Raw genomic sequence first — 71,258 nt, forward strand, 5'->3', positions numbered from 1 at the left:
TTTTCCACAAATAGGTTTCTGTGCCAATGCACCACACAACCGATTAACAAACCATACCGATATGGTTTGTGTTTTCAACACCACAATAAATAGACTATGTCAATCTCAACAAACAGAAAACATCCCTTCCTGCCTTATAGGCGGGAATACCCAGTATCGAAGGCTTGGCTTGACAATCTCTGAATGTTATTCATCTTTTTGGTGAATTTCCATTCATTAAATTGCCTCTGCACAGTTTGGATTAATTAATTGAATTTATGTCAGTAATTTAAAACATTTTTATTATATATATATATATATATATACTGCTCAAAAAAATAAAGGGAACACTTAAACAACACAATGTAACTCCAAGTCAATCACACTTCTGTGAAATCAAACTGTCCACTTAAGAAGCAACACTGATTGACAATAAATTTCACATGCTGTTGTGCAAATGGAATAGACAACAGGTGGAAATTATAGGCAACTAGCAAGACAACCCCAATAAAGGAGTGGTTCTGCAGGTGGTGACCACAGACCACTTCTCAGTTCCTATGCTTCCTGGCTGATGTTTTGGTCACTTTTGAATGCTGGCGGTGCTTTCACTCTAGTGGTAGCATGAGACGGCGTCTACAACCCACACAAGTGGCTCAGGTAGTGCAGCTCATCCAGGATGGCACATCAATGCGAGCTGTGTCTGTCAGCGTAGCGTCCAGAGCATGGAGGTTTGCTGTGTCTGTCAGCGTAGTGTCCAGAGCATGGAGGCGCTACCAGGAGACAGGCCAGTACATCAGGAGACGTGGAGGAGGCCGTAAGAGGGCAACAACACTCACTACAGAGTTCCAAACTGCCTCTGGAAGCAACGTCAGAACAATAACTGTTTGTCGGGAACGTCATTAAATGGGTTTCCATGGCCGAGCAGCCGCATACAAGCCTAAGATCACCATGCGCAAAACCATCGGCTGGAGTGGTGAAGGTTCGCCGCCATTGGACTCTGGAGCAGTGGAAATGTGTTTTCTGGAGTAATAAATCACCCTCCACGATCTGGCAGTTCGACGGACGAATCTGGTCGATAAAGAAATGGTTTGGCGAGATCAGTGTGGAAGAACTTGATTAGCCTGCAGAGCCCTGACCTCAACCCCGTCGAACACCTTTGGGATGAATTGGAACGCTGACTGCGAGCCAGGCCTAATCACCAAACATCAGTGTCCGACCTCACTAATGCTCTAGTCCCTGCAGCAATGTTCCAACATCTAGTGGAAAGCCTTCCCAGAAGAGTGGAGGCTGTTATAGCAGCAAAGGGAAGACGAACTCCATATTAATGCCCATACATTATGGAATGAGATGTTCGACAAGCAGATGTCCACATATTTTTGGTCATGTAGTGTAGCTACATCTATGGGCTTTTATATTTTTCTGGCGTACGTAATGTGCGGAAGCCTATATCATAGGCGATGTATTGGATAACGGCACAATCATATGGGCTTTTTTGGGCTTCGGCTCATAAAATGTCTTTAATGAAGGGCTCATAAAATATCTTTAATGTATGCCTCATAAAATGTCTTTAATGTAGGGCTTATAAAATGTCTTTAATGTATGGATCATAAAATGTCTTTAATGTAGGGCGCATAAAATATCTTTAATGTTGGAATCATAAAATATCTTTAATGTATGCCTCATAAAATGTCTTTAATGTAGGGCTTATAAAATGTATTTAATGTATGGATCATAAAATGTCTTTAATGTACGGCTTATAAAATGTATTTAATGTAGGGCTCATAAAATATCTTTCATGTAGGGCTCATAAAATGTCTTTAATGTAGGGCTCATAAAATGTCTTTAATGTAGGGCTCATAAAATATCTTTCATGTATAGCTCATCAGACTCAGTATCAGACTTGAATTTCCATGCCAATCAAAGCTCTAATCAGATCCAGACATATTAATATGCTTTATGATGCTTTAGAATGACACTTACGGTCTGGGCACGAAATATCGGGTTACCCGTGAGAAAAGTGATCATTCTCTGGATGAAACATTTGTGAAATACAGGGAAAATATTCAATCCTAGCCTGTAGCTTATTCTTTAGATGTTTGTGTGTGCTGGTGAACCATGATGTGCAAGCATAATCAAAGTGACCCTGGACTAGCGCACTTTCCAGAATCTTTAGGGTCTATAGGTTTCCATCCAATTGGTGACAGATTTTCATGTGAATATTTAAAATAAAATAAAAAAATTATCGGCATAAAAACAATATGCACGTTGTGAGGCTGGTTGGACGTACTCCCAAATTCTCTAGAACAACGTTGAAGGCGGCTTATGGTAGAGAAATTAACATTCCAATCACACACTCCCTCAAAACTTGAGACATCTGTGGCATTGTGTTGTTTGACAACCCTGCACATTTTAGAGTGGACTTTTGTTCCCAGCTCAAGGTGCATCTGTGTAATGGTCATACTGTTTAATCAGCTACTTGATATGCCACAACTGTCAGGTGGATGGATTATCTTGGCAAATGAGAAATGCTCCCTAACAAGAATGTAAACAATTTGTGTACAAAATTAGAGAAATGTTTGTCCATATAAAACATTTTGGGGATCTTTTATTTCAGTTTATGAAACATGGAACACTTTACATGTTGCGATTGTATTTTTGTTCAGTGTATATTGCGGCAAACACAGCATTAGTTGGAACTTAGTTTGGCCAAAGAAAAAGGCTCAACAGAATGAAACAAAATACTTGCGAACTGGTTTAAACCTTCACAAATGTTTTGAACAGGCTATATTGCAGCAATTACCAACAAAGGCAAGTGCCTCCGTACCCAACAAATGACAGAAATAGGCTAATGTTATTTATTTTACAACAGACCTACATATAACCTATCTTGATTTAAATATGGAGCACACAATTAAAAAGACAGATCGAATTGAATTTAGCCAATGTGAAAATGTCTCAGTATTAAACAAAACAGATTTAGCATATTATTAAATAGGCTTACAATAATATACAATAATAATGATAAAACAAATTATAAATAAATGTAAGTTACAAAATTGCATCCTACCTGAATAGGGAGTTGCACAGTAGCCTGTATTCTTCTCATCTTAGTCCACTACAATATTAAAACATATTCAATTCCCCTTGTAGGCTGTTCATTATAGGCATACACTTTTTCCCTCTAACTTTTGTTCACCTCAATTTTAGCAATAAACAATAGCCTAGGCCAAGGCTCCTCTGTTGCTTGCAAGGCTTGAGAGAAGGATGCTGAAGGGCAAATTTGGGGTGTAGGCTATGATAAACAGCTTCTCCTGGACAATTTGGCCTGCAATAATTGTATTTAAATCAGCTTTTAAATGTTTTAAATTCGCCAAATACCTGGCAATTACCAGCTAAGGGAAACCCTGGACCATTTTCCCATCAGAGTTGTGTTTCCATCAAATTGACTTCTTGCAGATAAAAGTCTGTGCATAAAGACGTAGCACACAAATCATTTTGAGGTTAAATTCCCATGTACCTAATAAAAAAATACAAGTTAAATGGGTTTCCATCCCATTTTCAACTCTAGGCGTAATGATGGTTTTGTCCCCCCCCAAAAAATTCCACAGGTATAGCGAATGTGCCCACTCTGGTATTGGGACATGCACTCTAGGCAACAGCTTGCAGTTACAGTGCAGGTACAGCACCAGTCAAATGTTTGGACACATCTACTCATTCAATGGTTTTTCTTTATTTTCTACATACATAATAGTGAAGACATCAAAACTATGAAATAGTTTATGATATGGAATCATAAAGTATCCCAAAAAAGTGTTAAAACAAATACATTTTAGATTCTTGCCACCCTTTGCCTTGAAGACAGCATCGCACTCTCTTGGCATTCTCTCAACCAGCTTCACCTGGAATACTTTTCCAACAGTCTTGAAGAAGTTCCCATATATGCTGAGCACTTGTTGGCTGCTTTTCCTGCAATCTGCAGTCCAACTCATCCCAAATCATCTCAATTGTGTTGAGGTTGGGTGATTGTGGAGGCCAGGTCATCTGATGAAGCATTCCGTCACTCTCCTTCTTGGTTAAATATCCCTTACACAGCCTGGAGGTGTTTTGGGTCATTGTCCTGTTGAAAAACAAATGATAGTCCCACTAAGCGCAAACCAGATGGGATGGCGTATCGCTGCAGAATGCTGTGGTAGCCATGCTGGTTAAGTGTGCCTTGAATTCTAAATAAATCACTGACAGTGTCACCAGCTAAGCACCCCCACACTTCTCCACCATGCTTCATGACGGGAACCACACATTATCCGTTCACCTACTCTGCGTCTCACAAAGACATGGTGGTTGGAACCAAAAATCTCAAATTTGGACTCATCAGACCAAAGGACAGATTTCCACCGGTGACATTGCTCGTGTTTCTTGGCCCAAGCAAGTCTCTTCTTAATGGTGTCCTTTAGTAGTAGTATTCTTTGCAGCAATTTGACCATGAAGGCCTGATTCATGCAGTCTCCTCTGAACAGTTGATGTTGAGATGTGTCTGTTACTTGAACTCTGTGAAGCATTTATTTAGGCTGCAATCTGAGGTGCAGTTAACTCTAATGAACTTATTCTCTGCAGCAGAGGTAACTCTGGGTCTTCCTTTCCTGTGGCGGTCCTCATGAAAGCCAGTTTCATCATAGAGCTTGATGGTTTTTGCGACTGCACTTGAAGTAACTTTCAAAGTTCTTGAAATTTTACGCATTGACTGACCTTCATGTCCTATAGCAGGGCTGCCCAACCCTCTTCCTGGAGATTTATTTATTTATTTTATTTCACCTTTATTTAACCAGGTAGGCAAGTTGAGAACAAGTTCTCATTTACAATTGCGACCTGGCCAAGATAAAGCAAAGCAGTTCGACAACATACAACAACACAGAGTTACACATGGAGTAAAACAAATATACAGTCAATAATACAGTAGAAAAATAAGTCTATGTACAATATGAGCAAATGAGGTGAGATAAGGGAGGTAAAGGCAAAAAAAAAAAATCCATGGTGGCAAAGTACATACAATATAACAAGTAAAACACTGGAAAGGTAGATTTGTAGTAGAAGAAAGTGCAAAGTAGAAAAAGAGTTAATGGGGTGCAAAGGAGCAAAATAAATAAATAAAATAAATAAATACGGTAGGGGAAGAGGTAGTTGTTTGGGCTAAGTTATAGATGGGCTATGTACAGGTGCAGTGATCTGTGAGCTGATCTGACAGCTGGTGCTTAAAGCTAGTGAGGGAGATAAGTGTTTCCAGTTTCAGAGATTTTTGTAGTTCGTTCCAGTCATTGGCAGCAGAGAACTGGAAAGAGAGACGGCCAAAGGAGGAATTGGCTTTGGGGGTGACCAGAGAGATATACCTGCTGGAGCGCGTGCTACAGGTGGGTGCTGCTATGGTGACCAGTGAGCGGAGATAAGGGGGGACTTTACCTAGCAGGGTCTTGTAGATGACCTGGAGCCAGTGGGTTTGGCGACGATTATGAAGCGAAGGCCAGCCAACGAGAGACTACAGGTCGCAGTGGTGGGTAGTATATGGGGCTTTGGTGACAAAACGGATGGCACTGTGATAGACTGCATCCAGTTTGCTGAGTAGGGTATTGGAGGCTATCTTGTAAATGACATCGCCAAAGTCGGGGATCGGTAGGATGGTCAGTTTTACGAGGGTATGTTTGGCAGCATGAGTGAAGGATGCTTTGTTGCGAAATAGGAAGCCAATTCTTGATTTAACTTTGGATTGGAGATGTTTGATGTGAGTCTGGAAGGAGAGTTTACAGATCTACTGTCCTGTAGGTTCAGTCCAACCCTAATTTAGCATATATGATTCAGTTAGTTAAGCTAATTAGTATAATCAGGTGTGTTAAATTAGGGTTGGACTGAAGACCCACAGGATGGACTTGGTCTTTTACCAAATAGGGCTATCTTCTGTATAACACCCCACCTTGTCACAATACAACTGATTGGCTCAAACGCGTTAAGAAGGAAAGAAATTCCACAAATTAACTTTTAACAAGGCACACTTGTTAATTGAAATCCATTCCAGGTGACTACCTCATGAAGCTGATTGAGAGAATGCCAAGAGTGTGCAAAGCTGTCATCAAGGCAAAGGGTGGCTACTTTGAAGAATCTGAAATATATTTTGATTTGTTTAACACTTTTGGTAAATACATGATTCCATGTGTGTTATTTCATAGTTTTGATGTCTTCACTATTGTTCTACAATGTAGTAAATAGTAAAAATCATGAAAAACCCTGGAATGAGTAGGTGTCCAAACTTTTGACTGGTACAGTATGTGAATGAAAGATACAATTTAATATACATGTATTAATATATTCAACAACGTTCCCCTTCCTTGTACACAATCCCTCCAAACCAGCAATATGAGGTCCTGAGGAGAAATGGTGAAACGTGAGGTATAGTGAAGGAGGCCGGGGGTGTGACAGTCAGGAGAGTGGAGTGGTCGACTCATGCCTGATCGCCTTGACAGGACTCAGCACTCCTCTTGGCAGCCCACTGACGTAGTGCATCTAAAATACATTGTTTACTACTTATAGCCTGTCCCTGTGACCTCAACACTCCTGAATACTTTATTAAGAGGCTAGAAAAAGGTTTGTAAGGAAGGCCCTCTCAATCTCTGCCACTCCTCAGTGTCAAAATGTTTAAATTGTTTTTGAATGTTCTGATTTGTTCTGCAGGCCTGACAGCCTGTGGGCTGCTTCTTCATTGGCCGTTCAGTTTTGATGGGTTGTGAGCAGGGCACAGTACAGATAGGGACAGTGAGTGCTGTCTCATGTCATGCTTTGTTTTAATTAAAATCGTCACTTTTTTCATCTGTATTCAGAACGTTGTAATTTTTCCCGTCTATGCTTACAAGGAGCCGAGGTCCTCTTGAACTGGGTCCCCTGATCATGTAAACGTTCTCCCTCAGAGTCAGGAGCAGACGGTATCTTGAGAAATGGCCTGAGGATCGGAGCTGACACCGGAACGTCCTGCACAGCTGTCTTCTGTCCGTCATGGAGACAGGCATGATGGATTCAGGATGACAATGTGCGAACTGTGCTGAGGTATGTGCATCAGATCAGGCCTCACTCCTCTGCCAGACTGGATTTGGAGTAAGAGCAATGACGTTGTTGTTGGATGTCACCACCGTTGTTGAGGACAGCACTCTTCAAGCTGAATGTGTACTCATGTAGATGGCTGCCTGCACCAGCAAATCCCATAACCTTTTCACTTGTCCTCCACAATGATGTCTCTTCTTGAATCATTTGCCACTGACACGGAGATACATGAGCCTTCAAGATCCAAGGAGGTTGAGGCCCGATAGATCAGTCAATATAGTCCTTTTATATAATAATGGATGTAGCGAATGGTGGAGCAGGGAAGCAAACCTGGGTTCACTGGCATGAAAGGCAAACACCCTAGGCATCGCACCAATAGGGTTAACCCACTTAGTAGGAATTGTAACGTGGCTCATTTAGCAAAGATCGCTACACTGCCCCCTCCGAACGGGAAGACACGTCCTTATGCATCGACCTACCGCAGCCACTCACGGCCGCCATCCCACTTTTGACACCAATGTAACAAACAGTGAGGCAGGGAAGCGAACCCGGGTCGCTGGCGTTATAGGCAAACACTCTACACATTGCATGGAAATTGTAACGTGGCTCATATAACAAGGATCGCTATAATATTTATGTTTAAGCATTATGAGTTGATTTTGTTTTTGGGCTATTTTTAAACGTCTTTGCAAGTTACAAATGTTTCTTAGACTGTACAGACAAAGTGGTCTTTGCCATATTTTCAGCATTCCTTGCCGTACAAAACTCCTCTCACTTCCTACCTAACAACTATTGGTCGCCACACACTTCATTCAATGGGCGGATTTGATTATGTTAAACTACGGGGCACTGATCGATGGCCCTTTACGTCATCACGCGAAAGCGGGCGCTCTGTAATTTTGTCAACAAGGCAGCATGGTGCATCGTCCAGAAACATACATCTCTTGCCATAAAATAAATGTTAGAAAAGCAATCCCTTTTGCAAGGGAAAACACAGAATCCTAGTAATTACTACGTGTGCTTAATTACGTCCCTTTTGCGCCGGCTTTGCTGTGGGCTTTGAACTCACGCCCGGGAGGCAGCCCGGTTCCAAATGCAATCAACTTTCAGCCAATGCAAAGCACGCCTGCACGGGTGGGATTAATATAACCCCCTCAATGTAATCAAACAGATCATGTCCACCTAAAAGAGGCTACCCCTTTAAATGCGCGCACCTGCAATCATTAGCCTCTTTCAAACCAAAATGGAATCCTTGAGATGTGTCATTGACTTTAAATCATCTAGAAAATGTTACCTGAAAACCATCACTGAAGCCGTAAAGACCAACCTGTTTAAATAAAAGGTCACAGGTCACCCTCTCCTTGTGTTCGTACAAATGCACCCGCTGTGTTACGTCTCACCCATCCCTTACTAGTTTTTTTACTATTATTTTTCCACTTACAAATATACACTGATTCTGATCATGAAACAGAGTCCTCTCAAGTCTTTGAAATAAGGTGCAGTCCCATAAATTACATTTCAACAAGAGAAAGGTGTCAATTGTTTGCCTGAACAGTTTGTGGGGTGTGGCTTAACAGAAAAAAAAGCTTACTTGAAACTAGTGGAAAATAAAAAATGAAAACGCTGCACACTGCTGTACCTTGCACGTTTCCAGGTAGATTTTACTTTGTTGTATTACCACAAGGGACAAAATCTACACAAAACTGTAAAATATAACAATTAACATCTGCATACAAAAAGAAGCAGAGCCAGCTATGCGGCCAAACAGCGAAAAGTTGTAACTATTCAATTCACAGTTACAACATCAAATCTCATACTTGTGTATTTAACTAAAGAATGATTGGGCTGACAGAGGTCTAGGAAGTAGGAACATAAAGATACCTCTCCTATGTTCATATGCAGATTGGTTCTGAGTACAGGAATAATGAAGCAGGTGAAAAGCTGCTTTTCTTTACCTTTTTAGGCCAAAATGTTTTTAAAAAATCCCAGCACAACCTGTCCGGGTGAGCTAATGACGTGTAGAGGACGTCTGCCGTAGTAACCTGCCCACAGAGCTGGCTAGCGGAAGGTGTTGTCGGTGACACTAGTCCATCTGTGGTTGGAAACGGACTGGACGACGCATTATTGAGGCGGCGAGCCAATTGATAGAGCGTCTACATGCTAAATATGTGGAAAGTCAGGGAAATGGTGGATAAAGCGTGAGTATTCGTGCTGTTTTCGTCTGCTTGTCATGTTGTTGCAGGGCCCGTTAGCTGGCTAGGGAAACACTGGTCTGGTGACGTCACGCGGTTTCCTCAGCTGATAGCTCAGTCTGGCTACATTCCTCTGATGTCCCTTATAAACATACAGACTCCAATATGCAAAGTAATACCCATTTATTCCATGTTTAGCAATATTTTGGAGGAATGTATTAACCTTTAACTATAAACTAGCTAGTTGGCTAGATTTATGTTTTACCCAATAATGTTATCGTTCAATAACAATGGGACGCCCTCGTTAACTCACAGCTAACGTTAGCTAGCTACAAAACTGGCTAAATTAATTTATCATTGTTAGCTCACTAGCTAGCTAACGTTAGCTAACACAACTAAGCTAGCCACAATGACTGTTAAGACCTTCATCAAACCTGTCATTTGCACTTTTTCGTTTAATTATGTTCATTACATTACTCGCTATAGAAGTTGAACTAAATGACCATTGTATTGTTTTCTGGTTGAAACGTTTTTTACACGACCACAATTGTAACGTTAGTTAGCTATCTAAGGCATCAACTAGCATTTGTCTGTGCACTAGGCTGTCGCGTTCCTGGTTACCGTTAGACGGAAGACGTTGCAGCAGCGCCATACAGCTGTCTGCCGGATATTGGTCATACCAGGCATATCATCAAACACCTGGAATAACAGACTGAAAGTGGACCTGACCCACGAGGAATACAGCATGACACAACATCTCTTAGCTAGCTAAGTTAGTGCATTGCAAAGGATCTGTATGTGTTGTGTATGGAATAGTTCACTACATCATGTGCATAACAAACATTATTTAAATGGATAGCTAGAGGGTTTTGACGTTTCCATACCCTGGCAACATTTAGTTATTCATGCATCAGTATTGGAAAAGTGCAAATTGCTTATTCCGAACATTTATTTAAAGACCGTTATGATAATGAGTGAAAGACTGTGTGTGACACATAATTCCTTAGTCTAATAGTTTTCCCCGATTTGCAAGCAATTGCAGAAAAAGGTTCCAGCCAAGTGCCTGTTTCATGGGCAGAGCCTGCAGTCAGGTTGCAGTAACGGATGCTGCCTGAGCAGGTGCCACCTGTTAGGCATGCGTGATTTCAGCTGAATAGGGTCTGTTATTGATACAGCTGGCGAGAAGGCCTTCTCCTGCCACCCTGGTCTCAGAGAGCTCACTGCAGACCCTGAGCTTTTAGAGAACAGTCTATGTACTGCCACACCTTGTGGATTGTGTCACTGCCATCAGTTGTTTGTGGTGTGATTGCAGCACAGGGAGGGACATTGCTTCAGTGGGTTAGCCAGTTGAATGGTATTTTTGGTGAGGACTGGTGTTTTTTCACATGTCTAGCAGAATATGCATTTAGGCTAGATGTATGTTTGTGTATATTGTCCCTCCCATAAGTGAGGAGGAGAACCCATGGTCATCATGGATTGTTCTGTGGCTGATCAATACTAGCTGTCTGGGACTCAAGATCATAGCTGGATGGGAGGGGCTTTGAGATTGGTAATCTAGTCAAATCAAACTTTGCCACATGCACCGAATACAACAAGTGTAGACCTTACTGTGAAATGCTTACTTATAAGCCCTTAACCAACAGTGCAGTTTAAGAAGAGTTAAGAAAATATTTACCAAATAAACTAAAGTAACACAATTAACAATAACGATGCTATATACAGGGGGTACCGGTACCGAGTCAGTGTGCGGAGGTACAGGTTAGTTGAGGTAATTTGTACATGTCGGTAGGGGTGAAGTGACTATGCATAGATGATAAACAGCGAGTTGCAGCAGTGTACAAAACAAATGGAGGGGAGGGGGTGTCAATGTAAATAGTCCGGTGGCCATTTGATTAATTGTTTAGCAGTTTTATGGCTTGGGGGTAGAAGCTGTTAAGGAGCCTTGCTGGATGGGAGGGGCTTTGGTAGTATTCCTATTGCTGGATGGGAGGGGCTCTGGTAGTATTCATATTGCTGGATGGGAGGGGCTTTGGTAGTACTCCTATTGCTGGATGGGAGGGGCTTTGGTAGTATTCCTATTGCTGGATGGGAGGGGCTCTGGTAGTATTCCTATTGCTGGATGGGAGGGGCTTTGGTAGTACTCCTATTGCTGGAGGGGAGGGGCTTTGGGATTGGTCATGTAGTAAGCCTATTGCTGGATGGGAGGGGCTTTGGTAGTATTCCTATTGCTGGATGGGAGGGGCTTTGGTAGTATTCCTATTGCTGGATGGGAGGGGCTTTGGTAGTACTCCTATTGCTGGATGGGAGGGGCTTTGGTAGTATTCCTATTGCTGGAGGGGAGGGGCTTTGGGATTGGTCATGTAGTAAGCCTATTGCTGGATGGGAGGGGCTTTGGTAGTACTCCTATTGCTGGATGGGAGGGGCTTTGGTAGTATTCCTATTGCTGGATGGGAGGGGCTTTGGTAGTATTCCTGTTGCTGGATGGGAGGGGCTTTGGTAGTATTCCTGTTGCTGGATGGGAGGGGCTTTGGTAGTACTCCTGTTGCTGGATGGGAGGGGCTTTGGTAGTACTCCTATTGCTGGAGGGGAGGGGCTTTGGTAGTACTCCTATTGCTGGATGGGAGGGGCTTTGGTAGTATTCCTATTGCTGGATGGGAGGGGCTTTGCTAGTACTCCTATTGCTGGAGGGGAGGGGCTTTGGTAGTACTCCTATTGCTGGATGGGAGGGGCTTTGGTAGTATTCCTATTGCTGGATGGGAGGGGCTTTGGTAGTACTCCTATTGCTGGAGGGGAGGGGCTTTGGTAGTATTCCTATTGCTGGATGGGAGGGGCTTTGGTAGTACTCCTATTGCTGGAGGGGAGGGGCTTTGGTAGTATTCCTATTGCTGGAGGGGAGGGGCTTTGGTAGTATTCCTATTGCTGGAGGGGAGGGGCTTTGGTGGTACTCCTATTGCTGGATGGGAGGGGCTTTGGTGGTATTCCTATTGCTGGATGGGAGGGGCTTTGGTCGTATTTCTATTGCTGGATGGGAGGGGCTTTGGTGGTATTCCTATTGCTGGAGGGGAGGGGCTTTGGTAGTACTCCTATTGCTGGAGGGGAGGGGCTTTGGTAGTACTCCTATTGCTGGATGGGAGGGGCTTTGGTAGTATTCCTATTGCTGGATGGGAGGGGCTTTGGTAGTACTCCTATTGCTGGAGGGGAGGGGCTTTGGTAGTACTCATATTGCTGGATGGGAGGGGCTTTGGTAGTACTCCTATTGCTGGATGGGAGGGGCTTTGGTAATATTCCTATTGCTTGTTTTGAGTTTTGTCTTCTACTTGTAGCCTATTAGGTCTGTTCCCATGTCAGTTATTACACAGGAGAGAAATTAAGAAATGAGAGCCAAATCATGAATTTCTTTGAATGATTACTTTAATTCAAGGCCCACTCCAAGTGTATAGTGGTATAGGCATGAGTTCAGTGGAAGCTTTTTCTCAGTATGATATCATTACATTGTAGTGACTAACGATAGCCACTCTAAAGGCAGGCTTCATGTCCTGTGTAAGTGTTTGAGTCTTTGGATGTTCTCTGCCAGTTAATGGACTGCAAGTCCCATCAGCCAATGCAGTGAGATCGATATCATGGCTGAATCAATGGCATTGTTTTGAAGAGCTCAGAGCTCACACTGTGGTGAATGAAAATATCAAACATTGCACTATTATGTGGAAAGATATGATCTGTTGAATGGAGCAGAGGAAACCTGGTCCTGAAGACATTCAAGAAGAGGGACGTTTTGACAACTCTCGCTCAGATAAGATCTGAAGACTGGACCCTCTTCTCAAACTCTTGTGAAGACAAATATAAAATAACTTCCTCACCTTGTTAATTTGGTTCCTTGTTAGAAAGGAAATCATCCGTCCAAGTTTACTTCCTTTTATTAGAGGATATGGTAGCATAAGTTCTTTAGCTTGCCCTTAGCTGGCCTCACTGTCTAGGCTTACAGCTTTACAATGAACCACGGCTTATTACGGCTTGAATGTCTGAGTCACATGTCTGGGAAATGCTAATTATGCCTTTAGATTACAGTAATGAGCAGAACATCTGAAAATCCATGTTCTCAGTTAATGCTCTTCCTAGTAGGCATGACTTCCAGCAGTACGTTATTCTATATCCCCCAGCACACTGCAGAGTAATCAGCACCACTGGTATAGATTTCTTCTCTTTTCTGGTCCCGTGTGTCTTAGTTGGTAGAGCATGGCGCTGGCAATACCAGGGTTGTGAGTTTAATTCCCACGGGGGACCAGTATGAAAATATATGCACTCAATACTGTAAGTCGCTCTGGATAAGTGTCTGCTAAATGACTTAAATGTAACATGTCTTCTGTGTGAGTAGCGTCAGGAGTAGCTCCTACATCAGCCCGGCTGCCAGCTGTGTCCTCCAGGGCCTTTTCTTACTGCAAACATCCTCGTCAGACCAGGGCCTCTTCTCACTGCAAACGTCCTCGTCAGACCAGGGCCTCTTCTCCCTGCAAACGTCCTCGTCAGACCAGGGCCTCTTCTCCCTGCAAACGTCCTCGTCAGACCAGGGCCTCTTCTCCCTGCAAACGTCCTCGTCAGACCAGGGCCTCTTCTCCCTGCAAACGTCCTCGTCAGACCAGGGCCTCCTACTTCAAATATGCATCAGTGAGCCCCCCGGCCCTCCTCCCTCGCTGCTGTTGTCCCGTGTGCCCCCTTCATCACCACTATCTCCATCTGAAAACTGACGCCTAGAACCACTGTTCATCAGAAGCAGGAGGTGGTGTTTTTCTTCTAGTGTAGTAGGAGGGAGAGTGAAAGACTGTTTCATGTGCAGTGCTGTGGCTTTTCAGCAGGCTGCATGTGTAGGTAAGCAGGCTCATCCTCAGTAGTGCAGGAGAAACGCTGCTGCGGCGGGCCTGCACAACAAAGAGGCCCAGGATGCAGACAGTTGGAAGAGAAGCCTGGTCTCTGTCTCTGTTTGAGAGAGTTGGAAGGGAAGGGAAGCCTGGGCTCTGTCTGTTTGCCTGTACCTTTCATTCAGACCCACAGCTCATCTTCTTTTGTCTCATCCCCAGCGGAATATTTTTTAACATAGTGGGCCGTTCTGTGTGCGTGTGTTTCCTAGTCTGCTTGAAATGTAAGCACATCGCTGGTTCACTTGCCTGTTCAGGCCATCTGTTTTTATACACCGCTGTCATTCATTATTCAGTGGACTGAGATTTTCCATCAAATCTTGGAACGGCTTTGCTGTGGAGATCTCATCTTGCTGTCTCTGTCAGTCATACTGCTGCACACCTGGGCAAAAAATACACTGAACAAAAATATAAATGCAACATGGACAGGTTTGGTTTCATGAGCTGAAATAAAAGAACCCGGAAATGTTCTATTCGCACAAAAAGCTTATTTCTCTCAAATTTTGTAGACAAATTTGTTTACATTCCTGTTAGTGAGCAGTTCTCCTTTGCCAAGATAATCCATCAACCTGACAGGTGTGGCATATCAAGATCATTACACAGGTGCACCTTGTGCTGGGGACAATAACGCCTTGCCACTGTCAGAAACCGTCTTTGGGAAGCTCATCTGCGTGCTTATCGTCCTCACCAGGGTCTTGACTGACTGCAGTTTGGCGTTGTAACCAACTTCACTGGGCAAATGCTCACCTTCGATGGCCACTGGCACGCTGGAGGCGTGTGCTCTTCACGGATGAATCCTGGTTTCAACTGTACCAGGCAGGTGGCAGACAGCGTGTATGGCGTCGTGTGGGTGAGTGGTTTGCTGATGTCAACGTTGTGAACAGAGTGCCCCATGGTGGGGTTATGGTATGGGCAGGCATAAACTACGGACAACGAACACAATTTGCGTTTTATCGATGGTAATTTGAATGCACAGAGATACCGTGACGAGATCCTGAGGCCCATTGTCATGCCATTCATCCACCACCATCACCTCATGTTTTGGCATGATAATACACGTCCCCATGTCACAAGGATCTGTACACAATTACTTTAAGCTGAAAATGTCCCAGTTCTGCATACTCACCAGACATGTCACCCATTGAGCACGTTTGGGATGCTCTGGATCGACGTGTACATCAGCATGTTCCAGTTCCCGCCAATATCCAGGAACTTCGCCCACAGCCCATGAGGAGTGGGAGAACATTCCACAAGCAACAGCCTGATCAACTATGCAAAGGAGATGTGTAGCACTGCATGAGGCAAATGGGGGTCCACCTGATACTGACTGGTTGGGGGGTCCAAACTTGCAACGTTTAATCAAAGATTACGCACCCTGAGTTTCCTGAGCCAGTGAGTTCCGGACAGACACAGCTGCAGGGTATTGGCGCAAGGGATAGGAAGTTATCAGGTAGGCCTATTTTATGACGTTTTCACTGTATCAGAGCATGACCATTTCCCCCCTTTCACTCAGTGGTTATGGAAAAGGAGAGAGCTGGAAATATATTTTTTAAATAGGCTACAATGAGGAACTCATTCTCAATAGATATTAAAAAAATACTTTGTTTACTTGCTGTTTGAGGTGAAGAGACAATTACTTTGAGAAGCTCCACAGCTCATTAGTTAAGAGTCAGAAATACTATGAGATCCCCAAATGGGCACATTTATAAGCCTACATTTGCTCGCAGGCCATGTAGCCTAGGCCTACTTCTATGTGTAATCAGGTGCGCATCCTTACTCAACATTGACAGGAGCGCTCCAAAGAAAACACAATTAATAAATTGACTACTTGTACATGGAATGAAATAAACCAAAACTTGTTTCTCACAAGTGTAGCCTAGGTTGTGCGCTCCGCAAACAATGTGTCCACTCCTACAATGAGAACTGTAAAATACTAATAATATATTGAATGCGTTAACAGAAATTACGGGAACCAAACAAACATTGTAGTTGTTTTGGATTAGTCCACTGAGACAGGCGTCAATCAAGACGTGCCATAAAACGTATGTTTGTGTGTGTGTATGTATACATATATATGTTTTTGCAACTGCTCAACAAAAAAACAAACAATCGACCAAATGGGGTGGGCCCTAATTAGTTATGGTCACTTTACAAAAACATTTTTTTTTAAATGCGTGGGGTCCGTCCACCCCTGTAAACGTCGTTTGACTAATAAAGTTTGATTAATAGTCATTTTAATCCACATTCACTCTCTTCCTCATCTCTCCTCAATTATCTTTGACCTTTTTAAAAGGAGGCGAGGGAGTACGGCAGGAGGTGAAGAAATCTAATTGAGAAAAGACCATGGAATCACCTCAACACTAGAGTAGACGCATATATTTTCATAATGAGTGAGACAAGAGTGACACTTTACTACCACTTCGGTAACACTTTACAATAGGGTTCCATTTGTGAAGGATTTATAAAGGGTTTGTAATTACATTATTACGGTTATTTAAGCATTTGTAAATGCACTGTAAAACATTACTAAATTGGTTATAACATTGTGTAATATTGAACCCTTTTGTATCATCATGCAACCGCATTGTCAATGGTTGCACAGTTAAACAATAGTTATTTTCTCACTTCTGGGTGTGGTGCATCGTTGCTCTGTCCCAGGAACAGAAATTATTGGTTTTCAGACCTATAGTCAACTCCCATGATGCATCTTGCCCCAAATTTGAAACCCATGATTGATGCATTGGTACACCTTTTATTCCAGGAATGAAGGCTTCATCTCAAGCTATGTTATTGGTGTGGTTAACTGGTTTCTGAAAAATTCCCGACATTGTAAGATCTGTGAAACCCTCTTGAAATAAATACTACCTGGAACAGAATGAAGAGTAGACAATGACATGTGATGGTGCGTTGTGAAGAATCATGATGGACCTGGCTATGAGAAGTGTGCAAAGGCCAGACAAAGATTGCGCGAAAGAAACGTTCACAAGATAAAAATGTTGACAGAGGAGAGAGATTCTCTATGCAATTTGTTTCACTTTTGAATAGAGAACGTCTGCTGTATGATTTAGTTCTCTGCTCAGCTAGATAACGTTTGCTAGCACATCTGTCCTACCTCACTAGCTAAGAAACGTTAGCTAGCTAGTATTAGGTCAAATCTAAAATTTATTTTTGAATATAGACATTTTGCTCTACAATTTAACACAAGATAATCTTTGGCATGATATAGCTAACTAGATCACGTTTGCTGGTTAGCTTAGCTAGCTAGCAAACATTAGCTGCTAGCTAGCTAACATCAACATGACAGTTTTCTTGCAATTTGTTTAGCTTTTTGGGATTAGAATGCTAGCTAGCTAGTTATCTAACCTTTGAACTCTGGTACAGTCTCTCTCTAGATGGGTTGCTGGTAAACTAGCCAGCATCCTTTGTCAGCAAACTAACATAAGTGGTTCCAATTGTAAGACGAACTTACTAGCTAGCTAACTAACTAGTGTGTTAACCACAATTGTGATAACTATCTAACCCCTTTCATTTGTCGTAGCTAGCTAATGAAACACAGTATCGCCGTGAAGTGGCTCGGGTGGTGACAACGACCTCATCCTCAAAAACCACAGAGAATAATAGACTCCAGGAGAAGAAAGAACCTCAAGGCCCCCGTCCATAATCACTGACCAACCAATAACCCTGACAGACTCGTTCAAATTCCTCGGTACTTACATCAGCGACTCACTGAAATGAGACATCAACTCCAACCACATTCATCAAGCAGAGACTGGGTGCTTTCTAAGACAACTGAAAAAGTACAGGGTTAAACAACAGCTGCTGGTTCAGTTTTGAATGTTTGTGAGGTTGGGCTATATGTGTATATTAGTCATGTAGGAGCTACCCCATGCTGTACCGTATACACATGCCACCGACCTTGGTTGGCGTGGCAATAAAATATCTTGTATTTCATTTTTTGTTTTTAAAGTAAAAACATTTTTTAGCAGTTAAATGTTGATAACTCAATTATAAATGTTTATAGGTCTGTCACTTTTTAAAATAAGGTATTCTTTTTGAATTTATAAATGTTTATAGGTATCAAATGTTATTTGTCACATGCACTGAATACAACCGGTGTAGACCTTACAGTGAAATGCTTACTTACAAGCCCTTAACCAACAATGCAGTTTTAAGAAAATACCTAATTAAAAAAAAAAAACAAGTAAGAGATAAGAATTTACAAATAGAGCAGCAGTAAATAACAATAGCTTGGCGATCTACAGGGGTTACAGAGTCAATGTGCAGGGGCACCGGTGTCGAGGTAATTGAGGTAATATGTACATGTAGGTCTGTCACTAAAATAAGATTATACTTTTACCATTTATACATATGGGTAAATAATTTATAGATGATTTGAGAGTTCACTCAGAGCGTAGACATACTTATAGGCAGTATTGGATACTCATCAATACATGAGAGAAGATTCAACACTTTGTTAAACATATTCAGTCAATGAATATGGGGTATGAAGTCCAAAACATGTAACGCTGTGAAAGGATACCTCATCCACTGGTATTACTGTTACCATACTTGGGACTATCACAGAGAGGTGATACGTGTGTTGATATCATCTGGTAAGGGGTAATGATGATTGATTAATAGATGTAAATTTGGCAACGGCATCAGGGTTTCAAAGGTGTGTCAAGACACAAACCAACGGTCTTGTGTTCCTGTGACAGAGCAACGATGCATCACACACAAAAGTGTGAAGATAACTATTTGTTCAACAGTGCAACTATTGAAAATATGGATGCATGATGATACATAAGGGTTCATCTTAAAAGCATTTGTAAGTGCATTTATAAATTGTTAATAACTGGAGGTACATTTTAGCTCACTGTTTGACAAACACTGACCAGTTATTGCACTTTGTAGACCAATGGGATATAACTGTTTATTAATGCTTTATAAGGCATTTACAAATGATGAAATAACATTTAATGTAATTATAGCCTCTTTATAAACCCTTTACAAATGTAACCTTAATGTGTAGTGTTACCCTTTTACATAGAACTTTGCAAATTGCTTTATAATTGCATAATAATGGAGCTATTCCATAAGTGGTATAAGGAATGGTCACTATTCCTCTTGTGTAGAGTAGTTAAAAAAAAAAATCTGCTTATTGCTATGCAATTCAAATACAATTAACAAAATATTATGTGACAACATGCTAATAAAATGTTGATCCTAAAGTAACTACAGTTTTATTATACTACACCATTTAAAGATTGTGTGTTTTTAAATGAGAGCACTTACCCTCAGATGGACAGAGGGGATCAAAGTTGTTTTTGCTAAGCATCCAACTTGCTGTTTGCAAATAGCGTTGAATTAGTCTGCAGTATTTTCAGGTCTTCTAAAAATATATTTGCAGCTTTCAACTTTTTCATTGGAATGTTGAAAGAGTCATACAGTAGTCAGTGGATCATCGCAACTTACTTACACTTATCTGTACAACATAAAATGGGTAAATTGATTTTGATGATGTATACCTGGGCCAATAGACATTCAGGAGAATGGACGTTTACATGTTCAGATAGAAATGTATTGTGTAGATCAAATGTGACCGTCAGATTGGAATACTATAGGAGATTGTGTGTTCTATTCATTCTATTTCTGTCTTCAACATGCAGTTCCAGATACAGCCCTCCATTAGGCCTAGTCGAAGGCGGCCAATCTAATAGTTTCAGAAAAGTAGTCACTTCCTGAGATCTGTATTCAAATATATTTTTTAAAGTTGTCATTTTTTGGGATCTGTATTCAAATAGTTGCATTCCTCTCCAAAGTAACTATTCCCCCAGAAATAGTTACTTTCCACAAAGCGTAGTTAAAACTTGAGTTATCCCAGATCTGCACTGAATGTATAGTTTCTTTCTCTGTTTTATGTTAATCTATCCACCATGAAACACACATGCTTCATAGATCTAACGAAGTATCCTGTTTGGAACAAACCTGTTTGAGTTGTTGCCATTTGTTGATCTCTGTGTAGGCTATGTGTAATCAGTTGGCTGTTTTCCTCAGACTTGATATCATTGGCTCATTCATCAGTCTCTGGTGCTGTTTTATTTCCCCAGCTCTGTTCCATTGTCCTTCCATCTGGCCCTCTGTCACTGAGCACTTGACCCTTGACCTCCTAAGGATCTGACCACCTGTCTGTGGTGATGCCCAGGCTAAAGCCAGCAGCCATCTGTGGACTAATCAGACCAGTGGTCACACAGGGTCAACTCCACTACTCTAGACTATCTCTGACCTGTTTTTTTATTTTATTTTTTAGGATCCTTTAGATCTGGTGCACTGCATTCTGGCTGAAAACGAACTACTCCAGCCATTAGGCTATGGTGTGCAAACAAATATATGCAAATAGACTGAGTGTGAATAGGTTCAATGGGGGGGGGGTTGTAAATATGCTTTTCCATGTAGGTTTGTGTGTTCGATTTCCTGGCTAGGCCAATATTAGGTTCAGTAATTCAGTCAATCTCCCTCCCTCTTGTTAGCACTCTAGAGCCATAGAATTATATCATATTTTTTTTGTCATCAACAACATGTGGAAGAAATTGGCAGCGGAGTGAAAGTGAACTAATCTGATACATTATAGACTTAAGTAGTAGAAGGAGCTGCATTTCCTTCCCAGTGAGAACAGGTGTTCAAGCTTTCAGACCTAACCACCTTTTCTGTTCCTCTCACACTTAACGCTACATCATCCATGGCCCACTGTGGTAATGGCTTCCAGAGCTGCCTGGCTCTCCTGTCAACCTGCTCCCTCCCTGTGCGGGTGGGTCTGTGGGATTTAGTGAGAGTGGAGGAAGTGTCTGAGTTTTCTGTCCAAATGACATTAGGGATGATTGGTAAAAGTGCTGGCAGCTGCAGGGGAAGGGATAGTCTCTAGAGCAGGGGTAGGCAACTAGATTCAGCCTCGGGGCGATTTTTGTCAGAGAGGGGGTCGGAACGGAATTATACTTTGTACACTGCAAATTGACCACAAAAAGAGGATGGTATTTTCAAATACAATAATTTCATAACTTGATTATATTGACACGATCATCTATTTTGTTATCTTTTTTTTGCGGGAATACTTGAAAAGATTTCCTAAATGTAATTTTTTTTTTTACTGGATTCCTGGTGATTTTAAATATTATTTTTTTTCCCCAACGGTCTAAACAAGATACTCTTGTCAAAGTGTCTATATAAGGTCCCACAGTTGACAGTGCATGTCAGAGCAAAAACTAAGCCATGAGGTCGAAGGAATTGTCCATAGAGCTCCGAGACAGGATTGTGTTGAGGGCACAATCTGGGGAAGGGTCTGGGGAAGGGTACCAAAAAATGTCTGCAGCATTGAAGGTCCCCAAGAACACAGTGGAGGGGTCTGAATAGTTAGCGAATGCACTGTAGCTACATAGGGAAGCCTCTTGTCTTCTTGGGTATGATGCTACAAGCTTGTCACACCTGTATTTGGGGAGTTTCTCCCATTCTTCACTGCAGATCCTCTCAAGCTCTGTCAGGTTGGATGAGGAGCGTCAATGCACAACTATTTTCAGGTCTCTCCAGAGATGTTCAAGTCTGGGCTCTGGCTGGGCCACTCAAGGACATTCAGAGACTTGTCCCGAAACCACTCGTGCGTTATATTGGCTGTGTACTTAGGGTTGTTGTCCTGTTGGAATGTGTACCTTCTCCTCAGTCTCATGTCCAGAGCGCTCTAGAGCAGGTTTTCATCAAGGATCTCTCAGTACTTTGCTCTGTTCATCTTTCCCTCGATCCTGACTAGTCTCCCAGTCCCTGCTGCTGAAAAACATGCCTCGACACAATCCTGTCTCGGAGCTCTATGGACAATTCCTACGACTTCATGGCTTGGTTTTTGCTCTGACATGCACTATCAACTGTGGGACCTTATATAGACAGGTGTGTGCCTTTCCAAATCATGTCCAATCAATTGAGTTTACCACAGGTGGACTCCTATCAAGTTGCAGAAACATCTCAAGTATGATCATTGGAAACAGGATGCACCTGAGCTCAATTTCGAGTCTCATAGCAAAGGGTCTGAATACTTTTTGTTAAATTCAGTTATTTCTGTTTTGTATTTGTAATACATTTGCTAAATTTTCTAATAACCTGTTTTTTTTCTGGCTTTGTTGTTATGGGGTATTGTGTGGAGATTGACAAATAAAATAATGCATCCATTTTAGGATAAGGCTGTAACCTAACAAAAGGTGAAGGTGTCTGAATACTTTCCAAATGCACTGGATATGTCTTGATTAGATACAGCGCCTTCAGAAAATATTCACACCCCTTGACTTCTTCAAAATGTTGTGTTACAGCCTGAATTTAAAACTGATTACATTTATATTTTTTGGTCACTGCACAAAGCACATTTTATACTCCTGAACTTATTTAGGCTTGCCATAACAAAGGGGTTGAATACTTATTGGCTCAAGATATTTCAGCTTGTCATTTGTAATACATTTCTAAAAACATAATTCCAGTTGGAGTTTAATGGCTGTGAAAGGAGAACTGAGGATGGATCAACACTGTTGTAGTTTCTCCACAAAACGAATCTAATTGACAGAGTGAAAAGGAAGCCTGTACAGAATAAAAATATTCCAAAACATCCATCCTGTTTGCAACAAGGCACTAAAGTAGTTCTGCGAAATATGCAGCAAAGCCATTCACTTCTTGTCTTGAATACAAAGTGATATGTTTGGGACAAATCCTATACAATACATTACTGAGTACCACTCTCCATATTTTCTAGCATAGTGGTGGCTGCATCATGTAATGGGTATGCTTGTAATCGTTAAGAGATTAATTAAGAGACCCGGCGCCAGAACGAATCAGTTGGACAGGCCTTTGATTTCCATAGCGGGGCAGGTTTTTTTTCACGGCACCTCCTGTGTGCACGTGCTAGCACATTCACCATTTTTTTTTTGTTTTTAGTTGCTGTAATAGTAGCTTAAAGACCATAGGAATTCTTGTGAGTTTCAAGTTTGGTGAAGCTTACATTTTATCCCACAATTTCTACCGATCTGCGTGCCAGTTATGATTATTTTTATATGCGCATTTTCGTGGAACAGTTTAATTTCAATAATAGCGCTTTTGTTTCTTAAAATCATTGTCACATGGTTAATCATCATCTGAAGTAAAATTATAAAAATCTAAAAGTTAAAATTCAAAAATTCAATGGAAACATTGATACACTGCCATCCATTGGCAGCTAAAGAAATTTGAGCACAGAACTCAGATGCAGCAGTGGACCTAACTTCCATTGTCAAGTAAGTAAAATACATAGGCCTAAAGCTGACAAATAAAAACTGTAGAAAATATCTTGATGACAATTTACGGTTCTTTCAATCACATTCATTTCTCTACTCCGCCTGCCTCCCCTTTCTATCTGTCTTGACTTGAGCTATTGAAGTGCAACGTTGTATTCAGTCGTCACTTGGTCTGTCCTGAAGCTGTTGCTAGGGAACTTGTAACGTTGTATCAACTAGCCTGTTCCTGGTTCCTGCACCGGTGAGTTCGGGACGTAATGTTTTTTTAATGACGTTTCCACTGTATATATGAAATCATCAGATCATGATATTTTGCTCTTTCACACCGACGCTTGTTGATTATCGAGGCCGGGAGTTTTGGAACGATTTTTCAAATACTGAGGAACTATCATTCCTAATGGTTGTTTTAAAAAACTGACTGTTAAATGTTTGAAATTTTTTGTTGACTTGTGTGAGGCGAAGAATCAATGAGTGGTGCACACCGTGAGTTAAGACAATCAGACATTGCCAAATGGACGCACCATATCTTCGCCACACTCCCCTTCTTCTTGATGCAAATTTTAAATAATTAGACTTTTAAATGTAACCTTTTATTTAACTAAGCATGTCAGTTAAGAACAAATTCTTATTTACATTGATGGGCTACCCCGGCCAAACCCGGACGACGCTGGACCAATTGTGCGCCGCCCTATGGGACTCCCAATCACGGCCGGATGTGATGCAGCCTGGACCCGAATCAGGGACTGTAGTGACGCCTCTTGCACTGAGATGCAGTGTCTTAGACCGCTGCGCCACACGGGAACCCTAATAATAATAATAATAATAATAATAATAATAATAATAATACTAGACACACATTTTAGACGCTCTTCATTTGACAGTCACAACTCGATCAGATCTATACATGGTCTATAGACGGATAGGGGGCGCTGTTTCGCTGTCCAGACAGCATCAGATACATGGTCTATACATACTGAGACGGATAGGGGGCGCTGTTTCGCTGTCCAGACAGCATCAGATACATGGTCTATACATACTGAGACAGATAGGGGGCGCTGTCCAGACAGCATCAGATACATGGTCTACACAAACTGAGACGGATAAGGGGCGCTGTTTCGCTGTCCAGACAGCATCAGATACATGGTCTACACATACTGAGACGGATAGGGGGCGCTGTTTCGCTGTCCAGACAGCATCAGATACATGGTCTACACATACTGAGATGGATAAGGGGCGCTGTTTCGCTGTCCAGACAGCATCAGATACATGGTCTACACATACTGAGACAGATAGGGGGCGCTGTTTCACTGTCCAGACAGCATCAGATACATGGTCTACACATACTGAGACAGATAGGGGGCGCTGTTTCGCTCGCTCGGATGCTTTAACTGAGATTGATGTTTCTTTCTGTCGCAGCTTGTATCTATATTTTATTTGGACTGGCAAGGAGGTACGGTAGGGCGGGCTGGTTCCTAGAGGAAAACCTGGTTGTCTGCTTTCCACCAGACACTGGGAGATGAATTCACATTTCAGCAGGACAATAACCTAAAACACAATGCCAAATCTACACTGTAGTTGGTTTCCAAGAAGACCGTATATGTTCCTGAGTGGCCGAGTTACAGTTTTGACTTAAATATACTTGAAATCTATGGGAAGACCTGAAAATGGTTGTATAGCAATGATCAACAACCAACTTGACAGAGCTTGAAGAATTTTAAAAAGAATAATGGGGCAAAACGCTTGTGCACAAGTGTGGAATGCTCTTAGAGACTTACAGTTGAAGTCAGAAGTTTACATACACTTAGGTTGGAGTCATTAAAACTCGTTTTTCAACCACTCCACAAATTTCTTGTTAACAAACTATAGTTTAACCAAGCCGGTTAGGACATCTACTTTGTGCATGACACAAGTCATTTTCCCAACATTTGTTTACAGACAGATTATTTCACTTATCATTCACTGTATCACAATTCCACTGGGTCAGAAGTTTACATACACTAAGTTGACTGTGCCTTTTAGACAGCTTGGAAAATTACAGAAAATGATGTAATGGCTTAAGAAGCTTCTGATAGGCTAATTGACATAATTTGAGTCAATTGGAGGTGTACCTGTGGATGTATTTCAAGGCCTACCTTCAAACTCAGTGACTCTTTGCTTGACATCATGGGGAAATGAAAAGAAATCAGCCAAGACCTCAGAAAAATAATTGTAGACCTCCACAAGTCTGGTTCATCCTTAGGAGCAATTTCCAAACACCTGAAGGTACCACGTTCATCTGTACAAACAATAGTACGCAAGTATAAACACCATGGGACCACGCAGCCGTCATACCGCTCAGGAAGGAGACGCGTTCTGTCTCCTAGAGATGAACGTACCTTGGTGCGAAAGTGCAAATCAATCCCAGAACAACAGCAAATGACCTTGTGAAGATGCTGGAGGAAACAGGTACAAAAGTATCTATATCCACAGTAAAATGAGTCCTATATCAACATAACCTGAAAGGCCGCTCAGCAAGGAAGAAGCCACTGCTCCAAAACCGCCGTAAAAAAGCCAGACTACAGTTTGCAACTGCACATGGGGACAAAGATCGAATTTTTTGGAGAAATGTCCTCTGGTCTGATGAAACAAGAATAGAACTGTTTGGCCATAATGACCATCATGTTTGGAGGAAAAATGTTGAATTCAGTCTGTAACATAACTAAATGTGGAATAAGGGGTATAAATACTTTCTGAAGTCACTGTATGTATTCAACCCTCTGAGGCAATACATGTTAGAATCACCTTTGGCAGTGATTACAGCTGTGAGTCTTTCTGGGTAAGTCTCTAAGAGCTGTGTGAGTCTTTCTGGGTAAGTCTCTAAGAGCTGTGAGTCTTTCTGGGTAAGTCTCTAAGAGCTGTGTGAGTCTTTCTGGGTAAGTCTCTAAGAGCTGTGTGAGTCTTTCTGGGTAAGTCTCTAAGAGCTGTGTGAGTCTTTCTGGGTAAGTCTCTAAGAGCTGTGTGAGTCTTTCTGGGTAAGTCTCTAAGAGCTGTGTGAGTCTTTCTGGGTAAGTCTCTAAGAGCTGTGAGTCTTTCTGGGTAAGTCTTCTAAGAGCTGTGTGAGTCTTTCTGGGTAAGTCTCTAAGAGCTGTGTGAGTCTTTCTGGGTAAGTCTCTAAGAGCTGTGTGAGTCTTTCTGGGTAAGTCTCCTAGAGCTGTGTGAGTCTTTCTGGGTAAGTCTCTAAGAGCTGTGAGTCTTTCTGGGTAAGTCTCTAAGAGCTGTGTGAGTCTTTCTGGGTAAGTCTCCTAGAGCTGTGTGAGTCTTTCTGGGTAAGTCTCTAAGAGCTGTGTGAGTCTTTCTGGGTAAGTCTCTAAGAGCTGTGTGAGTCTTTCTGGGTAAGTCTCTAAGAGCTGTGTGAGTCTTTCTGGGTAAGTCTCTAAGAGCTGTGTGAGTCTTTCTGGGTAAGTCTCTAAGAGCTGTGTGAGTCTTTCTGGGTAAGTCTCCTAAGAGCTTTGCACAACTGGATTGTATAATATTTGCATATTTATTATTTTTTTTATAAGTCTTCAAGCGCTGTCAAGTTGGTTGTTTGATCAATGCTGGACAGCCGTTTTCAAGTGTTGATATAGATTTTCAAGCCGATTTTTAAGTCAAAACTGTAACTAGGCCACTCAGGAACATTCAATGTCGTCATGGTAAGCAAGTCCAGTGAAGATTTGGCATAGTGTTTTAGGTTACTGTCCTGCTGAAAGGTGAATTTGTCTCCTAGTGTCTGTTGGAAAGCAGACCTGAACCAGGTTTTCCTCTAGGATTACTGCTTAGCTCTATTCCATTTATTTTTATCCAGAAAAACTCCCTAGTCCTTGCCGATGACAAGCATATCAATAACATGATACAGCCACCACCATGCTTGAAAATATGAAGAGTGAATATGTGCTTGAAATTCACTACGCGACTGAGGGATCTCACAGATAATTGTATGTGTGGGGGTACGGAGATGAGTTAGTGGTTAACATGATTTCTAAATGACTAACTCTTATTGCACACAGAGTCCATGCAACTTATTATGTGACTTGTTAATCCTGCTTTTTACATGTGGGGAATCTCAATACATGTGACTGGAAACCAGAGCTATTAGTTTATGCATACCATGAGGTTTCTTTTGTGCCTTTTCATTCCTTTCACTGTTGTGCAGTTGATCTGCCATGTTGTTTCAGCCTACATGTTGGCTGATGTTACCATGTTGACCTAATTTATTTCAGAGCATAGCAGTTCTGTCTCCCATTACTCTAACCTTCCATTAGTTACTGTCAGGTACTGTCAGGTGCCCCCCCCCCTTCCTATCTGGCTCAGCTGAACTGTGACGGGAGGTTAGAACGGCTGGTCCATAGGTGTTCTCTCTGAGTCCCTGAAAACATTGCCTCACGTTTATCACTGATCAGCTGCATTAGCCCCGGCTCTAATGTTTCTGTCTTTCTTTCCCTCTGTTTTCTCAAATGCATTCTTCTCGTTCTTTTGAATTAGAGTTCTGTTGTCAGCTGGTTAATCTTTCACTGCTGAGTCTCTTTTGTGTTGTCATAATCCGTTCAAGCTGCTTGTCGAATCAGGATAGATCTTCATCTTTTTACTCATCAGTCAATTTAATGACTGTCTTTATATCCTGTAGTTGCCGCCCGCTTTGCGGCTCCTTCTGACAGTTGAGAGGAGAAAGTTGAGTAGAGCCCAGCTGTTTCCTTGCACTCTGCTCTGTGACTGGCAGGTCTGCTCTGTGACTGGCAGGTCTGCTCTGTGACTGGCAGGTCTGCTCTGTGACTGGCAGGTCTGCTCTGTGACTGGCAGGTCTGCTCTGTGACTGGCAGGTCTGCTCTGTTTCCTGGCAGGTCTGCTCTGTTTCCTGGCAGGTCTGCTCTGTTTCCTGGCAGGTCTGCTGATGGTGATAGGAGTGAAATGGCTGATTGTTGTGTAGACTCTAGGCTGTGGACTCCACACTGAGCTTTAGGGGCAACAGGAGCCCTTGCAACCTGCTCCCAGAACAGGCTCAATCTGATCAGAGGAGTTAGCCTAGGCCCTTGCTGGACATCTAGGCTAAATCAGAGGTCTGTTAATAAAGACCAGCCTTACCACTACCTATCCTAACACCACCACTCTAATACTCAAAACACACTGTATAATACCAGGAAGCCATGCCTCGTGCAGAATATCCATCTGTGATAGAGGTCATAGTTCACATTGGTTACCCACCAGTGTCATTCAGTGTGTTTTATTAATATGATTATTGATGTAAGTCTAAGTTGTTGTGTGTTTCCTGTTTCTTGCAGCACTAACGTGGTGATGAACTACTCTGAGATCGAGTCCAAGGTGCGAGAGGTCACCAACGATGACCCCTGGGGTCCCTCTGGACAGCTCATGGGAGAGATCGCCAAGTAAAGGACAACCACAGCACAACACTCAGTCCTATCACATTTGCATAACTAGCCTAGCAGTTGTGGCTTTACCAGTACTCTCTAATCCCATCCATATTTCTGATGTTCCTCTCAGATCCACGTTCATGTACGAGCAGTTCCCTGAGGTCATGAACATGCTGTGGACCAGAATGCTGAAGGACAATAAGAAGAACTGGAGAAAAGTTTACAAGGTGCCGAGTCTCTGTTCCACTGCTTATGTGTCATTCATACGAACATGTTGCCTGTGGAGTGGAAGCCTAGTGCCATGTTGCCTGTGGTGAGGAAGCCTTGTGCCATGTTGCCTGTGAAGTGGAAGCCTAGTGCCATGTTGCCTGTGGAGTGGAAGCCTAGTGCCATGTTGCCTGTGGGTACAGTAAGGGGAAAAAAGTATTTGATCCCCTGCTGATTTTGTACGTTTGCCCACTGACAAAGAAATTATCAGTCTATAATTTTAATGGTAGGTTTACAGTGAGAGACAGAATAACAACAAAAAAATCCAGAAAAACGCATGTCAAAAATGTTATAAATTGATTTGCTTTTTAATGAGGGAAATAAGTATTTGACCCCTTTGCAAAACATGACTTAGTATTTGGTGGCAAAACCCTTGTTGGCAATCAGAGGTCAGACGTTGCACACATCTCAGGAGGGATTTTGTCCCACTCCTCTTTGCAGATCTTCTCCAAGTCATTAAGGTTTCGAGGCTGACGTTTGGCAACTCGAACCTTCAGCTCCCTCCACAGATTTTCTATGGGATTAAGGTCTGGAGAGTGGCTAGGCCACTCCAGGACCTTAATGTGCTTCTTCTTGAGCCACTCCTTTGTTGCCTTGGCCGTGTGTTTTGGGTCATTGTCATGCTGGAATACCCATCCACGACCCATTTTCAATGCCCTGGCTGAGGGAAGGAGGTTCTCACCCAAGATTTGACGGTACATGGCCCCGTCCATCGTCCCTTTGATGCGGTGAAGTTGTCCTGTCCACTTAGCAGAAAAACAACCCCAAAGCATAATGTTTCCACCTCCATGTTTGACGGTGGGGACTGTGTACTTGGGGCCATAGGCAGCATTCCTTCTCCTCCAAACACGGCGAGTTGAGTTGATGCCAAAGAGCTCCATTTTGGTCTCATCTGACCACAACACTTTCACCCAGTTGTCCTCTGAATCATTCAGATGTTCATTGGCAAACTTCAGACGGGCATGTATATGTGCTTTCTTGAGCAGGGGGACCTTGTGGGCGCTGCAGGATTTCAGTCCTTCACGGCGTAGTGTGTTACCAATTGTTTTCATGGTGACTATGGTCCCAGCTGCCTTGAGATCATTGACAAGATCCTCCCGTGTAGTTCTGGGCTGATTCCTCACCGTTCTCATGATCATTGCAACTCCACGAGGTGAGATCTTGCATGGAGCCCCAGGCCGAGGGAGATTGACAGTTATTTTGTGTTTCTTCCATTTGCGAATAATCGCACCAACTGTTGTCACCTTCTCACCAAGCTGCTTGGCGATGGTCTTGAAGGCCATTCCAGCCTTGTGTAGGTCTACAATCTTGTCCCTGACATCCTTGGAGAGCTCTTTGGTCTTAGCCATGGTGGAGAGTTTGGAATCTGATTGATTGATTGCTTCTGTGGACAGGTGTCTTTTATACAGGTAACAAGCTGAGATTAGGAGCACTCCCTTTAAGTCTGTGCTCCTAATCTCAGCTCGTTACCTGTATAAAAGACACCTGGGAGCCAGAAATCTTTCTGATTGAGAGGGGGTCAAATACTTATTTCCTTCATTAAAATGCAAATCAATTTATAACATTTTTGACATGCGTTTTTCTGGATTTTTTTGTTATTCTGTCTCTCACTGTTCAAATAAACCTACCATTAAAATTATAGACTGATCATTTCTTTGTCAGTGGGCAAACATACAAAATCAGCAGGAGATCAAATACTTTTTTCCCTCACTGTAGGAAGCCTAGTGCCATGTTGCCTGTGGTGAGGAAGCCTAGTGCCATGTTGCCTGTGGTGAGGAAGCCTAGTGCCATGTTGCCTGTGGTGAGGAAGCCTAGTGCCATGTTGCCTGTGGTGAGGAAGCCAAGTGCCATGTTGCCTGTGGTGAGGAAGCCTAGTGCCATGTTGCCTGTGGTGAGGAAGCCTAGTGCCATGTTGCCTGTGGTGAGGAAGCCTAGTGCCATGTTGCCTGTGGTGAGGAAGCCTAGTGCCATGTTGCCTGTGGTGAGGAAGCCTAGTGCCATGTTGCCTGTGGTGAGGAAGCCTAGTGCCATGTTGCCTGTGGTGAGGAAGCCTAGTGCCATGTTGCCTGTGGTGAGGAAGCCTAGTGCCATGTTGCCTGTGGTGAGGAAGCCTAGTGCCATGTTGCCTGTGGTGAGGAAGCCTAGTGCCATGTTGCCTGTGGTGAGGAAGCCTAGTGCCATGTTGCCTGTGGTGAGGAAGCCTAGTGCCATGTTGCCTGTGGTGAGGAAGCCAAGTGCCATGTTGCCTGTGGTGAGGAAGCCTAGTGCCATGTTGCCTGTGGTGAGGAAGCCTAGTGCCATGTTGCCTGTGGTGAGGAAGCCTAGTGCCATGTTGCCTGTGGTGAGGAAGCCTAGTGCCATGTTGCCTGTGGTGAGGAAGCCTAGTGCCATGTTGCCTGTGGTGAGGAAGCCTAGTGCCATGTTGCCTGTGGTGAGGAAGCCTAGTGCCATGTTGCCTGTGGTGAGGAAGCCTAGTGCCATGTTGCCTGTGGTGAGGAAGCCTAGTGCCATGTTGCCTGTGGTGAGGAAGCCTAGTGCCATGTCGCCTGTGGTGAGGAAGCCTAGTGCCATGTCGCCTGTGGTGAGGAAGCCTAGTGCCATGTCGCCTGTGGTGAGGAAGCCTAGTGCCATGTCGCCTGTGGTGAGGAAGCCTAGTGCCATGTCGCCTGTGGTGAGGAAGCCTAGTGCCATGTCGCCTGTGGTGAGGAAGCCTAGTGCCATGTCGCCTGTGGTGAGGAAGCCTAGTGCCATGTCGCCTGTGGTGAGGAAGCCTAGTGCCATGTCGCCTGTGGTGAGGAAGCCTAGTGCCATGTCGCCTGTGGTGAGGAAGCCTAGTGCCATGTCGCCTGTGGTGAGGAAGCCTAGTGCCATGTCGCCTGTGGTGAGGAAGCCTAGTGCCATGTCGCCTGTGGTGAGGAAGCCTAGTGCCATGTCGCCTGTGGTGAGGAAGCCTAGTGCCATGTCGCCTCTAACAGATGCTCCTCTCCTCCAGGTCTTACTACTATTGGCATACCTCATCAGGAACGGATCGGAGCGAGTTGTCACCAGCGCGAGGGAACACATATACGACCTTAGCTCCTTAGAAAACTACCATTTTGTTGGTAAGCAATCATTTGGGGCTGGCGCTACACAGCAGCACTGAAAGACCAAGAGCAGTGTGAACCCTAAGCCTGGGTATTGATTCATTCCATAACCATCCCCACGCCTCTCTTCTACACCAATCAGGATGTCCTCAGAGATGAGGCTCTTGGTTTCAGATGGAACACCCAGGAGTATTCATTAGTGAGGAAGTTTCCATGGCCACAGCTGGAGTACTGAAGAGTCAGTCAGATGCAAGTCATGTTCTGGTTTTCTGCCTGGTATATATGTACATATGTAATGTGCACAAATGAAGAGTATGTAAATTATCAACTTGAGTGGCTCCTTGGATACCAACTGTATGCATTTGTGATTTGCTATGACAGAGGTGAAAAGCTTAGATGGTTTTTGTACATGTTTTGTGTGGCTAGGCTGAGCCTGCATCTGTTTTCAGTGGTACAACAACACATGCTTTGGAGCCTAATGGCATCACAGGAATGTGAGAAACTCTGAAAATGTATGTTCCAAACATGGATGACTTGGTTCCTCTCTTAATTTTTGGTAGTTTTGAAAAAGCTGAGGAATGAGATCGCATCACCATCACTTTTAATATGCTCAGGGAAGTGCTGTTTTGGAGGCGCATGTTGCTTCAACCGTTTTGGTTCCAGTTAGTGTTGCAGTTGAATGTTCTACATGTTGTGAATGTCAGAGCTGATCTACATACTGCAGTTTGCTTTACAACTCCAAGTCACTGACCCTCAGAAAATCTTCTTGTTATGTACAGAATTCCAGGGAGTGACAAAGTGCATCATTTGGTCAGACCAGTCACCTAGTAATGTCAGTTAAGGGTCTAGGCTGATCTACAGGCCAGACAAGCCTGTCTATAGAGACACACTAATCTCTGATAAAGGTCAGATAAAGTTTACGTACATTAAATGGACAGGTAACCGTGCTATAAATTCTCGGACAACCCAAAGATTCCTAGATGCCCTTCCAGACTCCCTCCACCTACCCAAGGACGTCAGACTACAAAAATCGGTTAACCACCTAACTGAGGAACTAAATTTAACCTTGTGTAAATACCCTCGATGCAGTTGCACCCCTAAAAACAAAAAACATTTGTCATAAGAAACTAGCTCCCTGGTATACAGAAAATACACGAGCCCTGAAAGCAAGCTTCCAGAAAATTGGAACGGAAATGGCGCTACACCAAACTGGAAGTCTTCCGACTAGCTTGGAAAGACCATACCGTGCAGTATCGAAGAGCCCTCACTGCTGCTCCATCATCCTATTTTTCCAACTTAATTGAGGATAATAAGAACAATTCAATTTATTTTTGATATTGTCGCAAAGCTAACTAAAAAGGAGCATTCCCCAAGAGAGGATGGCTTTCACTTCAGCAGTGATACATTCATGAACTTCTTTGACGAAAAGATCATGATCATTAGAAAGCAAATTACGGACTCCTCTTTAAATCTGCGTATTTCTCCAATGCTCCGTTGTCCTGAGTCTGCACAACTCTGCCAGGACCTAGGATCAAGGGAGACACTCAAGTTTTCTTAATACTATATCTCTTGACACATTGATGAAAATAGTCTTGGCCTCTAAACCTACAAGCTGCATACTGAATCCTATTCCAACTAAACTACTGAAAGAGCTGCTTCCTGTGCTTGGCCCTCCTATGTTGAACATAATAAACAGCTCCCTATCCACTGGATGTGTACCAAACTCACTAAAAGTGGCAGTAATAAAGCATCTCTTGAAAAAGCCTAACCTTGACCCAGAAAATATTTTAAAAACTATCGGCCTATATCGAATCACAAAATTTGAAGAAGCTGTTGCGCAGCAACTCACTGCCTTCCTGAAGACAAACAATGTATACGAAACGCTTCAGTCTGGTTTTAGACCCCATCATAGCACTGATACTGCACTCGTAAAGGTGGTAAATTACATTTTAATGGCGTCAGACCAAGGCTCTGCATTTGTCCTCGTGCTCCTAGACCTTAGTCAGTCCCTCCAGGATCGCATAATTCAATGCAAAATCAACCAATCAGCGCATATTATGCGAGAGCTCTCAATTTCGACCAATTCCCGCACTTTTAGAGCATAAAAGGGTCCAATCAAAAGCGGGTTCGTAATTTTGACCAATTACTGCACTGTTACCGTGGAAAATGGCCCAATCCAACAACACGTCAACAAAGTTTTTTTCCCCCTGGCCTGTCGGCGTATTAATGGGCGAAGATTGGGTTGATTGTTGATGGCTGACAGTAGAGGTCGACCGATTTATGATTTTTCAACGCCGATACCGATTATTGGAGGACCAAATAAGGCCGATACCGTTTAATTGGCGGGTTTTTATTTTTAAAATGTTATATTTTTTTTTTTAAATTTACATTTTTTTATAATAATATAAATTACAACAATACTGAATGAACACTTATTTTAACTTAATATAATACATCAATAAAATAAATTTAGCCTCAAATAAATAATGAAACAAGTTAAATTTGGTTTAAATAATGCGATAACAAAGTGTTGGAGAAGAAAGCAAAAGTGCAATATGTGCCATGTCAGAAAGCTAACGTTTAAGTTCCTTGCTCAGAACATGAGAACGTATGAAAGCTGGTGGTTCCTTTTAACATGAGTCTTCAATATTCCTAAGTAAGAAGTTTTAGGTTGTAGTTATTATAGGAATTATAGGACTATTTCTCTCTATACGATTTGTATTTCATATACCTTTGACTATTGGATGTTCTTATAGGCACTTTAGTATCGCCAGTGTAACATTATCGCTTCCGTCCCTCTCCTCGCTCCTACCTGGGCTCGAACCAGGAACACATCGACAACAGCCACCCTCGAAGCAGCGTTACCCATGTAGAGCAAGGGGAACAACTACTCCAAGTAGTTGCTATGGAACCCTGACCTGTTCACCGGACGTGCTACCTTGTCCCGGACCTGCTGTTTTGGACTCTCTCTCTCTACTGCACCTGCTGTCTCTAACTCTGAATGATCGGCTATGAAAAGCCAACTGACATTTACTCCTGAGGTGCTGACCTGTTGCACCCTCGACAACCACTGTGTGGTTATTATTATTATCTGACCCTGCTGGTCATTTATGAACATTTGAACATCTTGGCCATGTTCTGTTATAATATCCACCCGGCACAGCCAGAAGAGGACTGGCCACCCCTCATAGCCCGGTTCCTCTAGGTTTCTTCCTAGGTTCTGGCCTTTCTAGGGAGTTTTTCCTAGCCACCGTGCTTCAACATCTGCGTTGCTTGCTGTTTGGGGTTTTAGGCTGAGTTTCTGTACAGCACTTTGTGACATCGGCTGATGTAAAAAGGGGCTTTAAAAATACATTTGATTGATTGAACTGTCCCTTTAGGATAGCTAGACAGAAATGTGGATTCTCCCTCTTTAGAAGTACAGTTTGTATATCAGTGGTCCCGTGTGGCTCAGTTGGTAGAGCATGGTGCTTGCAACGCCAGGGTTGTGAGATCGATTCCCACTGCAGACAATTCACTCAGGATTCGAGGAATTCACAACTCTGCCTCTGTGTTTCAAGCATTGGGTTTTATATTATATGTAATCCAATACCATTTAAAATGTTACATGCAGATTCATTTAGGATAATGGCATTTAACTTCGGGATCGGTGTCCCTTCCACGGGACGGTTAAGCTAACGTAGGCTAATGCAATTAGCATTAGGAGGTTGTAAGTAACAAGAAAATTTCCCAGGACATAGACATATCTGATATTGGCAGAAAGCTTAAATTCTTGTTAATCTAACTGCACTGTCCAATTTACAGTAGCTATTACAGTGAAAGAATACCATGATATTGTTTGAGGAGAGTGCACAATTTTGAACATGAAAAGTTATTAATAAACAAATTAGGCACATTTGGGCAGTCTTGATACAACATTTTGAACAGAAATGCAATGGTTAATTGAATCAGTCTAAAACTTTGCACATACACTGATGCCATCTAGTGGCCAAACTCTAAATTGTACCTGGGCTGGAATAATACATTATGGACGTTCTCTTGCATTTCAAAGATGATGGTACAAAAAATACAAAAGAACAGTTGTTTTTTTCTTTGTATTAACTTTTACCAGATCTATTGTGTTATATTCTACTACATTCCTTTCACATTTCCATAAACAATAAAGTGTTTCCTTTCAAATGGTACCAAGAATATGCATATCCTTGCTTCAGGGCCTGAGCTACAGGCAGTTAGATTTGGGTATGTCATTTTAGGAGAAAATGTAAAAAAAAAGGGAGTAATCCTTAAATATTTGAGTAAGGGGCTAACAGATTTACTGTAGGGCTATGTTAGTCTTTTTTCATGCTTCACTCTCAAGAATTAGCATTTGGTGCATGGCATGAGCACTCACTATGCTCTGTTACATAAAGTCCCCACTGAGATAAATACTGTCTCCAAGACAGGCCTGTTGTGGCAGTAAAACAATGGTGCCTGTGTTCCTCCTCCTGAAGAAGGTCCATAAAGGCCTGGTCCCAAGCCCTACCAGACCCTCATCCAAAGCTGATTTGGCCTGGAGCTGCACTGCACTGTTCTTTTTCTCTCTTGCTTTCTCTCGCTCTCTCGCTCTCTCGTTCTCTCGCTCTCATTCTCTCTCGCTCTTTCTCGTTCTCATTCTCTTTCTCTCAACCAAAAAAAACGTCACTTTATTTGCTTCAGTGTTGACTTCCCCTTTAACTGCTTATCCCTGTCACTATGGCGAATGAGAGGTCAGGTTTATGGATGATGTTGATTCTATTGTCAGTTTTCAATTCAAATGACCCCCGACCATGGTGTAATGTGGGAAGCCAAAAGTGAAATGATATCCACACTTTTTTTAGTTGGTGAATGCCAGTGTATTAAAGTGTCCAATCGTGTTGTGTTCCCCCTCCCATCGCCAGATGAGAATGGGAAGGACCAGGGCATCAACGTGCGTCAGAAGGTGAAGGAGATGGTGGAGTTTGTTCAGGATGACGACCGGCTCCGGGAGGAGAGGAAGAAGGCCAAGAAAAACAAGGACAAGTATATCGGCGTGTCCTCAGACAGCACTGGAGGAGGATTCAACAAGAGCAGCTGTAAGTGTCTCCACACGGGAGGGAGAGCAGATTATCTGTGTAAGAGAATGTGGTACGGTCTCATTTCCATGCTCTCACAAATCTGTCATTCACCTCTAGTCCCTGTTTCTGTCATTCACCTCTAGTCCCTGTTATTCACCTCTAGTCCCTGTTATTCACCTCTAGTCCCTGTTATTCACCTCTAGTCCCTGTTATTCACCTCTAGTCCCTGTTATTCACCTCTAGTCCCTGTTATTCACCTCTAGTCCCTGTTATTCACCTCTAGTCCCTGTTATTCACCTCTAGTCCCTGTTATTCACCTCTAGTCCCTGTTATTCACCTCTAGTCCCTGTTATTTACCTCTAGTCCCTGTTATTCACCTCTAGTCCCTGTTTCTGTCATTCACCTCTAGTCCCTGTTATTCACCTCTAGTCCCTGTTTCTGTCATTCACCTCTAGTCCCTGTTATTCACCTCTAGTCCCTGTTATTCACCTCTAGTCCCTGTTACATTAATGTACCTCTAGTCCTTGTTACATTAATGTACCTCTAGTCACTGTAATTTACCTCTAGTCCCTGTTACTGTGAGTCTTGTTGCAGGTCTCTGTCTGCAGTCTCAGAAGGCTTCCAGAATATCGCTCCTCTATGCCTTCCTCTATTCCCCACAGACCTCTTCCTCCCTCCTCTCACGCTGCCTTCTCCTCCTCATCACTGATCTGTTGATTAGAGCGATTTTCACTCCGGGGCAAATCATGTCTTCTCAGATCTTCATCAGTGAGATTTCTGATCATGTTTGTATGAGAGAAACCTCAACACCTCACTATGTAACAGAACAGATCTGTTTTTGATTCGCTGCTTTCTGATCTGCTATTCCCATATCTAATCAAGGGCGAGTCCCTTGCCATTTCATTAGGATTCGGTTGGAGACAACTGATTGAAAGGCTTTATTTTCATGCGCCTTTGATTCCTGATATCTTTGATTTGCTGCTGTGATTTCCCACTTCATTAGTCAAACCAGAGTTCCCATTTGTCAATTAATGATGTGGCAGGGGGGAATTATTTTTGTCGCACAGGATGAAAATAGCACTGCGATGGAGACATTCGCATAGAGATGCTCGCTCTGTTTCAGCAGACATACTGTAGCTGTGCAGTGCTTGTGTTGGCAATGGGCCCATCCATTTTCAATGCAGAATAACCAATTATCTGTTGCACATCTTAATTGGCATTCCAGATAGATGCTGTGCATTTCCACAACGGCTCTCATTATGTTAGTGAAGTGAGGCTCACTCAGCAAAGCTACAAAACACGTTAATGGTACCAAACCACACTTGATTTTTCAGAATAAACCCGTAAACCCTGTTTCCCCCCTCTCTGCCCCTCTCCTCCCCTCAGCGGGGGAAATGTTTGACTCCGAGCCCAAGGGGAAGTGGGATGAGGACTGGGACAAGAGCAAAGGAGCCTTCCCCTTCAGTGAGAAGCTGGGAGAAATCAGCGACAAGATCGGCAGCACCATCGACGACACCATCAACAAGTTCCGCAAGAATGAGAGGGATGACTCGCCCGACAGAATCAGGTATTCCTGAGTGTATTGAAGAGAGGGATGACTCGCCCGACAGAATCAGGTATTCCTGAGTGTATTGAAGAGAGGGATGACTCGCCCGACAGAATCAGGTATTCCTGAGTGTATTGAAGAGAGGGATGACTCGCCCGACAGAATCAGGTATTCCTGAGTGTATTGATGAGAGGGATGACTCGCCCGACAGAATCAGGTATTCCTGAGTGTATTGAAGAGAGGGATGACTCGCCCGACAGAATCAGGTATTCCTGAGTGTATTGAAGAGAGGGATGACTCGCCCGACAGAATCAGGTATTCCTGAGTGTATTGATGAGAGGGATGACTCGCCCGACAGAATCAGGTATTCCTGAGTGTATTGAAGAGAGGGATGACTCGCCCGACAGAATCAGGTATTCCTGAGTGTATTGAAGTGCAAAAGGCCAAACACGTTCCTGGAGACCCCAGGGGGTGCACATTTTGGTTTTTGCCCCGAAAACTACACAGCTGTTTCAAATGATCAACTCATCAGGCTTTGATTGTCTGAATCAGCTGAGTAGTGCTCGCACACAAAAAAATAAACGTGGACCCCCTGGGGTCCCTGGGACCAAGTTTGGGAAACACTGGCTTAAGTCAATACTTAAGTTAATTTCCCAGCAGCATACCACCCTGCATCCCACTGCTGGCTTGCTTCTGAAGCTAAGCAGGGTTGGTCCTGGTCAGGCCCTGGTTGGGAGACCAGATGCTGCTGGAAGTGGTGTTGGAGGGCCAGTAGGAGGCACTCTTTCCTCTGGTCTATAAAATCTCCCAATGCCCCAGGGCAGTGATTGGGGACATTGCCCTGTGCAGGGTGCTGTCTTTCAGATGGGATGTTAAACGGGTGTCCTGGCTCTCTGTGGTCACTAAAAGATCCCATGGCACTTATTGTAAGAGTAGGGGTGTTAACCCCGGTGTCCTGGCTAAATACCCGATCTGGCCCTCATACCATCACGGCCACCTAATCATCCCCAGCTTCTAACTGGCTCATTCATCCCCCCTCCTCTCCCCTGTAACTATTCCCCAGGTCGTTGCTGTAAATGATAAAGCTGTGTGTGTGTGTGTGTGTGTGTGTGTGTGTGTGTGTGTGTGTGTGTGTGTGTGTTCTCCCCCCAGTGAAAACGAGGAGGACAGGGTATCACGGAACGGCCGGCCGGGGTCAGGGAAGCTGTCAGAGTTCAGAGACGAGGTGGAGACAGTTACAACCACGAGCATCCAGATCAGCCATGCAACGGAGACCACCACCACACGCAAACGGGGCGGCGTCCGCTCCAAAACCGTGGACCTGGGGGCCGCTGCACACTACACAGGGGACAGGGGCAGGCTGGACGCAGACAACGTAAAGGTACCCCTGACCTCCCTGTGTCTCACTCTGACCCCTGACCTCCCTGTATCTCACTCTGACCTCCCTGTATCTCACTCTGACCTCCCTGTATCTCACTCTGACCTCCCTGTATCTCACTCTGTCCTCTCTGTGTCTCACTCTGTCCTCTCTGTGTCTCACTCTGTCCTCTCTGTGTCTCACTCTGTCCTCCCTGTGTCTCACTCTGTCCTCCCTGTGTCTCACTCTGTCCTCCCTGTGTCTCACTCTGTCCTCCCTGTGTCTCACTCTGTCCTCCCTGTGTCTCACTCTGTCCTCCCTGTGTCTCTCTGTCCTCCCTGTGTCTCACTCTGTCCTCCCTGTGTCTCACTCTGTCCTCCCTGTGTCTCACTCTGTCCTCTCTGTGTCTCACTCTGTCCTCTCTGTGTCTCACTCTGTCCTCTCTGTGTCTCACTCTGTCCTCTCTGTGTCTCACTCTGTCCTCTCTGTGTCTCACTCTGACCTCCCTGTGTCTCACTCTGACCTCCCTGTGTCTCACTCTGACCACTGACCTCTCTGTGTCTCACTCTGTCCTCTGTGTCTCACTCTGTCCTCCCTGTGTCTCACTCTGACCTCCCTGTGTCTCACTCTGACCTCTGACCTCCGTGTCTCACTCTGACCTCTGACCTCCGTGTCTCACTCTGACCTCTGACCTCCCTGTATCTCACTCTGTCCTCTCTGTATCTCACTCTGTCCTCTCTGTATCTCACTCTGTCCTCTCTGTATCTCACTCTGTCCTCTCTGTATCTCACTCTGTCCTCTCTGTATCTCACTCTGTCCTCTCTGTATCTCACTCTGACCTAGCCTACTACTGCATGTCAACAGAAACTGCTTTTGAAGCCTATAGAGACACTGTTGAGTTGTCTGCGGAATCTATTTTCATCTTTGAGTTTTTCTAGAGACTGAAACACAAGATGGTTATCTCCCGTGGGACAGAAGCAAGCTGTGTTTCATCTCTTCTGACTGTCTAATGACATGATAGAAAAGGATGGCAGCAGTACCAGTGAACAGGAAGAGCTCCTGGGCTGCCTTATCCAAACTGTTTCTAGACTAAATGACATGGCAGCAGTACCAGTGAACAGGAAGAGCTCCTGGGCTGCCTTATCCAAACTGTTTCTAGACTAAATGACACGGCAGCAGTACCAGTGAACAGGAAGAGCTCCTGGGCTGCCTTATCCAAACTGTTTCTAGACTAAATGACACGGCAGCAGTACCAGTGAACAGGAAGAGCTCCTGGGCTGCCTTATCCAAACTGTTTCTAGACTAAATGACATGGCAGCAGTACCAGTGAACAGGAAGAGCTCCTGGGCTGCCTTATCCAAACTGTTTCTAGACTAAATGACATGGCAGCAGTACCAGTGAACAGGAAGAGCTCCTGGGCTGCCTTATCCAAACTGTTTCTAGACTAAATGACATGGCAGCAGTACCAGTGAACAGGAAGAGCTCCTGGGCTGCCTTATCCAAACTGTTTCTAGACTAAATGACACGGCAGCAGTACCAGTGAACAGGAAGAGCTCCTGGGCTGCCTAATCCAAACTGTTTCTAGACTAAATGACACGGCAGCAGTACCAGTGAACAGGAAGAGCTCCTGGGCTGCCTTATCCAAACTGTTTCTAGACTAAATGACACGGCAGCAGTACCAGTGAACAGGAAGAGCTCCTGGGCTGCCTTATCCAAACTGTTTCTAGACTAAATGACACGGCAGCAGTACCAGTGAACAGGAAGAGCTCCTGGGCTGCCTTATCCAAACTGTTTCTAGACTAAATGACACGGCAGCAGTACCAGTGAACAGGAAGAGCTCCTGGGCTGCCTTATCCAAACTGTTTCTAGACTAAATGACACGGCAGCAGTACCAGTGAACAGGAAGAGCTCCTGGGCTGCCTTATCCAAACTGTTTCTAGACTAAATGACACGGCAGCAGTACCAGTGAACAGGAAGAGCTCCTGGGCTGCCTTATCCAAACTGTTTCTAGACTAAATGACACGGCAGCAGTACCAGTGAACAGGAAGAGCTCCTGGGCTGCCTTATCCAAACTGTTTCTAGACTAAATGACACGGCAGCAGTACCAGTGAACAGGAAGAGATCCTGGGCTGCCTTATCCAAACTGTTTCTAGACTAAATGACACGGCAGCAGTACCAGTGAACAGGAAGAGCTCCTGGGCTGCCTTATCCAAACTGTTTCTAGACTAAATGACACGGCAGCAGTACCAGTGAACAGGAAGAGCTCCTGGGCTGCCTTATCCAAACTGTTTCTAGACTAATGCTGCTCTCTTGTGGCAGCTTTAGGAAGTGTAGCACCATGTTTTATTCCAACTCTAATTAAAAGTGAACAGCTTGTGTGAGTGTCCTTATCTCATTCTCTGTGTCCTCTTCAGACGTCTGTTAGCCAGTCTTCAAGCAGTGGCCTTGCAGACCTTCTTATGGTGGACGCTGAGTCCAGTCAGACTGCACCAGCAGGTAAGACCTATCACTCACTCATTTAATGAACCAGTCAGCCACAGTGCTATACACATATTGAGAAGAGGTCGCTGTATAAAGTGATAGCACTCTAAAGTAAGGTGGCTCAAAGCCATAGAGATGTAGCTCCTTCAGAATCACCAGGGACAAGAGGGGAGGGAGCAGGCAGGCCTAACATGCCAAGATGTCAGGCAGCCTAGGGAGAAAACGGGAGGAGAGGAGAGGAGAGGAGAGGAGAGCATGGCATGGCCAGCTGTCTGAGACTGAGCCAGTGTTTGCTGGGAAGCGAATGCTGCATGTTCACACACACAGAGCTGCTGCGGTCCCTCGTGTCATTGCCTTCTCCAACCAAAAGAGCTCGGGCCTGTCTCTCACGCTCAGCCATACACTGGGAGGGAGGGAGAGATGGAGGGGAGACAACATCCTCCTCTCTTCCACTGATACTGTTCTCTCTCTCTCTCTGTGTGTGTGTGTGTGTGTGTGTGTGTGTGTGTGTGTGTGCGCACCATCCAGGTGGAAGTTCAGACCTCATCTGTGGTTTTGCTGACTTCTCCTCCCCAGCTGCCTCAGCCAGTCTCCCTTCATCAGCCGGTACGTCTCAGTGCTTCCCCTCTCCATTGTCTGAACAGTATCTGCTGTCTGTATTACAGCTTCAATCTGAGGCAGGCCACTTCCCAATAGGTCCAGCAGAAAGCCTTGCGTTTCATAAACCTGGTAACAGCTTGTGAGGGGAAAAGTGAAGAGGTGAACAGCCATGCCACAGAGGTGTTTAGGGGGAGTCCCCCCTCCCGTCCTTCTCCTGCCCAGGGGTTTGTGGTTGCGGCCCACGTGATGGTGGAAGTGAAGGTGGTGTAATATTGATGTGACTGGGATGAGACCAGATGGAGGCCCTACCTGCTGAGCCTTATGAGGACAGACACACGTCAGCTCTCATTTCACACAGCTCATGTCCCCCAGCCTCCACCCTGTGCTCTGTGATGGATGGATGGATGGATATGTGGATGGATGGATGGATGGATATGTGGATGGATAGATGGATGGATATGTGGATGGATGGATGGATATGTGGATGGATGGATGGATATGTGGATGGATGGATGGATGGATATGTGGATGGATGGATGGATATGTGGATGGATGGATGGATATGTGGATGGATGGATGGATATGTGGATGGATAGATGGATGGACGGATGGGAGAAAAGAGAGAAGGATGGCGGGGAGATGAGAGCCCCCCAACAAGCCTTTGGCAGTTTATCGGCTATTGTCAGAGTCCTTCTGGATGCGTGTGTGTGCACGTCCACATGTGGTCCCGTGCAGTACCCTCTGGTTCTGGTTTGTGGTCCAGTGCAGTACCCTCTGGTCCTGGTTTGTGGTCCCGTGCAGTACCCTCTGGTCCTGGTTTGTGGTCCAGTGCAGTACCCTCTGGTCCTGGTTTGTGGTCCAGTGCAGTACCCTCTGGTCCTGGTTTGTGGTCCCGTGCAGTACCCTCTGGTCCTGGTTTGTGGTCCAGTGCAGTACCCTCTGGTCCTGGTTTGTGGTCCCGTGCAGTACCCTCTGGTCCTGGTTTGTGGTCCCGTGCAGTACCCTCTGGTCCTGGTTTGTGGTCCCGTGCAGTACCCTCTGGTCTTGGTTTGTGGTTCTGTGCAGTACCCTCTGGTCCTGGTTTGTGGTCCAGTGCAGTACCCTGTGGTCCCGGGCAGTACCCTCTGGTCCTGGTTTGTGGTCCCGTGCAGTACCCTCTGGTCCTGGTTTGTGGTCCCGTGCAGTACCCTGTGGTCCAGTGCAGTACCTTGTGGTCCCGTGCAGTACCCTCTGGTCCTGGTTTGTGGTCCCGTGCAGTACCCTCTGGTCCTGGTTTGTGGTCCCGTGCAGTACCCTCTGGTCCTGGTTTGTGGTCCAGTGCAGTACCCTCTGGTCCTGGTTTGTGGTCCAGTGCAGTACCCTCTGGTCCTGGTTTGTGGTCCAGTGCAGTACCCTGTGGTCCTGGTTTGTGGTCCAGTGCAGTACCCTCTGGTCCTGGTTTGTGGTCCAGTGCAGTACCCTCTGGTCCTGGTTTGTGGTCCCGTGCAGTACCCTGTGGTCCTGGTTTGTGGTCCCGTGCAGTACCCTCTGGTCCTGGTTTGTGGTCCCGTGAAGTACCCTGTGGTCCTGGTTTGTGGTCCCGTGCAGTACCCTGTGGTCCTGGTTTGTGGTCCAGTGCAGTACCCTCTGGTCCTGGTGTGTGATCCCACTGGGCTGTGTGTGCTGGTACTCCCCTTGGGGCGATCTCTGTTACCTTCACTGTTCACCTGCTACCTGACAGGGTGCAAAAACTCCCCTTTACAGAAGAAATGGGACACGCTTCATGCCTTGTTCATTTCTCTTCAAGTTTTTGCAAATGCTGAACACTGTGGATAATGAAATCTTCACTCGTCTCTCCTTAGGGCCAGGGTCCAGTGGGAAGGGTGAGTTTGGGGATTGGAATGCGTTCTCCAGTCCGCCGGCCCCCACCCCACCCTCAGCTGACTTATTTGACCTGATTGGCTCCAATCAGACCTCCCTCACCACCTCCCAAAGCATGACCTTCTCCATGTGTGGTACCCAGAGTGTGGGCGCCGCCAACACCGGCCTGCCCATCTCCAGATCACAGGTACAGGTGGCTCACAGGACTCCTCCTCACTACATGAGCCATTGTTATAGATGGAAGTGCCTCATTATCATGGAAGAGGTCTAGGTTGTGAATACAAAGGATGTACATTATATATACAAAAGTATGTGGACACCCCTTCAAATTGGTTGAAACTAGAGGATTCGGCTATTTCAGCCACACCGTTGCTGACAGGTGTATAAAATCGAGCACACAGCCATGCAAACTCCATATATTAACATTAGCAGTAGAATGGCCTTACTGAAGAGCTCAGTGATTTTTAACGTGGCACCGTCATAGGATGCCACCTTTCAGATCGTCAAATTTCTGTTCTGCTAGAGCTACCCCGGTCAACTGTAAGTACTGTTATTAAGTGTAAATGTCTAGGTGCAACAACGGCTCAGCCGTGAATTGGTAGGCCACACAAGCTCATAGAACGGGACCATCTGTCCTCGGTTGTAACACTCACTACTGAGTTCCAAACTCCTCTGGAAGCAACGTCAGCACAAGAACTGTTCGTCGGGAGCTTCATGAAATGGGTTTCTATGGCCGAGCAGCCGCACACAAGCCTAAGTTCAACATGCACAATGCAAAGCGTCGACTGCTGGTGTAAATCAGTCACGCTTCACCATCTGGCAGTCCGATGGACGAATCTGGGGTTGGTGGATGCCAGGAGAACGCTACCTGCCCCAATGCATAGTTCCAACTGTAAAGTTTGGTGGAGGAGGACTAATGGTCTGGGGCTGTTTTTCATGGTTCGGGCCTCTTAGTTCCAGTGAAGGGGAATCTTAACGCTACAGCATACAATGAATGACATTCTAGACGATTCTGTGCTTCCAACTTTGTGGCAACAGTTTGGGGAAGGCCCCTTCCTGTTTCAGCATGACAATGCCCCGTGCACAAAGCAAGGTCCATACAGAAATTGTTTTTCGAGATTGGTGTGGAAGAACTTGACTGGCCTGTACAGTACCCTGACCTCAACCCCATCGAACACCTTTGGGATGAATTGTAACACCAACTGCAAGCCAGACCTAATCTCCAAACATCAGTTAGCTCACCAGCTCTTGTGGCTAAATGAAAGCAAATCCCCGCAGCAATGTTCCAACATCTAGTGGAAAGCCTTCCCAGAAGAGTGGAAGCTGTTATAGCAGCAAAGGGGGGGACCAACTCCATATTAATGCCCTTGATTTTGGAATGAGATGTTGGACTAGCAGGTGTCCACATACTTTTGGTCATGTAGTGTAGCATCTATGGGCTTTCATATTTTCATGTAGTGTGATTTGTAGGATAGATGATTGTGATAACCTGGCCTGTGTTTTTGTGTTGTCTCTTCTTTGGGTTGTTGTAGAACTTTGGACCAATGCAAGGGGGCTTATTGCCCCAGCACATGGAGCTCCAGAAGCCCTGCCTCCCCCCCACATGGTCAGACCCCAGCGTCAACATCAGCCTGGACTTCCTGTCTCCTGATATGCAGATGACCACCTGCAAGCCCAGCCTCAACAACATGTTACAGCAAGGTCTGTTATTAACTCACTGTCATCACTTATTTCTCTGTGTTGACCGTCAACTCACTTGTAATGTGAATTTCTATGTTTCTAGGCCCATGGAGATCTAACTGACAGTAATATCACCATATTTGTCATTTCAGATCCCCTGCTTTCAGGAGTCCAGCCGCCTGTCAACCTGGCTCAGAGTTTTGGAGGCCTGAATCTGAACATTCAGGCCACAGCCACACCCATCAGACTTTCCACCAACCCCGTGATGCCCGCCAGCGCCATGGGCCTAGGCATGCCCCACACCATGGCAACGGGTACCATGGGGATGGGCGCCATGCGAATGGGAGGAGTGCCTGTCAATCAGGGAATTATGGGAATGAACATGGTTGTGTCCCCCGCAGGCATGGGCCTGCCAGGCACCCTGGGTATGCCAGGCACCCTGGGTATGCCGGGCACCCTGGGTATGCCAGGCACCCTGGGTATGCCAGGCACCAACTTCGGCAACTTCGGGAAATGAGAGAGCTGAAGGATTTGTGTGGAAGAGTATTGTTCAGAATACACCATTATGAACGGAAAGCTGTATACATGGACTACTTGAGAAATATCTAATGGTGTTACCCTTCAATCCCTTCTCTTTATATACACTGAGTTTACAAAACATTAGGAACACCTTCCTAATATTGACATGCACTCCCTTTTGCCCTCAGAACAGCCTCAGTTCGTCGGGGCATGGACTCTATAAGGTGTTGAAAGCGTTCCACAGGGGATGCTGGTCCATGTTGACTGTAATGCTTCCCACAGTTGTGTCAAGTTGGCTGGATGTCCTTTGGGTGGTGGATCATTCTTGATGCACACAGGAAACTGTTGTGCATGAAAAGCCCAGCAGCGTTACAGTTTTTGACACAAACCAGTGCGCCTGGCACAAACTACTATGCCCTGTTCACTTAACACGCTATGAATGGCACACTTACACAATCCATGTCTAAGACATCCTTCTTTAACCTGTCTCCTCCCCTTCATCTATCTGATGGAAGGGAATTTAAGTCACATCATTAAGGGATCATAGTTTTACCTGGATTCAGCTGGTCAGTCTGTCATGGAAAGAGCAGGTGTCCTTCATGTTCTGTACACTCTGTGTGTGTGCGCGCGTGTGTGTGCGTGCGGGCGCATAATCAAGAGTTTGAATTAGTTTTTGGGCGGGAAGGGCTTATCTAACATTACATTTTGTATATGGTTGAAAGCATATACATTATACTTTCTTGGTGTTTCTACCAACACCAGATAAATACTTCAGAAAACATGTTAAGTGTGCTACTGTGTCCCTTTTCTACTTTCATGTTGTCATGTCTCTGTTTTCAAACATGTCAGAAGAAAGTTCAGGAATTACCTCACATTGACCATACTTCATGCTGGGACAGGAATGGCAAAATATGTAAATATATTTTTGGTGTGCAAAGAAAATAAGTATTATTGCGTTATTAAGGATGTCTTGGAAAGTATGGGCTTAAAGGACAAAAGTCCCCCAAGTCATTAAATTCCTCTGTTACATTGTTTGTGTTGTTTTCATGTAACATTTATAGCTCCAACCTAGTCTGTTACTGGTGTATGTTTACACTGCACTTTCTACCATCTTAGTGGGTTAACCATCTGAATCAAGGTAAATATTATGAGTTAACGACAAAGCTGGTGTCAACAAGCAGCAGCAGCTTGTGTTCTGCTTCCCAAATGGCACTATGAAGGTGATGGGGTTCCATTTGGGCACTATGAAGGTGATAGGGTTCCATTTGGGCACTATGAAGGTAGTAGGGTTCCATTTGGGCACTATGAAGGTGATGGGGTTCCATTTGGGCACTATGAAGGTGATAGGGTTCCATTTGGGCACTATGAAGGTGATAGGGTTCCATTTGGGCACTATGAAGGTGATGGGGTTCCATTTGGACACTATGAAGGTGATGGGGTTCCATTTGGACACTATGAAGGTAATAGGGTTCCATTTGGGCACTATGAAGGTGATGGGGTTCCATTTGGGCACTATGAAGGTGATGGGGTTCCATTTGGACACTATGAAGGTGATAGGGTTCCATTTGGGCACTATGAAGGTGATGGGGTTCCATTTGGGCACTATGAAGGTGATAGGGTTCCATTTGGGCACTATGAAGGTAATAGGGTTCCATTTGGGCACTGTGAAGGTAGTAGGGTTCCATTTGGGCACTGTGAAGGTAGTAGGGTTCCATTTGGGCACTATGAAGGTAATAGGGTTCCATTTGGGCACTATGAAGGTGATGGGGTTCCATTTGGGCACTGTGAAGGTAGTAGGGTTCCATTTGGGCACTATGAAGGTGATAGGGTTCCATTTGGGCACTATGAAGGTAATAGGGTTCCATTTGGGCACTGTGAAGGTAGTAGGGTTCCATTTGGGCACTATGAAGGTGATAGGGTTCCATTTGGGCACTATGAAGGTGATGGGGTTCCATTTGGGCACTATGAAGGTAATAGGGTTCCATTTGGGCACTATGAAGGTGATGGGGTTCCATTTGGGCACTATGAAGGTGATAGGGTTCCATTTGGGCACTATGAAGGTGATAGGGTTCCATTTGGGCACTATGAAGGTAATAGGGTTCCATTTGGGCACTATGAAGGTGATAGGGTTCCATTTGGGCACTATGAAGGTGATAGGGTTCCATTTGGGCACTATGAAGGTGATGGGGTTCCATTTGGGCACTATGAAGGTGATGGGGTTCCATTTGGGCACTATGAAGGTAATAGGGTTCCATTTGGGCACTATGAAGGTGATAGGGTTCCATTTGGGCACTATGAAGGTGATGGGGTTCCATTCGGGCACTATGAAGGTGATGGGGTTCCATTTGGGCACTATGAAGGTAGTAGGGTTCCATTTGGGCACTATGACGGTAGTAGGGTTCCATTTGGGCACTATGAAGGTAATGGGGTTCCATTTGGGCACTATGAAGGTAATGGGGTTCCATTTGGGCACTATGAAGGTAGTAGGGTTCCATTTGGGCACTATGAAGGGGATAGGGTTCCATTTGGGCACTATGAAGGTAGTAGGGTTCCATTTGGGCACTATGAAGGTAATAGGGTTCCATTTGGGCACTATGAAGGTAATAGGGTTCCATTTGGGCACTGTGAAGGTAGTAGGGTTCCATTTGGGCACTATGAAGGTAATAGGGTTCCATTTGGGCACTATGAAGGTGATGGGGTTCCATTTGGGCACTATGAAGGTGATGGGGTTCCATTTGGGCACTATGAAGGTGATGGGGTTCCATTTGGGCACTATGAAGGTAATAGGGTTCCATTTGGGCACTGTGAAGGTAGTAGGGTTCCATTTGGGCACTATGAAGGTAATAGGGTTCCATTTGGGCACTATGAAGGTGATGGGGTTCCATTTGGGCACTATGAAGGTGATGGGGTTCCATTTGGGCACTATGAAGGTGATGGGGTTCCATTTGGGCACTATGAAGGTAGTAGGGTTCCATTTGGGCACTATGAAGGTAATAGGGTTCCATTTGGGCACTATGAAGGTAATAGGGTTCCATTTGGGCACTATGAAGGTAATAGGGTTCCATTTGGGCACTGTGAAGGTAGTAGGGTTCCATTTGGGCACTATGAAGGTAATAGGGTTCCATTTGGGCACTATGAAGGTAATAGGGTTCCATTTGGGCACTATGAAGGTGATGGGGTTCCATTTGGGCACTATGAAGGTGATGGGGTTCCATTTGGGCACTATGAAGGTGATGGGGTTCCATTTGGGCACTATGAAGGTAATAGGGTTCCATTTGGGCACTGTGAAGGTGATGGGGTTCCATTTGGGCACTGTGAAGGTGATGGGGTTCCATTTGGGCACTATGAAGGTGATGGGGTTCCATTTGGGCACTATGAAGGTGATAGGGTTCCATTTGGGCACTATGAAGGTAGTAGGGTTCCATTTGGGCACTATGAAGGTAGTAGGGTTCCATTTGGGCACTATGAAGGTAGTAGGGTTCCATTTGGGCACTATGAAGGTAGTAGGGTTCCATTTGGGCACTATGAAGGTTGTAGGGTTCCATTTGGGCACTATGAAGGTAGTAGGGTTCCATTTGGGCACTATGAAGGTAGTAGGGTTCCATTTGGGCACTGTGGAGGTAATAGGGTTCCATGATGTTATGCAGGAGATGGCAATCTTTATATGAGAAGAAATCATTAGAATGCTCTTCCTGTGGCCACTCCTATGTTCTCTATTCTTTAAACAAGGTCACTGCAGTACAGTAGACACATCATTTGGACAGATTATTATTATTCATTTTCATTATCACTACTACTTGGAATAACGTCTCTGATCTCTCAAACAACAGAATAGAGAAGTGACTTTGCTGTGGGCACTGGGAAAAGGAGACTGGGGCCTTACTTGAACATGAGAGTGCTCATTGAAGTTGTCAGAAGAGAGGCTTTCAAAAGAGGAAGGGAGACTGCAGAGAGTTGGAGCACCTTTGCAGATGTTTGTCTTGAAAATAAATCTCCAAGCGTGTGTGTGTGTGTGTTTAAGGACGTGACCGTATTCTAATGAGTCCTGCGTTGTTCTGCAGAGCTCTTGAAGTGTGTCAGTGAAGCTGGGGAACAGATGTCCCCTGGGATTCCTCCACTGCCTCTCCCCTGAGCCGCCAGCAACACAAGTAAGGGCCTCCACTTTCTTCTCCCTGTTGGGCTATTCTATTGCATAGAGTTTTGGCACACAATACAATGTACAGGGACTATATATAACCCTTTAAATATTATTGCAGTTGTGCATCCTTTAACCTTTATGAAATGCAGACAGTATTTAGCATAATTACAGACAGATGATGAATCTTTTTGTAGGGAGGATCGTGTAACATGCAAGGTTGCCATAGAACACAACTAACTGTCAGATTTATAACCAGCCCAGTTAGATACCCATGTTCACCCCATCCAATCTGTCTTTTCACTATTCCACCATAGTGGGGGTTTAACTGCCTATGCCCTATGAATTGAGAATGTTTTTGAATGCGTACTTATGTTTGCCGTCCTATCACTGAAGGCAAGTTTGAGGGAGGTAGTCGTTGAATTCCATGAGATAGGCCCTTTTTGAAAGCCCTCAGTCGAGGTAGAATACAAAGGTGCAATTTAGAAATGTGGTTGTACACTGATGGTTAATTAGCCCATCAACTAACATGTTTTTTATTGCTAATTTAGTTTAGCGGCCAGCTATCTAAACTTGTTATCATGGTCGAATTACTGTCTGGGGGGCCCCCATTGATTAATGTTAGTCAGTCTCACTCAGATATATTAAAAACTGGAAACATTTCTCAGAGTTGTTGCAGGAAATCAAAAAATCAAAAAAGTAGCTATAGTGTGTTTGGGGATAATGTGCACAGTAAAATGGAATCGCAATCAGGAATGTAAAAAACAATGGCATCTGAATGTTGTTTACAATTCAGGAGCTTAATAATTCATGTTGACCATATGTATTTGATAAGCAGATAAAAGTGATAAAAGATGGCATGCTCACTACAATTTCCGTTTTGCCTAATGTATTATTAGTCTAATGTCGCCATCTAGTGGTTAATTGTAGTACAGTGACGGGTACTGCACACATTCTGTGGTCATAGGTCATACGGTCATTGTCGTTTGTTTATGACAGTGTTATACAGGATTTAGGACAGGAGATTAATGAAAAATGTTGTGATAATGGGAAACTAACCATTGCCTTGTTTTGCTAACACGTATTTTTGTTATTTTAGGGTGTATAAATCATTGTGACAAGTAAACTAGTTGCGTTCCTTTCATTGCCAAACAATTATTTTTTTATGACAAATCCCACCCAATTGTTGTGGTTTTTAACAATGCCGCTCGCACAACAATTTAAATCGTTCCCAAACATTCCATGACGGTTTGTTTATCGTAACAACCAACAATCAATCAGTAGTTTTTGTTGGGGGGGTTGATGTCAACCACAAAGGTTTTCTCTCAAATTGAGCTAGCTTGCTAATATTTGCAACAATGGATAGGCATCCCAAGCGAAGAGCTTAAATGACATTCAAGAAAAGTGAACAAAGTAAAAACAAAGTTGACAGTAAGAAAAATGCCAATCAAAGCGAGGGCCCTGCATCTTCAGCAGTGAAGCATCGAGGGGATGGAGAACAGAAGAGACCGGTGGGTTGGCCTAAAGGCAGTGGGAGTTCTGGAAATAGTGAAGCGCTTCAGGTCAGGCCTAAAGTTATACTGATAAATGAGTGGGTGATGGGTATCTAATGCCCACAAGTTCAACACACCTCAAGGAAGACATTCAAGGTTGACCAGTTACATTTGAAAAGGAGAGGGCATCATCATCAGTCATTAAACAGAGTAAAGCCAAATCTGATCATCCCATGAACTCTCAAGTGCAGGTCATGAAGGGGGAGATCCTCACACCTGCTCCAGGTCAGGCCAAGGTAAAAGTTGTTTGAGAACCAACAACGCGTTGTCAAGGATGTCCACCTGCGGCTCCCACTATAGACTTTTCCAAACGGATCCATGTTGTCCACGGAAATGGGATGACCTTCACAGTATTGGATGGTAAAGCCATAACGCTCAGCAAAGTTCCATACCCACCAGCTGTTCATGTGAGTGTTCCACCACCTCCAGTAAAGAAGGTGAACAATAGAGGGATGGATCTCACCATGCCACTATCAGACACAGGTATGAATACGAACTTACCTAAATTATACATACGGATGTTTTGTACTTTTCAGCACATCATTGTCACCTATTGAGTTCATTCACAAACCAATAATCTATGTGAACATTTCCCTGGAAGTAACATGGAGAATAGACAGAAATGGCTATATCAAGAGGCCTATGAATGTGTTCATGGTCTGGGTGAGAATCCACAGGCCTGTCCAAGTCCAGCCCAACAGCCAACAATGCAGACGTCAGTGTGCAGCTAGGAGCAGAGTGGAGCAAGCTCACTGAGGAAGAGAAGAGGCCCTACTATGAGAAAGGACGTCAACATAGCGCAGGCTGTCTACTTACACCATTCAAGTTCATTTAAACATGTATAATTATTGTTTCATATATTTATCATATTTCAAAATTCATATAACTGACCTTTACTTACATCTCAATTGTGTATTCACAATCTTCACCCATAATCATCACAGGTTGGATCTATCAGCCCAGACCTGGAAAAGGAAAGTGCTACACTTCTGTGATGTCCTTCACCCCTCAACCGTCCTGCTGCTCTGCAGGGACAAGTGTTCCTGGGGCGGAGTCTTGTCCCATGACCGTGATGACAATGGTCACCAATACCACCAGCTCCTCTGTTGCATACACATGGGCTGCAGATAAAGCAATAGCTCACTGTCTGGCTATCCCTCACCAGACACACTTTCATTTAGTGCACAAGTATAAAAAAACATAAACCTACAGATTTTAGTCTCTCCATACAACTTACACAGACTACAAAAACACACTTATCAACATGACAAATCTAAAACTACAGTTCATGTTTTAATAGAGATGGATGGCATTATTTTAAAAATAAACATTTTATTGAACCTTTATTTAACTAGGCAAGTCAGTTAATAACAAATTGTTATACCCCAGACGATGCTGGGCCAATTGTGCGCCACCCTATGGGACTCCCAAACACGGCCGGATGTGATACAGCCTGGATTTGAACCAGTGACAGTAGTCACACCTCTTGCACTGAGGTGCAGTGCTTTAGACCGCTGCGCCACTCAGGAGCCACAGTAGCTGCTATAACAGTAAACTGGAATAATACATTGCAGTATGAAGCTTAATACAGTAGTTGTTTTGGTTTGGTCTTCCCCCAGGCTCTAATGTCCAGGGTGATACAGCAGCAGCCTCTGAGTACCAGCCCAGTCTCCACTACCTCTGGTGGTAAGCCTGGAGAACGCAAGCGTGAAGCCAGACACTCTGGCAGCAACCTCGAAGAAGCTCTAAAACCCAGGAAAATCAGCAGTCAACAGGCATACTACAATTCTGCCAGTGTGATTCCCTCTACAATCATGCCATCCAGCTCCAGATGTCTCCAAATACCACTCTCTAACCTGGCTTACCCAGACATGTATCCTCCATCTCCCATGCCACATCCGGTGGGCCTCTTCCCCACCCCTCGCTTCCCAATTTCTCCGCCCTACTTCATGTCTGGACCCCAGTTTTATCCACCAGGGTAAGCAATGCATGCTGTTTCATGTTGAATACCAATTAAGTACTACAGTTTCATGTTGAATACCAATTAAGTACTACAGTATGTAAGTATGCTGTTTGGTGTTTTATAATTGTGCAGGTTAGTGGTGAAAATTGAACTATGGTCATTTGAAACGCCATCATCCCGAGATTCTTTTTTTTTTCTTCAAATCATACCCTTACCCACACGGCCCACACGACCCATACTCCTACCCAGTTCTCCAACCCCAGGAGTTCTCAAACCCCATGACTAATCCTATGTCTACTCCGGGCTACCCCTATGATGACGACTACGATCAGCATGAGTCCACGTTCTCCCTTCCCAACAGAGACTAACCGTTTCGGCAGAGAGGGGAGGGGGGGCAGAGAGGTCAAGGGTAGACCCCCACTACCTCTGAGTTCCTGGGTTAGGTCCCACCACTGGATGTGCATGACCTGGAGCGTCTTCACCAATTCTGCGCCAGAGAGCCCTGCCAGTGTTTAAGAGGTCCAAGTCACCAACGACGAGGACGAGGAAGAAGTACGCGTGATGAGAATTCTCTAGGATCAAACCAAAGTGACATCCTTTAGTAAAATCCCTGATAGAGACGATTTGTTGATTCAGTGAATCAGTACTTTGTGTTTTGTATATATAAACACCAAAAAAAGTTTTGATCTAAAAATAAATGAATAGTTCCTGTTATTCTGAATTCATTTGTTTTTTAAAGATACTGTTTTATGAGATCGATCTCTGCTCTGTACAAAATGACATATTGCAGTATTTTAAGGTGTTTGATAGGAAGTCTTTATTTATGCCTTTTTTGTTCTACAAATACCTAGTTTATAAGGAGAAAGGGGTGCTTTGCTGGTTTTATGCAGACTGTTTTATGCAGACATAGGTACTACTGGCCTATTCGGAGTACTGTGCTCTTTGTATAGAAATCAGATACAAATGCCAATGAGCCAATAATACATGCTGAGTGGTCATTTTTACACAAGTACAGCAAATACTGTACATCCAATGTTGTTAATAACTTGCATGTAACTATGTAATGATGTATTTTTCTTAGTAAATGTAAATGAGGTTATGGTACAGTTGCCTGTCTGGCCATCTGTTTTGAAATTGTTATCCATGAATAGTTAGAAAAGTCCTAACTGAACAAAGACAATCACAGTTGGCTGGACGAGGAGCCCTCTGGGCAGACGATGGCGACTATTTTGTCATCCAATCAGATGTTCTAAATGACGGGCGTATAGTATGATCGATAGGGCATTTGGCCAATGTTGTGTAAAAGTTTGTGTGCGGAGGCGTTTCCAGGAAGAGTCGTTTCATTTTTCTGTAATGGCGGACCACGGAGACGGTGAAAGTATTGTGTTTAACGACAACAGGTGAGGGGATGGCGAATAAAGCCAAGTGAATCATATTTTTCCAGAAGTACTGTTTTCTACGGTTGTTAGTTAGTTTGACATGAATGTGAACGTGTCCTTCCAATGTCTGATTTGTTACATTCGGTGCTGACTATTCAATGTGGCCACGCTAGCAGCTAACATTAGCTAGACTCCCCCCTGACTCGTGGATTTTTCTAAACTATGATGCTATTTAGCTAGCTGCGCGTCGAATTAAATTGCATAACATTAGCAGCCTAGCTAGTTATCATTACTAGCGCTACATTAAGTAACTAACTAGTGTACACATTCGCTAGCTACCCTTACTGTGTTTATGTGCGTATTACCAGTACACATTTGCTAACTACGGTTAGTGTGTTCATGTGGGTATTAGCAGTTTATGTAGGTAGCTAGCTAAAGTTAGTTAGACTGTCAAATTGAACTAACTTAGGATCATAACTTGATTGCATCGTTTGATCCCAACAAGTAATGTGTAGCTAGTTAGACAGTAACATAATTTAGCTAGCTAACGTTAGCCTGATAACATTAATCATGATTTTGTGTGGGGTCGCTAACGTTATCCTGTGTTGCAAACAATCAGCTGGGAACGGGGAAGATGGCAAGCGAGTAGATATAGCAACTAGATGTTGTGTAGTTCGATCGTTATTTTGATTTGGTTCATGAGCCAGGTCCATTTGTTTTGTTTCTAGGATGGCGCAGCAGCAAACGCTGCGTTTCCGCGGCCCTGCTCCTCCTCCAACCCCAGTGATGCGTGGTCCACCCCCACTGCTCAGACCCCCACCTCCCCCCTTCGGTATGATGAGAGGGCCTCCACCACGGGGGCCACTGTTTGGGCGGCCGCCGTTTGACCCCAGCATGCCACCCATACCCCCACCAGGAGGCATGCCCCCACCACTCGGACCTCCTCACCTACAGGTACACCTGTCAGAGATGAAAGGAATCATTTCTGCTATTGAATCCATCCATCTTTTCTATAGAATGCGACTGTTAGACATTTGGTTTGTCAGAGGTATGAATGCGTTGAGAGCCTGAAACTCAGACTGCATTGCAAGTATTAAAGGCTTGGTATTTGAATGCATTTTTTTTTTTTGTGTGTGTTTCAGAGACCTCCTTTTATGCCCCCGCCGATGGGCAGCATGCCCCCACCCCCAGGGATGCTATTCCCCCCTGGGATGCCCCCAGTTCCTGCGGCTGGAGCTCATACTCTGCCGCCTACTGAGGAGATCTGGGTGGAGAACAAGACACCTGAGGGAAAGGTAGAGAATGGCCTCTTACTTAAAGAAAAGCTTGACCCATTTGAATGTTATATTGTTTTTGTGCATCTCCTAGTGATTTCATGTTTTCATGTGTATTGTAGCAATTTCCGTTCAAGCAAGCCCGTATGTCTAGTTTTGCATCCCGGCTGTATTTCTGCCTGCTTGAACGGCCAATAGATCATCACTTAGAGATGCACAGAAACTATATAACATTCACAATGGGTTAATTTTTCCTTTAATTGAGATGTTACGGTAGTTCTCTATTTGAACCTATCTGAATGAATATTTTCCTGTTTCCCCCTAGGCGTACTACTACAACGCCAGGACTCGAGAGTCAGCCTGGAGCAAACCTGAAGGGGTGAAGGTGATACAGCAGTCAGAACTCAACCCTATGATGGTGACCCCGGCTGGAACAGGAGCCTCCTCCAATAGCAGCACTGCAGCCAGCACTACAGCTGCCACACCCTCCCCAGTGTCCACACAGGCACCTTCCCAGTCCCATACCATGAGTACCAGCCCAGACACCAACACCACCTCTTCTTTGTCCCAGACCATCACTAGTGAGTACAGCACTGGGGAAAGGGACATCTGGGTCTTGTTTTAGTTCTCTGGACAGGTCTGATGGTTAGAAATCCTCATGGTATGACAATATAAGACTGATTTAGTGAAGATCACAAAGTTGGAAATGAGTCGTTTTCTGCTTGTCTATTGTTAGTTTTACTATATGTCCAGACTGTGTTGTAACACTCTGCTGGTCTTTGTCCAGCTTCTGCTGCTACAGATCTGCAGCCTGTGGCTTCCGTCCCCTCGAGTGTTGGAGTGACCCCGATGGCAGTGGTCAGTGTAACCACAGTGCCATCCTCAGTGACACCAGTCCAGACTATGTCCCTGTTGCCCCAAAGTCTCCCGACTGGCCTGCCCCACCACACCATGTCGCAGCCTCACACCACGGCCACTATCCCAGGCTTCCCCCCAGGGGTCATGCACCCCTTCAGGGTGCCTCTACCAGGCATGCATATCCCACTGCCCGGTAAGACATGGTCTGCTGTCTCCTCATCCCAAACCTCTGTACCTCCCTTAACATTACTGACCCTCCACCCCTTTTCATACTGTCATTAGTCATCTCTTCGTTTGTTTGTCATCTTAACGTTAGGGCTCTTATTTTTATTCCCTGTACATTTACATTTGTCATTTAGCAGACACTCTTATCCAGAGCGACTTACAGTAGTGAGTGCATTCAGTTTAATCTATTCAAAGTAATAGATTAAACTAATCATTGTAGAGGTAGAATGGTCTCGGTCATGGTTGGAGAGATAAATAAGCAAATCAGTTGAACTTGTATTATTTTTATTTTATGTTTTCTTAACTTATTCCACACAACTCCACATTCAGCTCTTTGACATTTTGTTTATTATTGCACTGTAGTTATTGGAGAAACGAGTCACTTTTAGTCCTGTAGATAGATGGCAGTATTGCCCATGTTCAGAAAAGGGTCAGCTAGTCTTCTGGAGAAAACAAAATGCAGGAGAAAATTAAAATGCCTTTGAGACGCTGTCCTATAAAGAAAGAGGACGTTTTTGTTGACTCACTTTGCAGTTTTTATTACTTCAAAGGTGCAGAAAACCCTCCCGCCACTTCCTGGTTGCTAAAATTCTAATAGTTTGCCTAATTTCAGTTTGTGACAAAACAAGCAGTGTATAGTTCAGAGTCAATGTTTTTTATTTCACCTTTATTTAACCAGGTAGGCAAGTTGAGAACAAGTTCTCATTTACAACTGCAACCTGGCCAAGATAAAGCAAAGCAGTTCGACACATACAACAACACAGAGTTACACATGGAGTAAAACAAACATACAGTCAATAATACAGTAGAAAAATAAGTCTATATACAATGTGAGCAAATGTACCATCTAAACACTGTGAAATGTCTTTTCAGTAACCCAAAATATTGTATTTTCAGCTGTTTGAAACTGGTGTTCAAAAGTAAAAGGTGCAAAAACCAAACTTAAGAACGGGAAGCATAGAAATAGCACACAGAATAGATCTACTGCTTCTTTGACTTGCTTTCAATGAGAATTTTAGATCTATATCTCACATTTCTATGAATTTGGTTGGGTCGTCCAAAAAGTTACATATTGCAGCTTTAAATGTTTCGTATATATTATTTTAATTCAATACTCTGCACATCTACATAACCTAATCAGCACTTTATTCATCCATCTGGTTGTTACCAGGAAGATAATACTACATGTTATCAAAGTGATAGTGGTTGTGGGCCTAGTTTTAATGTGTTGTTGAAATCTGTGTCTGATCTGCCCTGGCAGCTTGCACCTCTCTCCTCCTGTGTCCAACACAATGCTTGCTTGTCCGTTCTTGCAGGTGTAGCAATGATGCAGATAGTAGGCGGTCCCTATATAAAGACAGTCTCCCCCAACCATAACGGTAATTCTTTCAAACATCTCCAGTCAGTATTCTGTTAGATGACATGTTCAATTCTGCTTAGAATTTTTTGGGCTCTTTTGGCACTGCCAAACAATGTGGAGTATTACTGTTGATTTTTTTTGATAGTTTTATTTCTTCAACATTAGTGAGTTAGACATTTTAGGACTTTCTGTCTTGTGTTAAATGCTTTTTTTAAAGAGGAGATTTGGGAAGGAGGCATTTTGGTCCTTGTATAGTGTTGAACAACCAATAGCTGTTTGGACATAACCGTAATGTGGACATAACCGTAATGTGGACTTGCGTCAGTACTGTCTCCGTTATACTGTTTTTAGCTAGTTGACTTTTTGCAGGGTTCGATTTTTGAGTGGTAATTTAGTCACTGGTGTATATAGGCCCTTGTTTTGACAGGCAACACACCTATTTTAGGTTAGGTTATTTTCCCTTTAGTACAGGAAATTCACATTTTATTAATGTTGTATGGTCATTTGATAATCATTTTCTTCTTGTGGCATGCCTTGGTGTGTTTTTGTTAACATCTCAGTGGCTCCGTTTTAGATGTTACTTGTGTACTCATGGCTAAGCAGAGAAGGCCCTTGATTTACAATTTGAAAATTAGGTCTAATTGTTGGAACTAAGACCTTTATATTTCAGGTGAATTCTTATGGGCTCTAAACTACATACAGTGCATTCGGAAAGTATTCAGACCCCTTTACTTTAACACATTTTGTTACATTACAGCCTTATTCTAAAAGTATACAAAAAAATCATTCCTCAATCTACACACACTACCCCATAATGACAAACAAAAACAGGTTTTCTGAAAATATTGCTTAAAAAAAGGAAATATCACATTTACACATCATGCTACAAGCTTGTCACACCTGTATTTGGGAAGTTTCTCCCATTCTTCTCTGCAGATCCTCTCAAGCTCTGTCAGGTTGGATGGGAAGCGTTGCCGCACAGCTATTTTCAGGTCTCTCCGGAGATGTTCGATCCGGCTCAAGTCCGGGCTCTGGCCGGGCTACTCAAGGACATTGAGACTTGTCCTGAAGCCACTCCTGTGTTGTCCTAGCTGTGTGCTTAGGGTCGTTGTCCTGTTGGAAGGTGAACCTTCACCCCAGTCTGAGGTCCTGATTGCTCTGGAGCAGGTTTTCATCAAGGATCTCTGTACTTTGCTCTGTTCATCTTTCCCTCGATCCTGACTCGTCTCCCAGTCCCTGCTGCTGAAAACATACCCAGAGCATGATGCTGCCACCACCATGCTTCACCGTAGGGATGGTGCCAAGTTTCCTCCAGACGTGACGCTTGGCATTCAGGCCAAAGAGTTCAATCTTGGTTTCATCAGACCAGAGAATCTTGTTTCTCATGGTCTGAGCATCTTGAGGTGCCTTTTGGCAAACTCCAAGTGGGCTGTCATGCCTTTTACTGAGGAGTGGCTTGCGTCTAATTGGTGGAGTGCTGCAGAGATGGTTGTCCTTCTGGAAGGTTATGCCATCTCCACAGAGGAACTCTAGAGCTCTGTCAGAGTGACCATCGGGTTCTTGGTCACCTCCCTGACCAAGGCCCTTCACCCCTGATTGCTCAGTTTGGCCAGGCGGCCAGCTCTAGGAAGAGTCTTGGTGCTTCCAAACTTCTTCTATTTAAGAATGATGGAGGCCACTGTGTTCTTGGGAATCTTCAACACCGAAGAAATGTTTTGGTCCCCTTCCCCAGATCTGTGCCTCGACACAATCCTGTCTCGGAGCTCTACGGACAATTCCTTCGACCTCATGGTTTGTTTCTTGCTCTGACATGCAACTGTGGGACTGTATATAGACAGGTGTGCCTTTCCAAGTAATGTCCAATCAATTGAATTTACCACAGGTGGACTCCCAAGTTGTAGAAACATCTCAAGGGGGATTAATGGAAACAGGATGCACCTGAGCTCAATTTCAGTTCTCATAACAGTGTCTGAATACTTATGTAAATAATGTCATTTGCAAACATTTCTTAACCTGTTTTCACTTTGTCATTATGGGGTATTGTGTGTAGATTGCAACAAAAAAAAAGATATATATTAAATACATTTTAGAATAAGACTAACGTAACAAAATGTGGAAAAAGTCAAGGGGTCTGAATACTTTCTGAAGGTACTGTACATCCTCAGGACTTTAAAAAACGAGCTACACAAGTTCTAGTAAAAGTGTCAACACAGCATCTTTTTCCTTTTGGACCCTTTTACCCAAATGGAAGTAGATGCCCTGCCCGTCCCCTGCTTCATGGCTGGCGTTGGTTACATGTGCAGTAGAATGGCTTTATCAGACAGGAATGTGTCTTAAGAAGTATTCTGTGTGTATTTCACCTTCCACAGGTATGCTGCCTGGCATGGGCCCTCCTCTTGTTCCCATGATGCACCACCCTCAGTTGGCCCTGGCGGCACCCGCCTTGTCAGGCCTCCAGTTCCCGGAGTGGTCTGAGTACAAAACAGCCGACGGGAAAACCTACTACTACAACAACCGCACACTGGAGTCCACCTGGGACAAACCCCAGGAACTACGGGACAAAGGTTGTTCTACTTAAAGCTTTGGATCTCTCCAACCAGCTAGCATTCATGCTCGACTGGTTAAGTGAGGTTTTAGATGTTGCATATCTAATGTGTGTGAAATTTTCCTCTCCGGTAGAGAAAGAGGCAGAGAAGGCCAAAGAGAGACAGCAGGCCCTGGAGGAGGAGGCTATGGAGATGGAGGATGAACAGCCTAAAATAGAGCTTCCTAAGGAGGTGAAGGAGGTGAGAGGAGAGCTGGGGCCGTCTACTAGTCACATCATTCTGGCCTGCATTTTATCATTTGAAACGGTGTATTATTAATGTCATCTACCTTAATAAAAGTTGTTCCTTTCATTGAGCAGGTTAAGGAGGAGGAGATGACTGAAGAGGAGAAAGCAGCACAGAAAGCCAAGCCCGTGGCCACTAACCCAATACCTGGCACTCCCTGGTATGTAACAAAAAGCTAAGCCCATGGCCACTAACCCAATACCTGGCACTCCCTGGTATGTAACAAAAAGCTAAGCCCATGGCCACTAACCCAATACCTGGCACTCCCTGGTATGTAACAAAAAGCTAAGCCCATGGCCACTAACCCAATACCTGGCACTCCCTGGTATGTGCCACTGATGGCAACAGAGCTATGTGCCGTTTTATGGAGGCTGAACTTGCATCAGTCACGCCCTGGTGCCCTATTGAACTTGTATGTATGTGTGTGTGTGTGTGTGTGTGTGTGTGTAGGTGTATTGTGTGGACCGGTGACGAGCGGGTGTTCTACTACAACCCCACCACGCGTCTCTCCATGTGGGACCGGCCAGAGGAGCTGGTGGGACGGGCCGATGTTGACAAGAACATCCAGGAACCACCTCATAAGAGAGGCCTGGAGGACGTCACCAGGAAGCTGGGTACGACCACACACAGGCACACTCTCATCCTGCCTCTGTAGGTGTTCATGACGATGGCCTCATCACTTCTCTCCCTCAGGAATCAGCAAAGAGGAGCTGGAGCAGGCAGCAGAGGAAGCTCTGGAGGATGAGCCTGTGAAGGCCAAGAAGAGGAAGTAAGTCCCCAGTCCTCTCCACCCAAGGGCCCAGCACACTTTACTAGGGGCCAGTAACAGCATGACGAGGCTCTCAGTCATTCTTCATCATCTGAACAGATAAAACAGCATGTACAAATTGAAATCAATCCATGATGTACTCTGGCAAAAAATATCTCAGTTCTTAGTTTAAGGTTAAGTTAGGGTGTTTGGTCGTGAACCCTAAATTGCTTGATTTTTGTATTTTCCTCTGGGGGTGAAGGGACTGAGTCTTTCTGTGGGAAGTCGTTTTTAACCCAGCTTGTACTGACTTAGTAAAGCCTATGATGTCTTCACTGGTTCTGTTAAAGTGGTCAATCGATGGTCACTGTCCAGGTTACCCAATCAGTCACTGTTTCCCATCAGTGCCCTCCAAGCCTGCCTCTCCCGCTACCCTAAACACTGGTCCCGTTGCACAAGAGACTATTGTTCAGGGAAAAGGCCTGTAGAACACATGGTGATGCCAACATGGGCCTCCAAGGTAACCCACCTTGCTTGACCTCCTTCTTCTAGAACTACTGCTTTAGGATCCCCAATGAGCAAATGAAGACGTTCACCTCCCTGCCCTGTCTCACCATAGCTATATGTGATAATGGAACACTAAATACAAATACAACACCGTCAATATCAGTGGTCAGGTATTTGACAAATCCTCCCTCTCTCTTTATAACCTGTAGGACCTGTGCAAGACCCAACTTATATCATTTGGAGTCCACTCATTTGGTAGAGATGGCCGATAATTGATCAGTCAAGTATAGCAGAACACCTGGGTAGAGAACATAGAAGAACACACTATCATTTCTCCCCGGTCTATCAGTAACCCTCCCCTGTGCCTGGGCCTTGACATCTTCCCTCTGCTTACAGGAAGGAGGAAGTGATGAAAGAGGCGGACTCTGAGAAAGAGGCAGCCATGGAGGCAGAGCTGAAGGCGGCCCGAGAGCGGGCCATCGTGCCCCTGGAGAAGCGCATGACACAGTTCAGGGACATGCTGCTGAAGAGAGGGGTAAAACACTTCAATCCAACGCAATACTGTAACGTTAGACACATTAATCTGAATGGAAGCCCACCAAGGTACACTCTTAAGTTAATTCTCCTTGTCTTTGGTGTACTGTTTTATTCCTGTTCTTCCTGCCTCTATCCCTGACCTCTATCTTATGCCCAGTTGATTGACAAGTACATTTCTGCTTATGTTTTGGTAATACTTCAAAAAATACATTCATAAAAGTTAAACATGTTATGTACACATCTATAATAGTGTTGAATTGTAATGATAGACTAAGAATTTAACATTTCACTATTCTATGTAGGGAAGAAATTATTTTATATCTATTTATTGTACATAATGGTGACTTTTTAAAAATGATATCTATTTGTTGAAAATGCCATATGCACATGCTGTACTGGAGTTGATCAGTGTTTGGTTTTTCCAATACATTCATCAGATCTATATGTCTCCAGGCCTACCCTGCCAATGGCGGTCTTTATGTTCCTTGTTTACAAACTGGCATGCAGAGCTAGCTTGATGTCATTATGTTGTCATCTCCTCTAATTTGGGATCAGCTTTCATGTGTTCAGCTTCCTGTTTCTGTATTACATGAATTATGTATCAACTTCTCTATCCTAGTTGTTCAGACCCAAAAGAGGCATATTGCAACTCTGACGCATCCAAAGCAGAGATTAAAAACTAATTGGATTGTAAAATGTATTAAACTTCCCTAGCAGGGGAGTTATTGGTGCTGCTCTCTGGAGCCTTTTCCGAGAGTACCACCAGGCATGATGAAGACCTTTATTGCATTGTTCCTTTGGGTGTCACTAGTTTGAGGAGTAGAGCGTGACTCATTCCAACCCTTTTAGATTTGAGGGGGATTGATTGGGCCGACGGGGGATTATTTTCCCTCGAAGGAAATCGATTTGACTGAGTGTTATGTGAATGTTGTTGAAGCCCACCTTGATTGGCCTGGTCTCACGCCCTTTAACCCCATGCCCACAGGTCTCAGCGTTCTCTACGTGGGAGAAAGAGCTGCACAAGATAGTTTTTGATCCTCGATACCTGCTGCTTAACCCCAAAGAGAGAAAGCAGGTATTGTAAACTAACAGAACTCATTTATCCATTAAGTTTTTATTTGTTTCCATATTCAGTCATGTTATGAGCTGTGTTTCCCTTTGAGGAAAGATCAGAGCTCTGCAATCAGGTAATATATATGTATTTCCCAAGGGGTTACCTGCCAGTCCTGTCTTTATTTATGCTAACTGTTGTTCCCTGCATGTCTGCTGATCCTGTGCAGGTGTTTGACCAGTATGTGAAGACCCGAGCTGAGGAGGAGAGGAAAGAGAAGAAGAATAAACTGATGCAGTCTAAGGACGAGTTCAGGAAGATGATGGAGGAAGCCAAGCTCACTGCCAGGTCAGACCTCACTACAAACACTAGTTAATACGTTACCAGTCAGGCGGTGTAGTTGACGCGGGACCAGTCGGGCGGTGTAGTTGACGCGGGACCAGTCGGGCGGTGTAGTTGACGCGGGGCCAGTCGGGCGGTGTAGTTAACGCGGGGCCAGTCGGGCGGTGTAGTTGACGCGGGGCCAGTCGGGCGGTGTAGTTGACGCGGGGCCAGTCGGGCGGTGTAGTTGACGCGGGGCCAGTCGGGCGGTGTAGTTGACGCGGGGCCAGTCGGGCGGTGTAGTTGACGCGGGGCCAGTCGGGCGGTGTAGTTGACGCGGGGCCAGTCGGGCGGTGTAGTTGACGCGGGGCCAGTCGGGCGGTGTAGTTGACGCGGGGCCAGTCGGGCGGTGTAGTTGACGCGGGGCCAGTCGGGCGGTGTAGTTGACGCGGGGCCAGTCGGGCGGTGTAGTTGACGCGGGGCCAGTCGGGCGGTGTAGTTGACGCGGGACCAGTCGGGCGGTGTAGTTGACGCGGGGCCAGTCGGGCGGTGTAGTTGACGCGGGACCAGTCGGGCGGTGTAGTTGACGCGGGGCCAGTCGGGCGGCTAGTGTCTCTCAGGGAACTAAAAGTTGCTGTGTTTGTTTCAGGACAACATTCAGTGAGTTTGCCTCCAAGCACGCCAAGGACCCACGGTTCAAGGCCATAGAGAAGATGAAGGACCGGGAGGCCATATTTATCGAGTTCATGACCGCTCTCAAGAAGAAAGAGAAGGAGGACTCCAAGAACAGAGGAGAGAAGGTGAGTGCTGGACTGGAAACCTCCATGGCCACTGAAAACTGGACAAGTAGCTTGTCCTGGATGGTGTGCTTAGTGAAACCTGGAAACGTTTGGAATATCTGATCGTGTCTATGTTCCTATTGTAAACCTGGTCTCTGTCCCAGGTGAAGCAGGACTTCTTTGAGTTGCTTGGTGACCACCAGCTGGACGGAGGGCAGCGCTGGAGCAAGGTGAAGGACAGGCTGGAGGGAGACCCTCGCTACAAGGCTGTGGAGAGCTCCAACACCAGAGAGGAACTCTACAAGCAGTATGTGGACAAGCAGGCCAAGGTGGGAGGAACAGGATACTGCCCTTACTGCTCATATACTCACTGACTCCAGCTTGTCATCAGACATTTAACCCCATTCAGTGTCACGCTCTGAGATGCTGTTTAGCCTGTTGACGCGATGGGTGTCATGACGCCTGTGATGATTGCATTCCTCTGTGTATATGATGATGCTGCCAGAACATGTTTTTGATGGTGTCTCTCTGCTGCCAGAACATGGACTCTGATAAGGAGAAGGAGCTGGAGCGCGCCGCCAGGATAGAGGCCAGTCTGAGGGAGAGGGAGCGCGAGGTCCAGAAGGCCCGCTCTGAGCAGACCAAGGAGATCGACAGAGAACGGGAGCAGCATAAGAGGGAGGAAGCCATCCAGCACTTCAGAGCCCTCATGTCAGATATGGTGAGCTCACACCATCCGCTGAAGTTGGTTTACCCAATAAGGGACAGGACTACATTTGTAGCTGAGAACTTGGGTGAATCAAACATGTATTTAGATTAAACCCAGTTTGATATGGCCACTGGAAGATCACCTCAGCCAGGCAGATCAGAGACAAGAAAGGAAACTTTGTTTTTAGATTGACCTTGTTAATGACCAGACTTGTACACTGATTTGTATTATGTGGATGAAGAACCATGTGCCAGGTCTTAATGCTGCTGGTGTTTGTTGTGATCAGGTGAGGTCATCTGACGCGTCGTGGTCAGACACCCGGCGTAACCTGCGTAAGGACCACCGCTGGGAGTCAGCCTCTCTGTTGGAGAGAGACGAGAAGGAGAAACTGTTCAACGAACACGTTGAGGCACTCTCCAAGAAGAAGAAGGAGAACTTCAGACAGCTACTGGACGAGACCGTCATGGTGAGAGACAACGTTTGGGCTGGTGTTACGCTCTCATTACAGGGCATATATGTACACCGACACAGCTGCATTCAATGCTAACTCATCGCAGTCCATCTGTATTAACCTGCTGCTGATATAAAGGTGGTACTGTAAACCTCAAGTCATATCCTGTGTGCATGTCATTCAGAGTGTATTGTCCTGTGACGGATTACTTGGTAGTACGTGCTTTGATTGAGTGTTTGCCACAGATCACGCTGACCACCACATGGAAGGAGGTGAAGAAGATCATTAAAGAGGATCCTCGCTGTATCAAGTTCTCCAGTAGTGACAGAGTAAGACCTTTCTCTTTTACCTTGCTGTGTTCTACTGGTTGTGTCAGCCACCCATGTACTCTGTGTTCTACTGGTTGTGTCAGCCACCCATGTACTCTGTGTTCTACTGGTTGTGTCAGCCACCCATGTACTCTGTTAACACCTGGCAAAGACTGATCGGTTCGTCTTCTTTTGGTTTGTAGAAAAAACAGAGGGAGTTTGAAGACTACATCAAAGACAAGTACATCACAGCCAAAGCTGACTTCAGAACACTTCTGAAAGAGACCAAGTTCATCACATACAGGTGAGTACAGCAACACGGGCTGGATTGTGACATTCTCACACTGGTAGCTGAGTGAATATGTATCACAGGTTGGTTCATTTTAATGGCGTTTATACTTGTGTAAATTAGGTGTATTTAAGACTGGAGAGTTTTAAACAATTATTAGATTGAGTCAGTAGGAGGTGCTATTGGTCCATCTGCATTGCCTCTTTACTGACCCCCCCCCCCATGTTGTCGTCCTCTCAGATCGCGGAAGTTGCTCCAGGAGTCTGACCAGCATCTGAAGGATGTGGAGAAGGTTCTGCAGAATGACAAGCGTTACCTGGTGCTGGACTGTGTCCCGGATGAGAGGAGAAAACTCCTCATGTTCTACATTGAGGATCTGGACCGCCGGGGTCCCCCTCCTCCCCCCACCGCCTCGGAGCCCACGCGCCGCTCCACCAAGTGACCAGAGACTGCTAGGAAACCTGAGCATGAACCAGCCCTTCACCTGTTCTAGTGCAGTATTAAACTGTAATGTCCTAATGTGGTAAACCTGGAACATCCCTGTATTAGTGGCTCTCCTCCTGCCTACAGGGCCTGATGATGTGCCACTGCTCTAACCCCTGACCTCTGACCTTTGGCTCAGCTGAGGTCAAAGGGATCGGCGTAGTAATACATCTGCAGCCACCTATGACATGTTAGACGACAACTGTAAATGATGAACTCTGCTGTTTCTGTGACTCAAGGCATTGCAGCCTTAGTAACTGTTTTTAGGGTGTCGTTGACATCGACCAACTCACAGTACAGTTTGAATGTTAACATTTCTTCTCAGTGGTTTAATTTTGATGCGTTGCTTTTTCTGTACATGTTTACTGGAATAAAGGCAACTTTTCTTTTTTTAACAATGCAGTCCTGTGATATGTTAATAGTTCATCTAAAATGTTTAAACTCGGTTCCTGGGATCACTGAGCCCATAATAAAGACATGAATATTTAATGTACCTATTTTTTTTATTAGACATTTTGTAAAGTTCTTAAAAAAATTGGAACAAAAAGCTTGCTACATTTGTTTTAATCAATACTAACCAGTAACATCGGTTCCTCTGCATGTTTTAAAACCTTCACGAAGATAAATAATACATGAAACGGAAGGGGCAGGAGAGGTCAAAGGGCGTCATCAAGCGCACACCATCTCAGTAGTCTAGGCATGTCATCTCAGGGATGCAAAGGTTGAGTTGTGGAGCCAGTCTCAGTTCATCTCCCCAATGCAAAGCTTCTAAGGAACAAAAATGTATCATCCCTGCATTTATGTGCATAACCTTAAATTACAGCAACAACTTAGAGGGGGAACATTTTAAAATGGACAAACAAAAATGTTGACAGCCATCGATCTTCAGTGTTCTGGATGCAACAGAGGGCAACCCTAGATTTACAACATGGATGCAAGTCTCTGAGATGGAGCGAAAAAAGAGAGCTGCAAAGCTGTCAGTGTCTCTTCACAAGTTGCAGTGCGGCCAGAGATTCCCAGCCTCGCGGCTCTCCCAGGTGAGTGTGATCAGCCAGTCAGGGGGTGCTATGCTGGTCTGTGCTGCTCTCCATCCATCCACCATTAGTTGACCTTGTCTTGGAATATGTAGAGGTTGTTGGTGGCGGCCACGGCGATGATGTTCTCAGAAGGGTGCCAGGCGCTGTGCAGGATCTTCTTGCTGAAGTCCAGGCTGTCCACGCTGATCTCGTCCTTGCGTCTCTTGCCCCCTACACACACCTTCCTGGGCTTCAGGATGGCCCGGGGCTTGCTGTTCTCCCTCGACGCCTCCAGGGTCACGTCACGCTTGGTGTTGCGGTCGAACATGCGGAAGAAGTTGTTGTACGAGCCGGTCATGATCACACTGTGGAGAGAGGGGGGGGGACACACATCAATCCCATTTATCCAACCTTAGCTATTCATACATAGATGTGAGCTATGAATACATCCAGTCACACCGATCCTAATACAGTGGCTGTGACTGACCTGTCAGACCCATTCCAGACACATTCAAACTTGTCGAAGATGCAGTCGTTCTCATACAGGGAGCACAGCTTACTCCTCAGGTAGTCATGCACCTGGAAGAGAAAGTCCATTGAGATGTATTTTCCAGAGTCATATGTTCAGATACATAGTTAGTTTCCAATGCATCATTTCTTTGGTGCCCAGCAAGAATGTGCAGAAATCATTAAAAACGATGTGATCTATGGCGTATCAAGGTCTTGGCACTTAGAGAGAAAAGTGAGGAGAGAGTCCTATACTCTACCTGGTAGGTCTCCAGAGGTTTGCTCTCCATGTTGAGGTCCCACACCTTGACCGTGAGGTAGTCCCGTGTTATCAGGTAGCGCCCGCTGTGGCTGAACTTGACGTCTGAGATGGACGATATGATCTCGGAGAAGAAGGAGCGGTTACTGGGGTCCTCTGGCTCCTCGAACACTGCAGGGGGAACAGACAGAGGACCAGGCCGTGTTAACATCTGGCCCAAAAACACTGGAGGAGCAACTTTCTCTGGCTTCCAGCTTCATGATGGATCACTTTCACACTGCACCAGATACTGTACGCCATTGGCTGGCTCTGCTAAACAACTGCTAAATATGCAAAGGGAAAGAGAGAAATGATGGGTGTAAATAGTTGCAGAGAACCATTTCTCAGGTTAGCAGACATTTATTCCTCA

At 44.6% G+C, this 71,258-nt stretch overlaps 3 protein-coding genes across 4 annotated transcripts in view; 2 read left to right on the top strand and 1 right to left on the bottom strand.

The window, feature by feature from the left end:
* Window positions 1-9,092: 9,092 nt before the first annotated feature.
* Window positions 9,093-47,304, top strand: LOC115155066 (clathrin interactor 1). Its single transcript, XM_029701858.1, has 12 exons — window positions 9,093-9,254; window positions 28,752-28,856; window positions 28,972-29,068; window positions 32,101-32,209; window positions 37,108-37,281; window positions 38,650-38,830; window positions 39,962-40,190; window positions 42,581-42,662; window positions 43,176-43,253; window positions 45,089-45,294; window positions 46,640-46,808; window positions 46,940-47,304. The coding sequence occupies exons 1-12, from the start codon at window positions 9,214-9,216 to the stop codon at window positions 47,302-47,304; spliced, it is 1,836 nt and encodes a 611-aa protein (XP_029557718.1). The 5' UTR covers window positions 9,093-9,213.
* Window positions 47,305-56,266: 8,962 nt separating this feature from the next.
* On the top strand, window positions 56,267-69,465 carry LOC115153959 (transcription elongation regulator 1). Its single transcript, XM_029699683.1, has 21 exons — window positions 56,267-56,357; window positions 57,065-57,290; window positions 57,479-57,631; window positions 57,936-58,191; window positions 58,398-58,661; window positions 60,010-60,072; window positions 62,423-62,617; window positions 62,733-62,839; window positions 62,959-63,044; window positions 63,335-63,498; window positions 63,578-63,653; window positions 64,536-64,674; window positions 65,662-65,751; window positions 65,957-66,075; window positions 66,698-66,848; window positions 66,992-67,156; window positions 67,366-67,548; window positions 67,823-68,002; window positions 68,233-68,316; window positions 68,499-68,599; window positions 68,825-69,465. The coding sequence occupies exons 1-21, from the start codon at window positions 56,311-56,313 to the stop codon at window positions 69,024-69,026; spliced, it is 3,051 nt and encodes a 1,016-aa protein (XP_029555543.1). The 5' UTR covers window positions 56,267-56,310; the 3' UTR covers window positions 69,027-69,465.
* Window positions 69,466-69,551: 86 nt separating this feature from the next.
* LOC115153960 (serine/threonine-protein phosphatase 2A 55 kDa regulatory subunit B beta isoform) overlaps window positions 69,552-71,258 on the bottom strand; it is a 143,753-nt gene continuing 142,046 nt past the window's right edge. For both annotated transcript variants that reach the window (XM_029699684.1, XM_029699685.1), the window contains exons 7-9: window positions 70,851-71,020; window positions 70,571-70,662; window positions 69,552-70,448 (exon numbers count right to left, since the gene is read on the bottom strand). In XM_029699684.1, coding sequence (XP_029555544.1) covers window positions 70,169-70,448; window positions 70,571-70,662; window positions 70,851-71,020 — 542 coding nt within the window. In that variant the 3' untranslated portion in view covers window positions 69,552-70,168. The remainder of the gene's footprint in view (window positions 70,449-70,570; window positions 70,663-70,850; window positions 71,021-71,258) is intronic.

Source organism: Salmo trutta, chromosome 19 (assembly GCF_901001165.1).
Source record: "Salmo trutta chromosome 19, fSalTru1.1, whole genome shotgun sequence".
NCBI lineage: Eukaryota > Metazoa > Chordata > Actinopteri > Salmoniformes > Salmonidae > Salmo > Salmo trutta.

What these genes read in the sequence shown, in the direction of transcription:
- LOC115155066 (XM_029701858.1), top strand. Translation starts at nt 9,214, where the DNA reads ATGCTAAATATGTGGAAAGTCAGGGAAATGGTGGATAAAGC. An exon ending in CTCATGGGAGAGATCGCCAA is followed by an intron (nt 28,857 to 28,971) that starts GTAAAGGACAAC and finishes TGTTCCTCTCAG; the next exon opens with ATCCACGTTCATGTACGAGC. An exon ending in TGCCCATCTCCAGATCACAG is followed by an intron (nt 45,295 to 46,639) that starts GTACAGGTGGCT and finishes GGGTTGTTGTAG; the next exon opens with AACTTTGGACCAATGCAAGG.
- LOC115153959 (XM_029699683.1), top strand. Translation starts at nt 56,311, where the DNA reads ATGGCGGACCACGGAGACGGTGAAAGTATTGTGTTTAACGACAACAG. An exon ending in GTGAAGGCCAAGAAGAGGAA is followed by an intron (nt 63,654 to 64,535) that starts GTAAGTCCCCAG and finishes CTCTGCTTACAG; the next exon opens with GAAGGAGGAAGTGATGAAAG. An exon ending in ACCAAGTTCATCACATACAG is followed by an intron (nt 68,600 to 68,824) that starts GTGAGTACAGCA and finishes TCGTCCTCTCAG; the next exon opens with ATCGCGGAAGTTGCTCCAGG.